This window comes from Podarcis filfolensis, assembly GCF_964270895.1.
Source record: "Podarcis filfolensis genome assembly, chromosome: 15".
Classification (NCBI taxonomy): Eukaryota; Metazoa; Chordata; class Lepidosauria; order Squamata; family Lacertidae; genus Podarcis; species Podarcis filfolensis.
The window spans coordinates 2417361-2487851 of record NC_139618.1 but is presented as its reverse complement, the minus strand read 5'-3'; the positions used below and the strand labels follow the sequence as shown (position 1 = coordinate 2487851).

At 48.0% G+C, this 70491-nt stretch overlaps 3 protein-coding genes across 5 annotated transcripts in view; 1 reads left to right on the top strand and 2 right to left on the bottom strand.

The window, feature by feature from the left end:
• The window catches only part of TRARG1 (trafficking regulator of GLUT4 (SLC2A4) 1), an 11432-nt gene extending 4175 nt beyond the window's left edge, over window positions 1-7257 (top strand). The window contains exons 2-3 of the mRNA XM_083588070.1: window positions 3718-3847; window positions 5775-7257. Of these exons, the coding sequence (XP_083444196.1) occupies window positions 3718-3847; window positions 5775-5794 (150 nt within the window). The 3' untranslated portion in view covers window positions 5795-7257. The remainder of the gene's footprint in view (window positions 1-3717; window positions 3848-5774) is intronic.
• A 9238-nt stretch (window positions 7258-16495) lies between these two features.
• Window positions 16496-62016, bottom strand: GOSR1 (golgi SNAP receptor complex member 1). Of its 3 annotated transcripts, none has more exons than XM_083588021.1 (9): window positions 61791-62016; window positions 58277-58391; window positions 56981-57068; window positions 54950-55057; window positions 53219-53310; window positions 51325-51399; window positions 30035-30064; window positions 22067-22149; window positions 16496-18760 (listed from the first exon to the last, which is right to left on the bottom strand). In XM_083588021.1, exons 1-9 carry the CDS (start codon window positions 61825-61827, stop codon window positions 18636-18638), a joined length of 753 nt encoding a protein of 250 aa, XP_083444147.1. In that variant the 5' UTR covers window positions 61828-62016; the 3' UTR covers window positions 16496-18635. The 3 variants fall into 3 exon arrangements, with proteins under 3 accessions (XP_083444147.1, XP_083444146.1, XP_083444148.1); XM_083588020.1 differs by having other exon boundaries at window positions 58271-58391; window positions 61791-61989; XM_083588022.1 differs by lacking the exons at window positions 16496-18760; window positions 22067-22149 and adding an exon at window positions 27415-27553 and having other exon boundaries at window positions 58271-58391; window positions 61791-61942.
• Window positions 62017-64879: 2863 nt separating this feature from the next.
• The window catches only part of CPD (carboxypeptidase D), a 34839-nt gene continuing 29227 nt past the window's right edge, over window positions 64880-70491 (bottom strand). The window contains exons 19-21 of the mRNA XM_083587443.1: window positions 70058-70243; window positions 69184-69283; window positions 64880-68794 (exon numbers count right to left, since the gene is read on the bottom strand). Of these exons, the coding sequence (XP_083443569.1) occupies window positions 68568-68794; window positions 69184-69283; window positions 70058-70243 (513 nt within the window). The 3' untranslated portion in view covers window positions 64880-68567. The remainder of the gene's footprint in view (window positions 68795-69183; window positions 69284-70057; window positions 70244-70491) is intronic.

Sequence of the window (70491 nt, the reverse complement as noted above, 5' to 3'; positions counted from 1 at the left end):
TCCGCAAGTAGGATCGATCTGGCAATAGCAATGCGGAGCCCCCAAGTTCAGATGAAGTCTATTTCAGGAGACCAAGAGATGATGAAGAATGCCATGGGGAGGGCATTTGCACTCCTGTCCTGCTCAGGGGCATCCCAGAGGCACCCAGATGGCCATACAGCAGGGTGGAGGTTGCTGGGCCTAGGTGGGCCTTAGGCCTTAGGCTCCTGGGAGGCCTCTCCAGATGTTCTTACAAAGTAAGATAGTTAAGAATGCAGCCTCCATAGGCAGAATCAGCAGCAGGCCCTTTGAATATTTTATTTATTCATTAAATTTGTATGGCACCCTTAATCAGAAGACCGCAGGACAGCTCACAACATAAAAAAATACAAAACGAAAACACAAAATACATAATAAAACCAAGTTCAAAAACAACTCCCAAACACATTTAAAGGGTCACAGAATGTTTAATTAGCCAAAGGCCTAGGAGAAAGGGAATGTTTTCGCCTGGCACCTAAAGATATGCAATGAAGGTGTCAGGCGAGCCTCCCGGGGGGGGGGGGAATCCCACAAATGGGGAGCCACTGCAGAAAAGGCCCCGTTCTCATGTTTCTGCCCTCTTGTGAAGGAGGCACATGAAGAAGGGTCTCAGATGATGAACACAGAGTCTGGGACAGTTCGTATGGGGAGAGGCAGTCGTGAGCCTTAAAAAGGTTTAATAGGTCAAAACCAGCACTTCGAATTGGGCCTGGAAACTAATGGGCAGCCAGTGCAATTAGGCCAGGATTGGTGTAATATTCTCAAACTGTCTTGCACCGGTGAGCAACCTGGCTGCCAAATTGTGCACCAACTGATGTTTCTGAACCTTCTTCAGAAGCAGCCCTACATTTAACACTTTGCAGTAATCTAATTTAAAGGTTATCAGAGTACGACTGGGGGACAGACAACCGGGGAGGGTCACTGCCGTTTATGTCCTGCCCTCACACCTGTGAAGGGCTGTAGCACAGTGGCAGAGCATTTGCCTTGCATGCAAAAGGCCTTGGGTTCAATCCGAGGCTTGGGAATGTCCCCTTCTCTGAAATCCTGGAGAGTTGCTGCTAGTCAGTGTAGACAATCTTTAGCTAGATGGACCAAATGGTCTGTGTCAGAATAAGGCAGCTTCCTGCATCATCATCATCATCATCATCATCATCATTATTTTAATCAGCCCTTTATTCAGAACAATGAGGACTAGGATCTTTAATTTTAGGGAGTCACAGCTCAGGGGTGGAATATCTGCCTTACATGCCGAAGGTCACAGGTTTAACCTCCAGGCAGAGAGGCTCGTCCTCTGAAACTCTGGAGAGCGGTTGCTGCCAGTCAGTGTAGACAGACCTGAGCCAGATGGTCTGACTCAGCAGATGGGTCCTTGAGAGTTTCCCAAATGCATCCTGCAAAGTAGAGGATGCTGGATGGACCATCTTTGTTTAAGAGATTGTTTCGGCAGTTAAGATTTAGTTTTTGGAGATGCAATCTTGTTGCAGTTTCCTGCTGCATTTCAGTGATCAGCAAATACATTTTATTGCATATTCATGAATAGAAGTAGAAGTTCACATCAGCTGATTGTGGCCATTGAAAGTCTGTGGCGTCTTGTAACCGTGAGCAAACTGCGTAAACCTTTGGATGGTGCGAGCTGCCTTGAGCAGGGCTTACTAAAGATCAAATGTAAGAGGACGTTGAAGGCAGACCTTTGGTCTGCTCCAGCAGCCAGGCTCTTCCGAATAATTATTGGAAGGGGGGTCAGCATTTCTGTCCCCTTTCAGGTTGAGAAAAGCAGCAGAGCCACTAAGAAGTCTTTCCTGGCTCCCTGTTATTTTGTTACAAGTCAGGAGCGTGTGATGTTTTTGCCACCTGTGTCCATTTGATTACCGAAAGCAGCCCCAGAGGACCATTACATACTCCACGGTTTCGCAAAGATAACTTCGATTCTCCGCCGCGGAAGCACACACAGAGGCCATCTCCCCGATTAGCAGCAACAACAAAAGCAGCCTTATAAACTGCAGTCATAACCCCGTTTACCTGGGAGTGAGTCCATGAAAAATGTGTGTGTGTTTGTGTATCTTCTTCTTCTTCTTCTTCTTCTTCTTCTTCTTCTTCTTCTTCTTCTTCTTCTTCTTCTGCTATCCCTCGTAGCCAAGTAAGATTGTCTTTAATAAACGTGGTTCTAACAATGAGTCTGTAAGTGACTGTGGAGGCCAATTCTGGATCCATACATCCTTCCACAGTGGGGACATGGGTTTCCGGGCAGGAGTTGATCACGGTGTGGATTTGCCAAGTGTGCCTTCCTTTTAGCACATTTCTCCCTTGCGTCCTGAGTTTGAGCGTCTTCAAAGCCCATGACACCTTTGGTAAAGGCTGTTCTCCAACTGGAGTGCTCGCAGGCCAGTGTTTCCCAGTTGTCAATGTTTATACTACATTTTTAAAATACACACACTATATATATATATATATACGGGTGCAACTGGACTTGACTGATACCCTTTATGCATTGCAGAACCCAGCTTTTCCCACGGTGGAGGTTTTTTAAAAATCGTGCACAGCTGTGGAAGTGGGTTCAGGTTGTAAGGGAGAGTTTATTGGGAGATCTAGAATCAAAGGTGGGGAAAGATTTAATAAAGGGGGGAAGTCGGCTAGCCAGGGGTTGATCTAGAAAGGTGTGTGTGAGTGAAAGCAGTGTAGACCTAAGTAAAAGCACCACACACACATGCACATCTAAGGTTTCCCATTTGTAATGTAATCATGAGCCAGCTGCGTGCTGCAGCAGCAAATAAAGCCAATACAATCCTAACCTGGAGATTTCAGGGATTGAACCAGGCAGGGAACTTCTGCATGCAAAGCAGATGCTCTATATACCTTACCCATGTGGGAAGCTGCACAGGGGTCCTTTTTAAAGGTGTTACATAATTATTATTATTTTAGAAATCTGCCCATGCATGGACCTCAAGGCTGCTGGCTTGGAGAATTTACTTTCCAGTGCTAGATTTATTCATTTAGTTCCTAAAATATATATATATACCACATGGCGGTAGTGGTTGTTTCTATTAAAATAATCTCAAAGTGGTTTACAAAAAAAAGCTAAAACTATCAATATTATAAGATGACCCAACAGCAAAAATTCAAAACTTCCAAAGATGTTAAAATAACAGTAGACTGGATACAGATCAAAACCCACATTAAATTTCTAAACAACTGGACAGCCTTGCCTAAATAAGAATGTTTTTAGCAAGCACTGAAAAGAGCTCAGTGAAGGTGCCTGCCTGATATCAAGAGGCAGGGAGTTCCAAAGGGTAGATGCTGCCACAGTAAGATGCCAAATTCTCCCAAATATACTGGAACAGGTATTATGTGGTCCCTGTAACAGTGCCAGTTCCACTGATCGAAGCAACGCTGTGGGCTTATGTGGGGTAAAACGACCTCACAGGTAAACTGCCCCCAAGTTGTTCGCTGATAACAACAACACCTTGAATTTGGCCTGGGAGAAAATCGGCAACCGGTGAAGATCTCTGAGCGCAGATGTTCTGTGCTGACAAGGCCTCACTCTGGATAGCAATCGTGGGGCAGCATCCTGCCCCAACTGCGGCTTCCGGGTCAAGCGCGAGGGAAGCCCCCTGTGAACCAGCATGAACCAGGGGGGTGAATGGCAGCGCACAGGTCTAAGACGGGTCCATTTTTCTCCCCTCCCCTCCCTTCTTTTGACAGTCTAGGAACAGCTGCCAACAGGGAGATGTGGATGGCGCGCGGCGGTTGGGGCGGGTTGCCAGATTCCTCAGCATCATCTCCATCGTCCTGGGGACCCTCATCATCGTGGTTTGCACACTGAAGTTCACAGGTACGTACCAACCCGTGTCCCACCCAATTCCTCCAAAGACACTCGCTCACAACCCTAAAGAGAGCTCAAACCAAGACGGCATGTTCAACACCAACACCATTATTCTTCCACCGCATGCAATTATTTTGACATCCAGCCGCTGTGTTTAGGCAACCGATTCAAGACGTTTCCTATCAAAAGATCAACAAGGAGCCTAGGATTATACAATACTATCATGTAGTGAGCACAAGACATACAGTCCTTCACATGTAACAGTACACAGGGCCTTCTCGGTAGTGGCACCCTCCCTTCAGATGTCAAGGAGACAAAGAACTACATAATTTTTAGAAGACATCTGAAGGCAGCTCTGTATTGGGAAGTTTTTAATGGCTGATGTTTTGATATATGCTGTAAGCCGCCCAGAGTGGCTGGGGAAACCCAGCCAGATGGGCGGGGTAGAAATAATAAAATGAATGAAAAGGAAAAAGCCTGGAATTTCAGGTGGCAGAGCATGAGGCTCTTAATCTCAGGGTTGTGGGTAAAAGATTCCTGCATTGCAGGGGGTTGGGCTAGATGACCCTCTGGGTCCCTTCCAACTCTAAGATTCTATTATTCTAACGAAACGACGTGATTTTCAAGGACGGTCTTTGTAGGGCTACCCTCCCCGCAGCTCCAGGCCAGATCAAAAAACTTCAAGGAAATGATTCTGCCTCGCCTCTCTCAATTTTGGTGGCAGGGAAGGGGGGCGGGGGAAGGAGAGCTTTGACAGCATATCCCAGACAAAACAAACCCATGTTTCTGCCTGCAAGGAGTTTATAATGCAGAGCGGTTTAGTGGTAGTGCCTGAGCCAATGCATTCAAATGGTGAAAAAGGAGATTGCAACTAAACTTTAGGAAGGAGATTCTGAGAGTAAGAGCCATTCAGTCGTGGAATGGTTTCCCTCGGAAAGTGGTGGACCCTCTTTCACTAAAGGTTTTCTAAAAAGAATTTTAAATTTAATTTATATACAACAATTATTCAACCATCATTCTAACATCTCCAACTTCCACTCCTTTCCGCCTTTCTGCGGTTCTTTGCATTCATTTTCGTCCTTTCCTGCATACTCATTCTTTTAATCAACTATTCTCATATATATCTCATATATATATTTTTGAAACTGCAGGTTTTTACAATAATCCTGCCAATGGCTTCACCTGTTTACAGTTTATTTGTAAATACTCAATAAACCATTTCCATTCCTTTCTAAAAAGTTTGTTATCTTGATTTATTATTCTCCCTGTATGTTTTGCCATTTCTGCGTACTCCATTAGTTTCTGTAACCATTCTCTTTTATTGGGACCTCTTCTTACAATTCTTCTTCTTACAATTTTGAGCAAATAACATTCTTGCAGCTGTGGTCGCACACATAAACTAACCAACTTCTATACTGTTGGTAGTTCTGATCCCATAATTCCCAAGAGAAAAGCTTCTGGGTTGGGGTTTTTTTAACGAATGTTATCTGAAATATCTTTTTCAATTCATTATATATCACTTCCCCGTAAGCTTTCACCTTATTGCAAGACCACCACATATGGGAAAAGCTAACTTCTTTCTCTTTACATTTCCAGCACTTATTCAATTTTGAATTAGACACTTTTGCCAATCTACTAGGTGTCAGGTACCATCTATATAACATGTTCCTATAACTTTCTCATAAACCAGAACACGCTGTCAATTTTATGCCCATATTCCACAATCGTTCCCATGCTTCCATTTCTATGTTATGACCAATATCTATTGCCCCTCTTTCACTAAAGCTTTTAAAGCAGAGGTTGGCTGGCTATTTGTTGGGGATTATTTAGCTGAGATGCCTGCATTGTAAATAAAATTGTAACAGGAACACACCTGTCTTGTGCTTGTAAAAACTGCCTGACCAAAATGACTCTCTTTCTCTCTTCCCACCCCCAGGTTACCTGCAATCAAATTAGCATGAGCAAAGCTTGAGGGAAAAGGAGGTGGTCCTTCGACCTGCATATTTATTTGTGTTTTTGAGTGGCCGTAGGATTCCTCCCATTCCCGCACGGTTTCAGAAGGACGGACTTTTTCAGCGGGAGAAAAACGTGGGCATCCTCCACAGCCCAGCCCTATCCTGCTCCCATCCTTGGACAGAATTTCAGCATGCCCATCTTCACCATTAGCCTTTCGGATCACAAAAAAAGTTTATTTCTGGGGGACGAACAAAACGTACAACCCGATGAACAGGACTAGGCAGGAGGGGAAGAATGAAGATCCCTTCTTGCCTGGCACAGGAACTCTCTACCTCGTCATCTGCCACACAGAGAGAAAGACACGGATGGGCACGGAGAACCATCAAGAGGAGGCGCATTTCTCCCAAAGCAAAACTCTCCTTGATCTCCCGCTTCCCCCCACGCCAGCGGCAGTGAACTGGGTTTTGGACAGCTGGATTTTTTGCCTCTCTGCGGGGTTTGGGCAGAAATCACTCCTATTGCCGTGCACACAAAAAAATTGAGAAGGAAAATCCACCGAGCCACCCAGCCCATTCCAAATACTGCTTCTCCTCTGCAGGGATGGTTCTGGAGCAGGGATCAAGGGAAGGTGTGGGCGTCGAGAGGGAATTCTGTTTTGTATATTTTTGATGACCATTTGCATGCCTGTACGTAGGAATAGGAGAAACTCATAGCTGAGCCTTGTCTCACTGCCCAGGCGCCACCCTTGTGCTTGCTTGGTCCTGCGCAACGCATGATGGGTTGTTTTGTGGGGTGTTTTTTTTTCCTTTTTGCAAGAGAGGCCCACGCTGGAGAATTAGTGGCGGTCCGCTGCCTCTCTCTGCGACCCAAGGACGTTTCATCCCTGGGGCGGCTGAGGGAAAAGGGCCCCACTTCTGCGTCTCCCAACAGCTCAATCCGGCACCCGTCAGGGCTGGGATGTGAAAAGGGATCGTTCTGCATCCCTTCGTTAAAATAAATTATAAACCTGTTTAAAAATAATATGCAGGACAAGCAGATGTGACGGAGGGAGGCAGTTCCAGCCTCTGAAGGCAGCACAAGTTCCCCCAACGGGAAAGTGGGTGTAGAAAACCTTTGTCTCCCTCTCTCACGACACTAGAATACAGGGACACCCAGCGAAGCTGAAAAATGGAAGCTTCAGGGCACATAAAAAGAACTCTCAAGTAATGCTGGGGTTACGTTTTGGGGGTCGCACGTAAAGCCAAAATCGTTTATAGTCAAAACACATTGGGGTCAATGGCGGGCGGGATTGTCAAAGTCCTTTTTCACGCAACTCTGCCGCCTTTTTAATTACCATATTTTTTGCTCTATAAGACTCACTTTTTCCCTCCTAAAAAGTAAGGGGAAATGTGTGTGCGTCTTATGGAGCAAATGCAGGCTGTGCAGCTATCCCAGAAGCCAGAATAGCAAGAGGGATTTCTGCTTTCACTGCGCAGCGATCCCTCTTGCTGTTCTGGCTTCTGAGATTCAGAATTTTTTTTCTTGTTTTCCTCCTCCAAAAACTAGGTGCGTCTTGTGGTCTGGTGCATCTTATAGAGCAAAAAATACAGTAATTGATTGCCAAGCGAATAAAGCTGAATGCACACAAATGTTTGCAAGCTGCGAGGTACCTGTACTTATTTAGGCTCCTGTGCTAAGTTTCTGCTTGCGGGTTTCCCATAATAGGCATCTGGTTGAAGCCTGTGGGAACAGGATGCAGGACTAGATGTGCCCTTGGTCTGATCCAGCAGAGCTTTCCTTAATGTTTTTAGGGCCAAGGGACAGAAGGCAGATTCTTCTTTAAATCAACCTTTTTTTCCAGAACCATGAGGACTAGGATCTCAGGGAACTGGCCATAGGGCATCTGCTTGGCATGCAGAAGGTTCCAGCTTCAATCCCTGCAATCTCCAAGTAGGGTGGGGGAACTCCTGCCTGAAGAGCAGTCAAGGGTGGGAGGACTTTTCTGGCCAAACGGCAACTTTCTGGAAGCTGCATGGCAGGAATGGGTGAGGCAAAGGAAAATGAACACAGCGATGGATAGAATCATATAATTGTAGAGTTGTAGCGTCCACATGAGGACTGAGCTAAGATACAGCAGTGATCTGGCTTGGTCATTTCCTGTGTTCTGGGATGTTCTGGGGAAGTTCTGATCATTCCTGCTGTAAACATCTGGACTCCACACATTCCATAGAATCAATTATCAGAATATTTGGAGATTTGTTAATCCACTGGCCTAGCAATGGAGTCAGCATTTACTTTTCACTGGGGATCGGGAGGCCGGATCCTTCGCGAGAGATCATGCAAGGAAGCAGCATTCACACATCCATCCCAGGGAGAAAAGAAAAGAAATTGAGGCAGCCAAACTGTCTCTATCTTCTCATTTCTACAGACTCCAGGTTGGTGTTTGGGAATTCTGGGGGGGTCTCCTTTATTTTTGGATGAAAATATCTCTGTCTTCCATTTCTTCCTTTTCTGCAAGAGATTGTATCGTATTTTTGTCTTTATACTTCTTGGCATGATGACAAATAAACAGAAAAGTTACCATGCATGGTCAAAACCTGGGCTGGACTCAAGTCTGTTGAAACAGTCCCTTCCAGATCGTGAAGCGGGAGGTATGAGTTAAATAAAAGCCCTTGCCAGAGGTCTCATAAAAATTAAATATCTATTGCTTGCTACACCCAGCCTCATTTTCTACTCCTAACTGCTGAGGTGCTGTGGAATTCAGAGCTTCGTAAGAGGCTGCCTGCTGTCTCTCTCCAGGAGTCTCCGCTCTGAGTCAGGACATACACCTGTGTTGACTCCAGCCCTGTGTGTTTCAGAGGTGAGCTCCTGCGGGGATGGCCATCCCTGCTCTAACCAACACGACCGGGGAGGTTTAACTGCAGGTGCAATTCAGGAAAATAATAAGAAGGAGGTCTTGCCTATCTGAAGTTTGGGGAACAGCAATCTGGTTAAAGCGGCATTGCAGCTGCAAAGAAACCCTGTAAACTGCAGCCCTAAAAAATGCTTCTTTGCCTGAGCAGCTTCTCTCCTGCAATGGGTGCGCCTTGTGGAAACTTGTCGGCATCTCAGTGCAAACCTCTCCCAATATAACAACAACAACAACAACAACAACAATTTATTATTTATACCCCGCCCATCTGGCTGAGTTTCCCCAGCCACTCTGGGCAACTCCCAATCGAGTGTTAAAAACAAGACAGCATTAAATATTAAAAACTTTCCTAAACAGGGCTGCCTTCAGATGTCTTTTAAAAATAAGATAGCTGCTTATTTCCTTCACATCTGATGGGAGGGCGTTCCACAGGGCGGGCGCCACCACCGAGAAGGCCCTCTGCCTGGTTCTCTGTAACATGACTTCTTGAGGTGAGGGAACCGCCAGAAGGGCCTTGGTGCTGGACCTCAGTGTCCGGGCTGAACAATGGGGGTGGAGGCGTTCCTTCAGGTATACTGGACCGAGGCCATTTAGGGCTCATTTATACTCATTTATAAAATATACTCATTTTTGCTAGTAATAGATACACACAAGCACAACATAGTGCATCCTTATGTGTCACATGCACTTTTGCACACACCTCGGGCCAACACACAAATCTTGGCGGGCCTTCTCCAGCTGAAGAACTGCACCCCAAAATTAGCACCAGTTCAAATTCCAAAGGATCGCTGTGTTTACGTTTCCCACACTGTTTTGGAAACTGCAAAATTGGCAGGTTTGAATTGAATTCAACTTCAACTGAATTTCTCCCCCAATTGTTGTTCTCTTTGACATCTGGTGGGAGGGTGTTCCACAGGGCGGGTGCCACCACCGAGAAGGCCCTCTGCCTGATTCCCTGTAACTTGGCTTCTTGCAGGGAGGGAACCGCCAGAAGGACCTCGGTGCTGAACCAGTGTCCATGCTGAGTGATGGGGGTGGAGACGCTCCTTCAGGTATACTGAGCCAAGGCCGTTTAGGGCTTTAAAGGTCAGCACCAACACTTTGAATTGTGCTTGGAAACGTGCTGGGAGCCAATGTAGGTCTTTCAAGACCGGTGTTATGTGGTCTTGGCGGCTGCTCCCAGTCACCAGTCTAGCTGCCGCATTCTAGATTAGTTGTAGTCCTTCTACACGCAGTGCATAAACTATGGAACTCCCTCCCACAGGAGACAGTGATGCCACCAACTTGGATGGTTTTAAAAGATGAATTTGCAAAGGATAATGTTATTACGACTCCGATGGCCATGTCTCCACAGTTGCAGGCAGAAATGCTTTTGCATCCCAGTCCCTGGAAACCACAGCAGGGAAGAGGGCTCTTGTGTTTGGGCCCTGCTTGAGGGTTTCCCTCCATGAGGCATCCAGCTGGCCACTGTGAGACCAGGATGTTGGGCCTGATCCAGCAGGCTCTCCTTATCCTTATGGTCTTCACGTTAACCAGCCTGGCTGATGCGGAAATGGGATGCTTGGAGTCTTCAGTCCAGCACGACCTGGAAGGCTGCAGGTTCCCCGACACAGATAAGCAGAAAGACAACACTTTCAGAGCTGGAAGCTGAATTCAGCTACCAAAACGGAAGGAGCAACTTTGTCCGGAATGAGTTGCGAGCTGCTGGGATTTGGACTGCTGGGGTCTACAGCCAGCAGCGACAGAATCCCGCTTTGCAGCAAAGGGCGCCGCCACCTCCCCAAAAGCAGGTTCCCTCCGGAGGCGTTTTCTTCCCCCGAGTGGATCTGCTGCATCTCTCTTCCCATCCGGCTCTCCCTGCCAAATGGAAGCGAGTTCACGGCAACAGCCAAGCTTGCATTATCGCAGCAAAGCAAATTAAAAATAAAATAAAACACAACCCGCCTTTCCCCCCTTGTCATCATCTCCCGAGCGCCGGCTGTAAGCCAGTTTACACAATCAGCAGAATTGATCTGTAAAGTGTGGGAGGAGGGGAGAGGGGAGGCTGAGAGCATCTGTTCCGCTTGCAGAAAGCGCCAGGTTCAACCCGCCCCTGTGACATATCTCCAGATGTGGCCAGGAATGTCTCCTGCATGAAACCCCGGGAGTTGCTGCTGCTACTGCCGGTAAGTGTGGAAAACACTGACCTGTCTGGACCACAGGGCAGAATCTGCATAAGGCATATGCTTGCATTTCAAGCCTTTGTTCAGAGCCATGAGGACTAACATCTTGGTTTATTGTAAGGGGAGCAACCACAGCTGTTTGGTACAGCCGCCTCCTTTGCATGCAGGAGGTCACACATTCAGTCCCCTAGTGGCATCTCCAGTTAGGGCTGGGAACGCAGCACTAAATGTCACCCCAGAAAGCCCCCAGCCAACACTTTGGGGGGCTACACTGCTCCAGCATATTCTGGGTTCGTAGAGGGATTTTTGTTTTCTCAGCTCGTGACTTTATGTGCCGGTGGACAAGACCTGCAGCACGGATCTTTACAGCTAAGGCAAAATTCATGTTTCCATCTCTGCTTGCCTGGTGGGAGACTTGCTAACTGGCTTGTCCATTTAGATTAAGGCTTTGGGTACAGAAGCGAGAAAACATAACGGCTCTTAGATGGAAGGGGGGTAGGAACCACGAACAAGCACATTCCTTGGAAAGCTTACAGCAGGGGCCAGCAAACTTTTTCAGCAGGGGGCCGGTCCACTGTCCCTCAGCCCTTGTGGGGGGCCGGACTATATTTTGAGGGGGGAAACGAACGAATTCCTATGCCCCACAAATAACCCAGAGATGCATTTTAAATAAAAGCACACATTCTACTCATGTAAAAACACGCTGATTCCCGGACCGTCTGCAGGCCGGATTAAGAAGGCAATTGGGCTGGATCTGGCCCCTGGGCCTTAGTTTGCTGACCCCTGGTTTACAGGGAATCGCTCAGCAGAGCAGAGCTCCAGAACCTATTTGAAAGGCCACAAACATATTTGCAGTCCTGAAGGGAGAGGGAGCACAGACACTATTTTAATTCATTAACTTTGCAGTGAACAGCTTGATCTGTAGGACTTAGGACATAGCTGATTGAAACCATGATGAATTTGGGAATACCTTCACTGTTGGTGGCTGGATGCCTCCGAATACGTCTGCTGGGAGTCACAGACAGAGAGAGTGCTGTTGTGGTGCTCAGAGATCCTGCCTGTGGTATTCCCTTTGGGGCACTGCTTGGTCACTATGAGGACAAGAAGCTGGACTAGATGGGCCTCCTCTGGCCTGATCCAGCTGTGGGCTCTTCTTATGGAACCTCCAGGTCCAAAAGGCAATCTATCTTGGTTCTTAGGGGAATTTGATCACTGTCAGAAGATGACGCTGGATCAGAAGGGCTTCCTTTGGCCCAATCCGGCTGAAGAGCTCTTCTCATTAATTAGTCACAGGCAACTTTTTACCAATGATGTACTTTTGACATACAATTAAGGTAATAAGAGATATCTTTCCCCTTAAATTAAAGGCTCAAGGGCGTTTTTTAAAGAAACCATGTTAAGGAATGACAAAATAATCAAACAAGAGAGAGGAGGAGGAGCAGCAAACCCAACCCAATTCTGTAGCCAACCTGCAAACCATGTAACAACCACCAGGCATTATATAAGCAACACATCCTCTCAATTCATTTGGAGACATTAAAATTAACAGGTTAAAATGTCTTCAGGAAACAAATGTCTGCACAGAGGCAGAAAACTATTGGCGAAGGAGAGATACTGGCCTTCCTTGGCAGGAAGATCCAAAGTTGTCCTTATCTTAGGAACAAGAGGACTAGAAACTTGGGTTTTAAACACAAACAAATCCCCCCCTCCTGCCTCCAATTGCTAAGAGAGAAGGATTGGACAAGACAGGATGTAATCCCAAGGAGCACCCTCACCCCCCACCCTCCTTGGCTGGACAGCCAACACACCTGAGACCAGCCAGGCAGGTGCAAAGTGCAGGGCTGCTGGAGATCAGAGCAGCTGCAGAGCCCAGCTTCTTCCACCTTCTATAATATTAATAAATACAACAACCCGATGGGTCCCCATGAATAATAGATCCCGAAAAGAAGATGATTTCTCCTTTGCAGGAGTACATTTCCATCAAAAAGGGCTAAGGCAGATTCATTCATTTCTTTACACATACTCGCCTCCCCCTTCATTTTGCTTAATTGCCTTTGTGTCTTATTTTAGATCTAGAACCAGCTTGCAATTATTTGACCCAAACAGACCTGAGGGGGAAAAGAGGGGATTCAAACAGCAGAACTGTGGAAACAGGGAGATTAAAGAGAAGACCTTGAGGACACAGCAAGGCTTGTGGATTATTATCATCAAATTTCTTCCATCTTTAGATCACAGGGCAGTTTGCAATAGAAAAGCACCAAAATACATTATCAGTATGATTGCCAGTTGCTTGGGTCTTGCTTGTGGGGCATTTGGTTAGTCCCTGTGAGAACAGGATGCTGGGAACTAGATGAGCTACTGGCCTGATCCAGCAGGCTCCTTTCTGGTTTTCGTATGCTTTTCAGGAGTTAAGGGGGAAAGTAGGTGGAGCTATGACTGCAAATATAGCCCCCCCCCCCAACATCACAGAGGGGCCCTTTTCTGCAGCGGCCTGAGACAGAACCGTTGGTTCCTACCTGAAAGGTAGTTCTATGTCACAGCATCCTTGTGTCATTGACAGAGATAAACCATGCTTCTGTGCGTCCCTTTGTTTTCAGATAATAGATGGCATGTTGTTGTTTAGTTGTTTAGTTGTTTAGTCGTGTCCGACTCTTCGTGACCCCCTGGACCAGAGCATGCCACGCACTCCTGTCTTCCACTGCCTCCCGCAGTTTGGTCAAACTCACGCTGGTAGCTTCAAGAACACTGTCCCACCATCTCGTCCTCTGTCGTCCCCTTCTCCTTGTGCCCTCCATCTTTCCCAACATCAGGGTCTTTTCCAGGGAGACTTCTCTTCTCATGAGGTGGCCAAAGTCTTGGAGCCTCAGCTTCAGGATCTGTCCTTCCAGTGAGCACTCAGGGCTGATTTCCTTCAGAATGGAGAGGTTTGATCTTCTTGCAGTCCATGAGACTCTCAAGAGTCTCCTCCAGCACCATAATTCAAAAGCAGCCTTCTTTATGGTCCAGCTCTCACTTCCATACATCACTACTGGGAAAGCCATAGCTTTAACTATACAGACCTAGATGTGTCTAAAAAGTCTGGGACACAACTTTTCATGACTCTCTAGCAGCTATTTACCAGAAGTAATGTACGGTGGTACCTTGGTACTCAAATGGGTTGGCTTCCGAACAAATTGGCTCCCAAACGCCGCAAACCCTTGATGTAAGTGTTCTGGTTTGCGAACGTTTTCCAGAAGCTGAACATCTGACACGGCTTCTGCTTGAGTGCAGGAAGCTCCTGCAGCCAATCGGAAGCAGCGCCTTGGTTTTCAAATGGTTTCTGGAGCCGAACGAACTCCTGGAACAGATGAAGTTCAAGAACCAAGGTATGACTGCACTTGATTCTGACCAAACAAAGCCTCTTAGAGCGAAATATAGAGGAGGAGAAATGTACAGGAGGCCTCTGCAAGATCTCACGTGGCGTCCCACTGGAAATCAGAATTGATGCTGGTGCCACTTCTCTGCCAGGATGGTGAGGTGGGAGGCACACCCACTGGGGTGGTGGCTTCATCCCACCTAATGGTAGGGCCGGCACTGTTCCTATTCCTAGTTCAGCTTTGGCACCTCTGGTGGTTGTGCTGGTGGCTGGGCCCTTTGGAACTGGTAGGGCAGAAGAGAGGGAGACCAACAGTAGGGGGCGCCAGATCCAATGGGAAGTGGAGACACTCCCTGGCCTGGTTGGAATACCAGAATCGTAGAATCACAAAGGTAATCTTGCAACGCAGGAAACTTTTGCCCAACGTGGGGCTCGAACACCCAACCCTGAGATTAAGTCTCATGCTCTACTGACTGAGCTTGGGTTGTAGGCAAGGAAGAAGGCTGAGGTGGGGATTGGATGAGGGCAGGCCGAGGTTGGTGGGATAGCACCCCCAATTGCCCCAATGATCTGGTCTTTAACACATACGTATAAATGGATGGGTTGATACATATCCCACCTTTTTCTCCAAGGAGCTCAAGGTGGTGAACATGGTTCTCCCCCTCTTAATTTAATCCCCACAACAACCCTGTGAGGTAGGCTAGGCTGAGAGGCAGCGACTGGCTCACGGTCGGCTAGTTAGCTTTGTGGCCAAGTGGGAATTTGAACCCTGGTCTCTCGTATCCTCGACTGACACCCAAACCACACCACCACCACTGGCCACCTGCAGCTGCTCCGTCATCCTTGCAAAGCCTGACTTCGCACGAGCCTTCTTGTGGCTGGAGGAAAGGGCAAAACTCGAACTCGCTACCCACTCACTGGGCTCGGTTACCAATGCATTTTTTCCTGGGCTGCAGCAGACTGTGACTAGCAAAGGGTGCGGTGGAAGCAGCGGCGTTTGTTGGGAGGCGGCCACAGGGGAGACATCACCCGGCACCGCTTCTCTGCTTCAGAGCTGCCAGGCCTCTTCTGGGAGGCAATTACACCTGGCCAATTTGCAAGAGCAATGGCCTTGCGCTGTGTGCGCTTGCCCCAGGATTTCCCCGCCCGTGGGTAGGAAGTGGAGAAAGCAGCTTTCAAAAGGATGTGAGAGCGAAGGTCTCTCCAGTTTGACGTCCCGTTGCCCACAGGGGCAACCAGGGGCCTGCAGCAAGGTCCCAAGCGGGCCGTGAAGGCAGCAGCCCTCTTCTGTCGCTGTCATGGTACTGAGGCATGGACAGCTACTGAGGAAAGGGGGTTCATTTGGCTTCCCCCAAACTCATTGCCTGCCTGCCTCTCCTTGCCATCTCATCTGTAAGAGCTTCGGGAGAATGTAATGAGAACCTGCTGGACCAGGGCAATGGCCCATCTAGTCTAGCATCCTCTACTCAACAGAGGCAACTTCTGAAAAGCCCGCAAGCAGGACTCGGGTACAAGAGCTCTCTCCCTTCCTGCAGTTTCCAGGAACCAGGATTCAGGAGCATGGCTGCCTCCGACCGTGGAGGCAGAACGCAGACATCATGGGCTTGTAGCCATCCTCCATGAATTTGTCTTATCTTCTTTTAAAGCCACCTAAGTTGGTGGCCATCACTGCCTCCTGTGGCAGAGAGTTCCATAGTTTAATTCTGCGTTTGCATGAAGAGATCCATTCTTTAATCCATCCCGACATTCACCTTCACTGGACGTCCACTAATTCTAGTGTTAAGAGAGAGGGAGGTAAGTGTTTCTCTGTCCACTTTCTCCATGAAACGTATTGAAGGTGTCCATTGAGAGGGATATCTGGCCTCTAAAAACCATTTCCTTCAAACCCACAGCTGACAATGCATAGTCAGTTTTCCATGAGCCAAACGACACGTCTGGCAAAATCGCACAGCACAGATCCTGTAGGAGTGTGTACCAGTACAGATTACAGCTGGGGAACTCAATTTTTGTTCTTTTCAATGGCTCCCCACATTTGAGAAGTAACAAACCACCCTGCACATTGAAAACTAGAGGATCAAGGATTTAATATGAGCTAGCTTTCCACAGGCAGGGAGTCTCTGTGTGTGTTCTGAAGCATGGAACATTCTGTTACATACTGACGTCTGCACCCTCTCTAGCTGAACGACATCAGTTCTGTATCTCATTCTCCACTGCTCCTACCTCCTCACGAGTTCTCAAGATATGCTCCAAATAGACTTCTGCTGAATCTCGGGGAGGGGGAAAAGAACTAACAATTCTAAGATTAAATAAATGGATTTTATTTAGGATAGTGCTTAACTTATTACTTTGCCAGCTACAGAAAGCAACCCAGTCCTTCCCATCTCAGCAGAGTACAACCACCGTTGACATGTGGCCAAAAAGTACAGAAGAAAATAAAAGAGAATCCAGGGGTCATCCTTTCCAACTCTGGTTGCAGAAATTTGATAGCAAATCCACTTAATTGCCCTTTAATCTTCCCTGTCGCTATTTTCCAAGTCAACGGTTTGTATGGAACCGAAGATATTTCCCTACTATCAACCATGTGTCCGCTCCTTGTAGGCAAAGGATATAAACCCCTGTAATTTTTTTGTTTAAGAAAATCAGCACTAACGGTAAAACGCCTTCAAAACCGAAACAGGATCAACAGTTAAATTAGCTCAAGGAATTTGGAGAATCTGTAAAATGGCAATTTTCTGAGTCTATCTGAACAGATCGTGTATTAATTCCAATGGTTCGGGTTTGGGTGTTGTTGCTTTTTGCACAAGGTGCACGGGATATGGTCTTTGCTGGGCCCAGAAACAGGTTACTTGGAAGCCTCTAAGTTAAAGCAGTGACTGATGCAAGGTCTCTTGATCAGCCTTTGCCAACCTGGTGCCTCCAGATGTTTCGATGGCGTGTCACAGTCCAGAACACCTGGAAGGAAAGGCACCAGGCTGCCACAGGCTGCTCTAGTCCGACTCCCCACTTTCGCTGAAAGAATGGGCGGAACACGGAATCCGCATTTGTTTCTATGGAAAACGGCGATCTCTTGTCTGAGTCTGGAGAGGCTGCCACAACAATTTGGTAATTTTTTAAACCTATTTTTCTTTTTTAAAAAACCCCAAACCCCTGGAAATCCAGTGTCTGTTGTTAGAACAGGAGCAGGCTGCTTTAGGACAGGTTAGGAAGCCCGGGAGAAGAGAGCTCACAATCTGATTTCTTTTCTGGTGTGCAAAGGTGACATCTGAAGAGAAGACTGATTCATGCCGGTGAGGACAGAAAAGACATAAAAATAAATGCATCTGCAGCCATCCCACCCTCCCCACGACGTTGCAAGATCCAAAAGGACGTGTCTCTCTCTTTCTTAAGTCCTTTAAATAGGAGCATGGCCATCTATATCTCAACAGTTTTACGAAGAGAGATTCCAACAACACACAAGCCCTTCTCCACGTCAAACATGATGGCCCTTATGTGTTCCCCTCATGCTCTGACTGCGCCTTCTCCCCGCCCCCCCAAAAAGAATGCCACATACATTACAGTAGAAAACAATGTTTAGAATAGCTTTCCATCTAAATTAAAATAGATTATTTTTTTTAAAAAAAACGGGTCCTATGTGAAGCCCTGGCCAGAGATATGAGTCAAGATGATAGGCTTTGGTCGCTCTCAAAAGTCCCTTTCTCCAAAAAGGGGATTTTATATCCCTCGCCCCACCCCCAGAGGATCTCCCCTCTTCCTTAAATCCACCAGGAATCCCTCCTGAACATGCACAGATTGGTGTGCTGTGAAAAGGGAGCCAAGCAACTGGATCTCTTGCAGGGATCTCCAAGAGGCAGGCGGCGGCTCAAAGTAACGCAGGAACAATCGAACGGCTGGACCAGGCTAGAATTATTATATATATATTTTTAAAGAAACCAGATGTCTTCAAGCTGTATTCATAATAAAACCAGCACATGCTGGCTTGAAGCCACCTCAAGATCTCAAAACATTTGAGAAAGGCTTGACTCGACATTTTATGGGCAGGTGGGTTTGAGAAAATTGGTGATGGATCTTTTTCGGGTCCCAACCCCACCAAAATATGGTCCTAGGTGACACTAAAGGTGGCAGCGTTGTCACACAGGTTTACTCACCTTGAGCCTACGCATATGTGTGTGTTTTTCAAAAGAAGGGAAGCGTTAATGCACATGTTTTGAGTACAACCGTAACTGAAAAGAGATGAAGGGGGAGACACCTCTGGGGGTTGTGGCCGGCCTCAGAGAGAGGGAGCGTGACCCCCCCCATGCCGCCCTCCTCTCTGCGTGACCCTCGGCTTCGATTTCACCAGAGGGGGGCACTCCAACAGTCTTTGCCTGCCTGTCCCTCCCAGACTAGGCAATGGACCCCCCCCCCAGCTCAGAAGTCTCTGTGCAAAGCGTCCCATCAATGGAAAGCGTAGAGTAACAAGAGGATGGTGCAGATCCCGATTACGCCGCCCAGGATGAGGGAGTCCCGCCGCTTGCGGAAGTTGATCCGCTGGATCAGGCTGTTGACAGCTGGAAACCGGTCTTTTTTGGGGGAGCGGAGTTAAGGTGATCGCTGTGTCAAGGAATGGATTTTGTCCAGGGAGCGTGCCCTGAGTGTTCCTTCCCACTCCCTCCCAGTGGCCCCCTGCAAGGCTCCTGGGCTTTCCTTCCTGGGGGAAACAGTGAATTGGAAGGGACCCCCAAAGGCCATCTAGACCAACCCCCTGCAATGCGGGAGTTGCAGCTGAAGATGCCCTGCCAGATGGCGACTCGACCTCTGCTTAAAAACCTCCAGCCGCATAAACATTCATGGCTTTGATATTCAGGCGCATCCACCCCTCTCTCCATCCTCCATGCAGGCAAGCAAAGAGGCATGGCCAGTTCAGGGACACGTTTCCAGGCAGCCAGAAACTCTCAAGGGAGGGAGAGAAGGAGGGGCAGAGAGGAGGCGTGGCCTGAGGAGAGGAGGTGTGGCCTGAGGAGAGGAGGCGTGGCCCCACTTCCTCCCCTCCCCTGGATAGGCAGCCAAGCTTTCAAAAGCTCCACGATGAGCAGAAATCCAACCGGTGCAGATACTCAATCACAGAAGGGCCCTTTTTGATTCAGAAGGATTTTAGGAACTAGATACATGGGGTCCTCTCTTCCTTCACCTCAAGGAGAGTGTAAAGCAGGGCTGGTGAACGGCGTGGCCTGGGGAGAATTGTGGGGGGCAGGCAGAGAGGCTTGGAGGGGGCCACATTCAGTGCCCAGGGGCCTGAGGTTCCCCAACCCAATCCATGAAGATTTGAATTTTTAATATGAGCAGAGCATAGGGGAGGGGAGAAGGGGAAAGGAACATGTCAGAACCCTGTCCCCAAGATCATTAGTCATCAAAGAAGGGAAGGAAAAGTCCCCAACTGCTGAGATTAAGGAGAGACATGTGGCTTTAACCGCTTAACAGCTTATTAGTGGGACTGCAATTGTTTTTTTGTCGTCAGAATAAAAGAAAAGGGGGGAGCAATAATGAGAAGGGGGGGTGAGGAAGCTTAATGCTCACAATTATGCAGAATCCTAGTATTTAATCTTCCTAAATGACTGGCTTAGTTTGTGATACAGAGGGAGCTTAGCTGCTTTAGATAATTGTTTAGAGACCATAACAAGCGGGGGAAGAAGGAGGGAGGGAGAGAATGTAACATAGCATATACTGAACATACGTAGGCCAGGGAATCAGGGTGCAAAAAAGAAAAAAAGAAAATGTGCCCCAGTGGTTTACTTCCAGTGCAAGGGAAAAGCATTATAAACACCCCTAATAGACATGGCTTCTCCCAGAGGGAAGAGAAACAGTGCCCTTATGAAGGGGACAGGAAAGATGCCATTAGACTACAACACCCATCATGCTCTGCCACCAGCCATGCAGGGGATACGGGGAGTTGGGAGTCTGACAACATCTGTGGGACCACAGGTGTCCCTGTGCTTGATGCACAAAGAAGGATTCTTCCAACTCCTCCTCCTTAAACGGGGATGGGGAGCGGCTATGGCCCTCCGGATCTTGCGGTACTACAACTCCCATCATGCCCTGCCACCTGCCACAATGGGGCTGCTGGGAGCTGGAGGCCAATGATGTCCAGAGGGCCATCTGTCTCTCTCCATCCCTGCCTTCCAAGATTCCCTTGCATGTCACGCAGCAAGGAAGCAGGGCTTGGGGAATCTCCTTTGCTCTGGGCCTCGCCTATGAGGGGGTCCCTTGGAGTCGACAGCGATGGCTTCGCAGGAGCAAATAAAAAGCTTTCCCTGCTGATCGGCAGCACTGAAAAAGGCTGCACCTTCTGGAGGTCTTATACCTCCTTCCCCAATAATCTTTTAAGGGTGAAGCTTATAGCCAACGTCACTTTGTTTGTGCCAAGTGCTGGAGGGGAGGGAGGGGGGAACGAAGGAACGGGGGAAAGAGAAGCCTGAATGAAATTTACGGTTCATCAAGCTGCGCATCTTTGGGAATGTGATCTGTCTAATCAAATGAGGCTTAATGCCTTTTCTTTGGGCTCATGCAAGGGAGGCAGGAGGGGGCAAAAGCTTTGTTCTTAGGCTTGGGGAGCGAAGAGGAACAAGGAGAACCAGTCGGGGTGGGTGGGGAGACACAAAGACCAGGACAGGAAGGAGAGCAGCCTGGGGGATGCACTGAAGTTGCAGCAATCTTCTGGTTGGCTGCAGGAAAGGGAGGGAGAGGCAGATGGAAGAAACTCCTGCAGAAGACTCTGCCAACCTTGCCCCCCCCCAGGACTTGGAGTTGGGGTCCAAAACATGGTCACTTCATCAGGGGATGATGGGGACTGGAGTCCAAAATACGGCTGTTCCAGCTAGGGCTGATGGGGGTTGTAGTCTAAAACACGGCTGTGCTGACAGAGGCTGATCGTAGAATCATGGAAGGGACCACAAGGCTCATCCAGCCCAACCTCCTGCAATGCAGGAATCTTTTGCCCAACGCAGGATTCGAACCCACAACCCTGAGATTAATAGTTTCGTGGTCAACCATGGGAGCTTGCAAAGGCTGACCGAAGCAATTTCCTTTGGTGTTTGTTGGAAAAGTTTGCTTGTCCTTTAGAATACTTCCTCCAAAGGGGGGGGGGGTTAAAGGAGAATTCTCACGATCCCCGTGGAGATGGGTTGGAGAGAGTGGGGATCTGGAGCTAGACGAATTGGCAGAGGGGCAGGTGGAGTCTGAGCGGGATGAGAGAGGGGCGAAATCGGGGCAGTGCCAGTCATCAAAAGGAGCTTGACCCTGGGGAAGGTTCAAGCGGGGGGGTCAGAGAGGTGTCTCCCATACCCTGTGATACTGGACACCTCTAGCCTGGTCTACCCACCCTGTTGCCGTCAGCCCCTTCTGCGAGTAAGCAGCCTCCTTGAGAGCAAGTTGGATACCGAGGTGACGCCTCCATCTCAAGGACATGGAGATGGCAAAGCCATGCCCAGCCCAGGAGTCACCATTTGCTTGCCCAGAGCAAAGGTGCCTGTTCTATGCCATGCTCAGGCTGGTGCCTGCCCCGCAGGGGTGGCGTGCAGCTTGCTGGATCCATTTCTTGGCTCAGACTTTGCCACCCAGTTCCCCTTCTGTGTCTTTAACCCTGGCCTGGGGCACTGCTCAGATTCATGCGTTAAATAATCTGGCAGGAACAGAAACCCAAGTTTGAGTTATTTCACCCGGCAGAACAAGAGTCTTGCTACGTGCAAGTAAGATTCGCACTCCAGAGCAGGTCCAAGGCGAAGTTTAGCTAGAGGAAGATTGCACCCAACCTGCCCAGCCGCAGTGAATTGCAACGTGCAGATTTCAGTGGGGACGTTTGAAAGCAGAACCGGCTTTCTATGAAAGGATACTGGCCAAAGTGTTCATCTTGCTCTGTATGGACTTCATCATCCCTCGTTGAGAGGTCATGTTTTCTTTCGTTGCCATGGCAATGCTGGAAAGGAGGTGGGTGAGCAGAGAGAGAGAGAAAAGGAAAGAAAGGTAATGTCACTGGTACCCCGAATAACTTGCAATCTGACATAACAAAAAGCTGCCACATATATATGTATGGATGCAAGTGGAAGCATGTTGACAAGTGCAAGCTGAATACGGTTTCAACCATCATGGTTTCCTGCTCCCCAAAGAATTCTGGGAGTTGTCATTTGATGAGGGTGCATAGGAAATGCCTCTGCTAGAGATCCCAAGGCCCCACTCGGATCCCGGGGTTCCCTAAACAGAGGGGATAGCTGTTAAAACCAGCAGGAGGCCCCACAGCAGGTACCGTCTCGTGTTTAAAGCTCCATGAAGGCGTTTCTTTTTCAAAGTTGGAAGCGGTCTAAAGTCTGCTGCTTATGACAAGAGGAGGGACCACAGAGGGCGAAGAGAAGACCATAAGCGACTCAAAACCTAGAATGTTTTAAGGATGCAAGCAAGCAAGCAAGTGGAAGCAAGCAAGCAAGCAGGAGGCGGCCGCAACAAGGAAGGAGAGAGGCGGTGGCAGCTGGTGATGCTGACAGTGAGAAGGCACTTTGCTGAGTGACAGGGAGTTGTGCATGAGGGTGTCAGAGCCAGCCCTGGTTGCTGTGGGGAGAGGTCGTGTGAAGCACAACTTGAGGACAGGCTGGGCAACAGAAAAGCTAATCAGGAGCGGAGAGGGAGATACAAACACAGGAAGCTGCCTTATACTGAGCCAGACCATTGGCCTATCCCACCCAGGGTTGTCTGCACTGGCTGGCAGCAGCTCTCCATGCTTTCAGGCAGGGAGTCTTTCCCGCCAGCCCTACCTGGAGATGCCGCTGGGGTTTGAACCCAGGCCCTACAGGGATGGTGAGGCTTAACTTTGCTGAATCCTGCTCTCTTTTATTTCTTGAGGTTTGCTTCACTTCGGAAGTGTTTAGCCGTGTTAAGATGCGGCCTTTAAGTCGGGGCAAACCCCAAGGCAGGTGTATAGGAGGTTGTTGGGTTTTTGTATGTGTTTTTAAAAATGGGAACCTCTGTATACGCAGCACGGCAAATCGGTGCTTGTTTCCACAGCTACCCAGGCCCAAGGGGAAAGAGAGGCAACCTGCTGGCACTCCTGGGAACCCTCTTTTGAAGATCAGGCGAGCAGGGGAGGGAGGCAGGAAAACAAAGCAGCAGCATAAAGTCTTCTCCTTCTGTGGTATGGCAAAGAAAGGGATTCAAAAGGGGATCCTCAAAGCTGGAGGAGCGGCCAGCAAATGCGCAGGAAGCAGAAGGAAAAGGGGTGAAAACGAGAAAATGAAAATGGGAGACAGGAAGGAAATTCTGCAACACAGGGAGCAAGAGGGAGAAAGAGAGGTTTGCCATGCTGCTCCGTAATACTGGAAAGCGCATTTCCTGGGTGGATTTGTTGCTAAGAGAGTATTAGGTCCAAGAAGCAGCCTCATTCCAAGTCAGACTCATTCGTCCATCTAGCTCAGTATTGTCTACATTTGACTTAAAGAGGCTCTCCGGGGTCTCAGGCAGAGGATCTTTCCAGTCCTGCTCAAAGATGCTGGCGATCGAATCTGGGGCCTTCTGTGTGCAAAGCAGATGCTCTATGCTGCTGAGCTATGGTCCTTCCAATGCAAAAGGAGAGCCTTATGTGTTCCACCTAGCACTGTCTGCACTGACTGGCAGTGTCTGCCCAGGGTTTCAGGCCTGGTCTCTCCAGCCTTAGCTGGGGATTTCTGCATGCAAGGCGGCTGCTCTGCCACGGAGCTATGGCCCGACTTAGAAAGTGAGAGAAACTTTGCACTGCCGTGAAATAAACAACCATAACTGGCTTTACGTAATTGGTGAATGACAGCAAGTGATTTATGTGATTGGCTAATGAAAACCTCCAGTCAGACGATGACACTTCCCAGCCTAAGTATCCGCCTTCTTTACGTAAGAGCACCAGAAGAGCTTGGCTGCTGGATCAGACCATGCAACAGCATGCTCCCTGTTTATGAGTCTCAGTCTGAAATACAGCGGAATACTGCCTCTGGCAGAGAGGGAGTGTAGTCATCACAGTCAGTAGCCATTCATAGCCTGATCCACCATGCATTTCCCCCCCAAATCCCCTTTAAAAATTGTCCAAACTGCTGGTCATCACCTGTTGTGGCAGTGAGTTCCACAGTTTACCCATGCACTATGCGACCAAGTCCTCCCTTCGTCTCCCTTGAATCTCCCAGCATTCAGTTTCAATGGGTGACTTTCTGGGGTTCTAGTATTGTGAGGGGGGAGGAAGGAATTCTCCCTACCTACTTTCTCCGTGGAGGAAAAATTTATTCAGCTTCCCTGCGTATCTTTTTGACCTGAGCCGTAAAGGAACCCACCTCATAAGGTGTTCCTTTCACCAGAAATCCAAAGCATTACCTTTTCTGCCTCTCAGTTTGTACTCTGAGCATACAAATAATAAAGGTTTGTTCTGCTGGCCAATATGGATTTGCGGCAGCCCATGTAGAGACATTAAAAAACTTTTTTTTTTGCAGAGGAGTCTTTCCTCAAGGGAATATTCAAAAAGCCCCAGAACTGAGCACAGGTGCCAGGGAGACGTGGTGTGACATTTCTGTATTTATAGGTAAAACATAAACATTCATCAAGGGGAGGGCATATGACTAGACTAAATTATTTGCATCCCTAAAGCAGAAAATTCACTCTGATAACGCTCCTTACTTTTGCAGATGGAGTATAGAATCATAGGAAGCTGACTCAGTAGTCAGATCACTGGGTCCATCTAGCTCAGAGTTGTCTACACTGGCTGGCAGCAGCTCTCCAGGGTTTCAAGCAGGAGATAGTTTAAACTTGGGAGATGCTGGGGACTGAACTGGAAAGCTATGGCCCTTTTCCAAGAGAGGGGCAGGTGGGTGTGAAGAAACCAGCCTACTGAAGAATTGCAAGATTTGCATCTGTTGCTCCACATACTTCCACGTCTAGCCCCGCCCATCACAGGCATGTGGCCCTCAGATGGTTGCCCAGGACAGAATGTGGCCCTCAGCTGGAAAGGGTTTCCCTGAGCAAGGGAGCTGCCGTTTTCTGCCCAAGAAATGCATAACTGTTTTTGTCCAGAACCACGATCCTTACCCTGGGCAACTGAGCGGCCCCCGATCTGAGCAGGGCTGGGTTTGGGGGCTTGCAGAGGCAACCCAATCGACCCACCACGACGCCCTGCCAGCCAGCCGTGCGGGTGAGAGGGCCCTGAGCCAAGCGCTAATGTTAAATACATCTCAGGCTCGCTCGCTGCAAAGGCCGCCGCAAGCGCTCCCCTCGCTTCAGCTGGCCGGGGGGGGGGGGAAGGCTGCCAGATGCTTTTCTGTTGCATTAAAAAGGAGAGAGAGGGAAAGGGGGGGGACACCATTAAGGAAGAGAAGCTTGAAAGGAACCTTTTCCGACAGCTGCTTAAAAACCTCCGGTGAGATGCTTGGAGCAGCAGAACCGCCTTCTCCAGCACCAACCTTGCAAAACGGTTTCAGAGCAGCAGAAAGGGGCTGAGTTTTTCCGCTGGGGGAGGCAGTGGGAGGGGGCGAAGTCCAAGGGCCAGTGAGTGAGTACCAGCACAGAGCCCCCGCTTGACGTGTTAGGCTGCGTCCACAGAAGCAAAATGCTCCAATCAAGGGAAGTAATAGTCCCACTCTGTTCTGCCTTGGTCAAACCACACCTGGAGTACGGATTCCAGTTCTGCCTACCACAATTAAGAAGGATGTTGACAGGCTGGGAGGTGGGCAGAGGAGGGCGACCATGATGGCCATGGGCCTGGAAACCAAGCCTAAGGAGGAACGGTTGAGGGAGTTGGGGATGTTTAGCCTGGGAAAGTGGAGACTGAGAGGAGATATGGGAGCCATCTTCCAATATCTGAAGGACTCACATGGAGGATGGGGCAAGCTTGGTTTCTCCACTCTGGAGGGCAGGACTTGAACCAGTGGCTTCAAGTTACAAGAAAGGAGATTCAGGAAGAACTTTATGACAGTAAGAGCTGTTTGACAGTGGAATGATCTCCCTTGGGAGGTGGCGGACTCTCCTTCCTTGGAAGTGTTTAAGCAGAGGGCGGATGGCCACCTCTCTTGGATGCTTTAATTGAGATTCCTGCATGGCAGGGGGTTGGACTGGATGACCTTGGGGTACTTTCCAACTCTACAATTCTACGATTCTATAATCCCCAGTGGCACTTCCTGGTAATGTCCCTCCTGCCTGACATGCTAGTGTTACGCACTAAACCTTCCACACCTGCATTTGACCATGAAATACCTCTGTTTGTGTGTGCAGTAGAAACTGGTTTGGGAGCTGCACGGTCAGAGGAAAAACAATGCTGTCCAGGGTTGTAAAGACTGCGGAGAGAATAACTAGGTGCACTCTTCCCACCTTGGATCAAATCTATGCTTCCAGGTGCCATAAGAAAGCTGCAGAGATAGTGCAGGATAGTGCTCTTTCAGTTTCTGCCTTCTGGAAGAAGGTACAGGGTTATAAAGACTAGGACTAGCCACCTGAGAAACAGTTTCTACCCAAATGCGATTTTGGTTTTAAACGCAGTGTAAGGTAGTCTCTACGGGAGTATATTGTATTAAATTATGGGGTATCAGAGTTTTTAGGGGGCTAACCAGGCTGGGATAGCAGGCTTGTTGGTTTCTGAATGTCTGATGTAGATTTTTTTCAATTTCGTTGTTCTTTTTGGGACAATGACAATAAAGATTATCGTATCGTAGCGTAGCTACTGAGGGCAACTGGGGCACTGCCCCACCATGGTGATTCTTCTTGCCTTCAGCCAGCCCCACACCTGACTGCCTCTTTACCCACAACCAGCCCCCTGGGGCTGACCTTGCCCACCAGCTCCCTCCTTTTCCTCCTCTGTGTTGCCCCTGGTTACCTCTGGCCCTGCCTACTGTTGGCATCCCTGCCTTCCTTCCCACCAGTCTCAATGGCACCAGTCACTGCTGAATATAACTGGGGTGGGTGGGGAGAGTTGAACCACTCGGGCTGTTGCCCAGAGCTAACAGAATTCTCTCACTAGGTCACTCTGCTAAATGCCACACCCTGGTACATCCTTCTTCAATTTTCAGAAGGAGGTTTAATGTAATCTGAAGAGCTGAGAGAGATCATCCCCCCAACCCCAATTTTCTCAGGGTTTGCAGCTAAACAAACGGAGTGCCCCTCCCCTCAAAAATCCCCCAGTAGTCGTAAAACTCTGGAGGAGGCAGCAAGGAGCCTTTCTTGATGATGGCGCACAGGAATTTCTGCTTCATTTAGGTGGCGCATGGAGCGTAGCCGGTCATTCGTTTTACTTCATTTCAGGGAAAGCTGACATAACAAAGGGGAAGGGAGGAAGGAGGGAGGGAGGGGAGAATGAGGACATGGTTTTGCAAGAGAAAGCACTTCCAAAACTGCTCTTTTCCACGGAGTTGGCAATGCAAGAGAAAAGTGAGGGAGGGAAGGAAGGAAGGGGAAATTTTTGTTTAGGATGCTGGAGCTGAATTTCACACGTGCAAAAATTTAGAAGTAAATTTATCTCGCTAGGACGGATTGAGGGGTCATCTCCCCCAAATTCCTGCAAGACAACAGATCTCAGAGGAACAGGTGAAGCTTCCTCATACAGTCAGCTCATCGGTCCTTCTAAGCCCAGTGGTGTCCACCCTGAAAGGGAACGGCTCCTCAAGGTTTCAGGAAGGGAGTCTTAACAAGCTCTACCTGTCAGGGATTGAACCCAGGAGGTTCTGTGTCCACAGCACACAGCACAGTCGGCCACTGAACTATGGGTCTTGCGCTAAAAGCAAAACAAGGTTCAAGTCCTCATGGTTCTGAATTAAAGGCTGCCTTCTACTAAGTCAGACCTTCAGCCTATCTAAGCTCAGTATTGTCCGCGTTGACTGGCAGCAGCTCTCCAGGACTTCAGACAACATTCCCAGCTCTACCTCTGCAAAGCAGGGTCTGTGTACCACTAAGCTATGTTCCTTTCCCTAAGAATAAGTTAAGATTCCAGTCCTCATGATTCTAAAGAAAGGGATGGTTTAAACAGGAACACAGCAAGCTGCCTTATCCTGCGTCAGATCACTGGCCCATCTAGCTCAGTATTGTCTACACAGACTGGCAGCAGCTCTGCAGGATTTCTGGCGATCCAGATGCTGGTGGGGACTGAACCTGGGACCTTCGCCGTGCCGAGCTCTTACCACTGAGCTATGGCCCTTCTCTAAGGGCTCTGTCGCACATCTCCTCGGGACTGGTGGAAGACCCCTGGGGCATATCTCCAATCTCCTCCTGCTCTCCACTCCCCAGATTACCACCCGCCTTAAACAGATGACGGAAATGCACCAGGAAGGCCAGGGAGCCAACCGCGCTCCAGTCACCCAAGCAGCCGTAACTCAACGCCGCTCAGGCTCTGCATCGCCTCACGTGCTCCCACTGGGTGATGACAGACAAGAAGCTAATTAAGAGACGGGCAAATTCCTAGTGGGTACAATTCCCTCAAGCAGCAGCAGCAGCAGCAGCAGCAGCAGCAGCCGCGCTACCACCAATTAATCAGATACACAAATGTTTGCAATTACAGTGAAGAAAACGGGGGGGGGGGGGAGAGAGAGAAGAGAACAAAAACATGGGCTTTGTTCTCACAGGGTGTTTTGCAGAAGCCACACCTGAAACGAGGACATGAAAGTTTCCCTCCCTCTCTCTCATCCAATGAAGCTGAATGTTGGAAGATTCAGGAAAGGTTAAAAAAAAAAAAGCCCTTCTTCATGGAGCATGGAGTTAAACTGTGGAACTCACTGCCACAGGAGGCAGTGATGGCCATGAAAGACGACTGCACAAATTCACAGAGGGAGAGAGCTATCAATGGCTATGAGCTACGATGGCTATGCACTGCCTTCACATTTGGAGGCAGCCATGCTGCTAAATATGTGTGTGTGTGTGTGTGTGTGTGTGTGTGTGTGTAATGTAAGTAGGCTGCAAATTGAAAAGGCAACGAAAACTCAAAACAGAAGGTGATAGTCTGGGTAAAGAGGGGAGCTACCTTTCACAACTTTGCAAACACCTCTGCCCCTCACTGGCAGCTGCTGCTAATCTATATTTAAAACACCCTCAAATTGCCTTTCGGCTGCCCAGCAGTGCTAAGGCATCACGTGACATGACACTGTGCATTTATAAGATAATAAATGAATGTTCAGAAATGAAACAGGAGGTCTGAAGAACAGAGTCCAGAACAAAGAGCTTTGGAAAACAAACGCTAGCTTTGCATCCCACCCAAGGCAAGCAGTGAAGTCAACTTGTCAAAGTAACAAGGACTCAAAGGTCATTTAGTCCAACCCCCTAACAATGTTTATTTTGTTGAACTACGTCGATGTGGCTTTTTAAAGAAAAGTTATGACTAAAAGTGTCAAGTGGCGGGTGGCAGTATTTAATTTTTCCTTTTTTATTTTGATATGTCAGTCTTAGAAAAGATCTACAAAACGTTCCACTATCCTGGTTACTGTGGGGGCAAATGTCTTCTTTTGGGGGGGAGTGGGAGAGATAGTCAAATGGCAGCTCTTAGGCAATTAAGTACCTGGGAAAGTAGCTTGATAGCACGAGGTCTCATTGACACAGCCATCGGTATGACTATTACCCTAAAATCCCAGTGGAGAAATTGCTCCAGTTGTATAAGCAATTTAGTGGGCAGCTATATGGATTAGAGAACTATCTCCATTGATCTCTGCACCCACCAGAAGTGAGATGGCTGGTTGATGGCTGGCATTAGGACCCCCCAGAAATTGTATAGAGGCTAAACTCTGAAGCAGGGAGGGATGAGCATTGCAAGTCTGATTGTACAAGCAGGAAAGTGCAAAATGCATGAGCTTAGAAACAAGATGGGTATGAGATAATAGGCTGGGTCTTACCTTATTGTCTCTTCTACCAGCCGGTCAGAGCTGAAACAAAAAAAGGGGGGGGCAGACATTTAAAAGAAATAGAATTTTACAGTGTGTGTGTGTATAAATAAAATAATAATAATAAATGTCCAGTAGCACCTTAGAGACCAACTAAGTTTGTTTTTGGTATGAGCTTTCGTGTGCATGCACACTTCTTCAGATACTTGTATAGATTTCTATACACACAATCAGAGCAGCTTGCGATAAAAGCAGGAAAACAGAATGGCTTTTTTTGAATGTCACAGTAAACCATGGAGTAGAGAATCAAATGCGGCCCCCCCAGGCCTCTCTATCTGGCCCTTGGGACTCTCCCCCAAGGCCACGCCTCCTCAACAGCCCTACTTTGCAGCCTCCTGGAGTGCGTTTTTTTTCCCGGTTGAAATGTCACTGTGGACAATACTGAGATAGACAAGGGACCTTCCTGTGTTCCTAAATTAAACCTACACAATTTTCAGGAATGCAACTGGTGAGGACTTAAACATGACAATGTCCCTCAAACGAAACAAAAACCTTGTCAGTCATCAACACTGTTTGGGGTCAAATAAGCAGCCTGCAACTTTTCTCACTGCTGCTAGGTACAAAGGCGTTGCTATCAGGTAACAGGCGGGTCTACATTGCCCAGGAACCAGCTAAAATTCGCCCCTCTCCATCACATTTTTATGTTAAACAATAACTTCAACATAACATACATAATCTAGAGAAGCTTATTTGAGTGCTTCTGTTTGCCCAATAACAATCAAAAGTTACCTGTGCAATAACATGTTTCTAATGCAAAGTTTACTAATAGCTCAACTGTCAAAAAATCCTTTCCATATACAAGTTTGGTATTTCGGAGGAAGAAATGGGTTCTGCCCACTGTTGACTAATGAACACTGTCTCTTCTATTTATCCCCATGGCAGCTCTTCTGTGCTTTGTCAAACGGTCTGCAGGGGCCATCAACCATACAAGGCTGACCTAATCTATCAAAAGGTATCTCAGATTTTGTCTTCCAGTGTTAAAAATTGCTGGGAAAGCTACAAGGAATCTCCCCCTATGTGAGCTGCATGAATGGCAACTCAGGTTACAGTGCGCAATGTATTTGATATGGCCTGATCGCTACCACCACGGGAAGGGTTCAAGTCGGTATGAATGTAAGGGCCTGCTGGATCAGGCCAAAGGGGGCTCAACTAGTCCAGCATCCAGATCTCACAGTGGCCAACCAGGTTCCCCCAATGAGAAGCCCACAAGCAGGACCCGGGTGCAACGTTTTCTTCCTCCCCAGACCTCAAACTCTGCAACTGCTTGCCTGCTGATTTCAGCCTCTTGCTGAGCTCCGAGAAAGAGCCCGCAAGCCCCCCGAGAGCAGGATTCCGCCTCCAGTTTGCAGAGAAGGAGAGAGAGAGAGAATCTGCTCATTTGGTAAGTTTTACAAAAAGCTCCCCCTCGCTGCCGCCACCCCTCCCCATCTCAGCGCATGGATTTCCACATTTAGCAGAACGCTTCCCTAAGGCAACATAACTTTTTGCAGAGTCCCCCCCCCTTCCCACCTGCCCCATATTTTCTCAAAATATATTTAAACCCCTTGCAGGGAGCAGATGCCAAAGCAAGATGCCCACATTTTATCTAATTTAAGGAGTGGAACGGAGGAGTGGGGAGGGGGGAGAAAGCCAACAGATTCCTACTTTGGCACGCATGGCACCCCTGAGTAATATCATGGAAGTGCATGGAAAAGGGGTCGCAAAATAATAATCATACAGAAAATAAATCAAGGATGGTACGATACAGAAAAGAAAAGAGAACGTTGCCTCTCTGTATGAGTTACTGTTCTGAAGGTGTTTCCCCAATACAGAAACATAGGAGGTTAGGGTCCAACCATGTGAAGACCCACATACAATAATCTACTCGGATGCAACCCAGGTGTACATCTGAGGATGGGAAATTCTCCACATGCTTTGGAACAAAACCAGCTTGGCTGAAAGTGGTGAAGTGTGTCTCTGGTTTTAGTTTAGATAACAAAGGATGTGTTTAAGCCTGTTGGGAATTTCAGCAACACTCCTCTGTTCACTCAAGGGTTAAAGCCCCTGCTTCGCATGCAGAAGGTCTCCTGAAAGCCTCTCCAGCTAAAATGAAGATTAGGCGACCTTCCTCTGTTTGGAACCCCAGAGAGCTGCTGCCAGTCAGTGTAGACAACACACAGCTAGCTGGACGCAGCATAAGAGGTAGCTGAGTGGAAGAGCACCTACTTTGCATGAAGAAGGTAGGCATGTTTAAAGCACTCTTGTTACACCACTTTAACAGTCATGGCTTCCCCCAAGGAATCCTGGGGACGGCGGTTCGTTAAGCTCACAGCACCACAATTCCCAGGACTCAAAACAAACTACAGTGGTACCTCGGGTTAAGTACTTAATTCGTTCCGGAGGTCCGTTCTTAACCTGAAACTGTTCTTAACCTGAAGCACCACTTTAGCTAATGGGGCCTCCCACTGCCGCTGCGCTGCCGGAGCACGATTTCTGTTCTCATCCTGAAGCAAATTTCTTAACCCGAGGTACTATTTCTGGGTTAGTGGGGTCTGTAACCTGAAGCGTATGTGTCAGGGACTCAGGAGCAGGAGCACTGGGGAGAGAGGAAATGGAGAGCGAAGGGGAAGAATCCGAGGGCAGCGTAGGGGAGTATGACAGTGGCCCGAGAGATTCCATGAGCTTCTCCAGCGAATCAGAAGATTCCGAGAAGGGGGCGCCGATGGTCAGGGCAAGGGGGGTCCCGGGGGGACGCACCAGAAACAAGGAGCCAGAGGGGAACCCCAAAGCAGCAGTGGGGGATCGGGACCAGTTTCCCCACCAGAGCGTAGTGGGGGGGAAGAGTCACATGTGTCAGGGCCAGCGTCTCCTCCAGCGGGGAGAGAGAGTGAGTCAGGGCTGACCACGCCTCCAACGGAGGGGAGGCCAGTTGCAGCTAGCCCCCCCCAGAGGGGGAAGCAGTGACAGCAGCAGCAGTGAAACGGTCAGGAGAAAAGTTACCAGCTGGGCGCGCGCGCCAAGTTCAAATGTACAGGTGCGGGGAACAGCAGGAGACCCGGATGGGGAACCAGCTCCTAAAGCCCGCCGGAGGGAGGGGGAAGGCTCAGGGGACTCAGCGTCAGAAGAGTCTAGAAAGGGCGAGACCCCAACGGCCAGGCGGAACCAGAGGCGGAAGGAACAGAGGAAGAGGTGGAGTAAGGCTAGAGTCTTAAATTGGTGTCTGGGGGGAGGAGACTCAGACAGAGCATCAGCGGTCTGACAGTTGAGACGTAGAGCTGCGCGCTGCGGCTCTGGAAGTGAAACTGAACTTCAATAAAGACTTTTGTACTTAACAATGAAGCAGCATTGGTCCTTTGTGAGCTGGGACCTTGGGCACCTCTGACAGTATGTGACCCGAGGTACCACTGTACAGCTTCCAGGGTTCTCTGTGAATTTTAAAGTGGAGTGCTTTAAAATGGATGGTATGGATGGGCAAAGTTCACAGGCTTGGGCCTCATCTACCTGACCACACATTTTTTGATCGAGATTCTCAAAACAGAAGCATTTGGGGGGTTGCACGGCAGGTGGCTGGACTACATGACCCTTGGGGTTCCCTTCCAACTCTAGAATTCTTAACATTTCAGACAACTAATGGCAGACCTAGATTTCCAGGTGCCACAGGAGACGCATCACGTGCCCCGTTTGATCTGGAGCTGAAACGCTTTTGCAAAGTACACGGGGCTGGTGACACAGCCCCAGAGAGAGGCCTTCTCAGTAGGCACCCGCATTGTTTTAAGATCAAGAGAAATAAACAAGCCCCATATGCACTAATGGAGTAATTAGCAGCAGCGTCAAGAAAGCTGGGTTTATATTTTCAAAAGGCAACAGGGTGGTGGGTGGGGGAGAGCGAGGAAATCCGGGCCGTTTTCCAAAACCTTCCAAGGAGAGTTTGCGGCTCGCACTTTTCCGAGGAAAAGCACAAAGCTAGACTATGGAGCTCACTCCTGCGGGGGGCAGCGAGGACCACCACCATGGATGGCTTTAAGAGGTAAAGGTAAAGGGACCCCTGACCATTAGGTCCAGTCGTGGCCGACTCTGGGGTTGCAGCGCTCATCTCGCTTTATTGGCTGAGGAAGCCGGTGTACAGCTTCTGGGTCATGTGACCAGCATGACTAAGCTGCTTCTGGCGAACCAGAGCAGCGCACGGAAACGCTGTTTACCTTCCCGCTGGAGCGGTACCTATTTATCTACTTGCACTTTGACATGCTTTCGAACTGCTAGGTGGGCAGGAGCAGGGACCGAGCAACGGGAGCTCAACCCGTCGCGGGGATTCGAACCACTGACCTTCTGATCGGCAAGCCCAAGAGGTTCCGTGGTTTAACCCACAGCGCCATCTGCGTCCCGGCCTTAAGAGGGGGCTAGACAAATTCAAGCTGTCAATGGCTACTAAGCATGGCAGCTATGCTCTGTCTTCACGGTCAGTAGCAGCAATTTCTCAATACTGGAAACCACAGGAGGGGAGAGCTGTTCTTGGGCCCAGATCCTGCTTGTGGGTTTCCCAGAAGAGGCACCTGGCTGGCCACTGTGAGAACAGGATGATAGGCCTTTGGCCAGATCCGGCAGGGCTCTTTTTGCATTCTTGAAATTGCTAAGGGCCAGACCTTCTAAAACATCTAAAAACGGACTGATAAGGAATGGATTTGCCATGTGCTCCAAACATGCAACCTCCCCACCCTTCTTCTTCTTCTCCTTCTTCTCCTTCTTCTTTTACCTGGCAAGACAGATGGAGAGCTGACAGAAACATTTTTTAAAACAACAACAACATGCCTCTTGGAAAGGGATGGCGTATAAAGATGCTGATGCAAGCTAATGGCCCGGATCCAAGAACAGCAGCAGCCGGCGTCTTCCAAGAAAGATGACCCAACACAAAGCACCTTGTTTACAGTCAATCGTGGCTTTGAAAAGGAATTCCCGAAGAACTGCCTCATGGAATCATAGGGTTTGAAGGGACCCCCCGAGTCATCTAGTCCAACCCCTGGCCATGCAGGAATCACAGCTAAAGAATCCCTGGCAGGTGGCCTTCCAACCTGTTTAAAAACATCCTTTGAAGAAGAGTCCATCACCTTCTTTACCATCACACGGTTCTTCCTAATGTTTAGTCGGAATCTCCTTTCTGGTTATTTGGTTCCATTGGATCCATCCTTCCCTCTGGAGCAGCAGAAAGCGAGCTTGCTCCATCTCCCATGTGACAGCCCTTCTGATGTTTGGCTTTCATATCACCTCTCAGTCTTCTCTTCTCCAAGCTGAACATACCCAGCTCCCTCAACCACCCCTACCAAGGCTTGGTTTCCAGACCCTTTGATGAGTTCGACAGGGTTGCCATATCTCAAAAAGTGAAAACCCGGACACAAAAGTTGCAAAATAATCTGCAAAAAAACCAACACTTGTTTTCCTGGACATTTTTTGTTTCCAAGACATTTGTTTCTGATGGATAAATCCCAGATATGTCCAGGAAATTCTAGACATATGACAGCCCTAAGTTAGACACCCTCATGTTCCCTTTTCAACTGGCACCAATCAACTATGGCCCTCCAGTTCACTCTGTCTGGCCCTTGAAACTCTCCACAAGCCATGCCCTTCTCTAGTCCCGTTCTGCATCCTGTGCGTTTTTACCTGGCTGCCAATGTGTTCCCGAACCATGACAGACCTCGTCCATTCTCAGTCCGCTCACCATGAGCTCTGACAAGGCCGCACCTCATTTCAATCCTTTGCAGCCGTGGTTCATTTATTAAGCTTGCAATTCTATCCTGCTGTTCCTGCAACAGGGAGAGCACTTGCCAGGAGAGATTCTGCCAAGCCTGCCTGCCTGCGGAGATTCCTGGACGCACCCAAGCCCCAGACCATCGCTCCAGCTCGGATGCTTGAAGGAAGACAATACAGTCAGGAACCCTATGAACGCACAGAGGACGCTCCCACTCTCATCCTCACACACTGGGTGGAGCAAGAAAGTGACAAGTACATTAACTGTAACCCAGTGGTCTCTGAAATAAATCGAATGTGTGGGGTGAAGAAATATACACTTTGCCCCCTGTTATTGCCTGGTGCCACCAGCTGGTGTGGGCACGTCCTTGGGGCCGTCAGAGCTCCAGGGCTTAGCGCTGTGACTCCTGAAACAATGTAAGTGATACATCATCCCATCGCCATCCCAAAATATCCACAGAGCCGACCAGCGACAATCCTCATTTACGTGTTGTTGGAATGTACGGCTTTGAGTGAGGATGTTTCCATGCAGCACGAGGAAGGCAGAGCCCATGGTTTGCAGAAGGGAAGTTACAAAGCTGCTAACGGCTGGAGATGAAAGGCTGCTTTCAAGGCTGAGCCACTTGCGTTTGGAGAGCAGATGGAGGGGAGAGCTGCTCTCCTGCCCAAGCAGAAGGCCGCAAAGGAGAACTAAGATGGAAAAAGAACTGTGCTTAAGAATAAAGGAGCCGCTTGCAGGGATCGAACCGTGCAACCTGGCACTGGGGATAATAGCTTCACTGATGCACAGGAAATTGAGGTGGTGCTCCAGAAACCTGCTAAAGGGAAAGAAACTACAGGAAGGCAGCAGCTGGAGAGAACGACTCATGGTTTCAGTTGTCTCTACACAAATGCACAGAGTATGGGAAACAAGATGAATTTGAGCTCTTAGCACAGGATGGCAAATACGACCTGAAATACATTACTGAAAAGGCCAAATACATTACAGTGGTACCTCAGGTTAAGAACTTAATTCGTTCGGGAGGTCCATTCTTAACCTGAAACTGTTCTTAACCTGAAGCACCACTTTAGCTAATGCGGCCTACAGCTGCTGCCACGCAGCCAGAGCACGATTTCTGTTCTCATCCTGAAGCAAAGTTCTTAACCCGAGGTACTATTTCTGGGTTAGCAGAGTCTGTAACCTGAAGCGTATGTAACCTGAAGCATATGTAACCCGAGGTACCACTGTACTGAAACCTGGTGGGATGAGACACATGACTGGAATGTAGGAATTGAGGGGTATAACCTGTTCAAAAGGAATAGACCAAACAGGAAGGGAGGAGGAGTGGCGTTGTATATAATGGATGTGTACATTTGTGAAGAAATACATGACCTGGAGCACGAAAAGGAGATTGAGTGTATAAGGGTAAAAATTGTAGGAGAGAGAAACAACAGTGACCTTACTGTGGGTGTCTGCTATAGACCACCAAGCCAGACTGAAGACTTGGATGATGCCTTATGAGAGCAGATTACCAAACATTAAAAAAGGAGAGAAATAGCAATCATGGGGGACTTCAACTTCCCCAATATCTGTTGGGACTCAAACTCTGCCAAGAGTTCCTCCACTGCATCGCTGACAATTTCATTTCCTAGAAGCTGGAAAAACCAACAAGGGGAATCATCTATCTTGGACCTGGTCCTCACCAATAGGGAGGAACTGACTGATGAAGGGCTCAGAAACTTGGGAGGAAGTGCTCGTGTTCTCCTGGGTTTCAGGATACAGAGGCAAGAGAAACACGCACTCTGGACTTTAAGAAGGCCGGTTTCGAAAAGCTGAAGAAGCTCCTGGGTGTGATCCCGTGGTCAGAAATATTCAGTGAGAAGTGAGTTCAAGAAATAAGCATTTCTGTAAGGAGAAATATTAAAGGTCCAAATGAAGATAATACCAACGAGAAAGAAAAGTGGGAAGCATCTAAGGAAACCGGTGTGGCTGCATAAGGAGCTTATAAATGACCTGAGAGTTAAGGAAGGCATGTATAGTGGTACCTCGGGTTACATACGCTTCAGGTTACAGACTCCGCTAACCCAGAAATATTACCTTGGGTTAAGAACTTTGCTTCAGGATGAGAACAGAAATCGTGCTCCGGCGGCACAGCGGCAGCAGGAGGCCCCATTAGCTAAAGTGGTGCTTCAGGTTAAGAACAGTTTCACGTTAAGAACGGACCTCCGGAACGAATTAAGTACTTAACCCAAGGTACCGCTATATAAGAAATGGAAGAAAGGGGAAGTATACATGAGTAGCCAACAGTTGCAGGGAGAAAGTCAGGCTGGCTAAAGCTCAGAAGGAGCACCCTTCCATCTCTAAGATTCAATAATAATAATAATAATAATAATAATAATAATAATAATAATATTTATTATTTATACCCCACCCAGCTGGCTGGGCTTCCCCAGCCACTCTGGGCAGCTTCCAACAAAATTTTAAAATACCGTAATACATCAAACATTAAAAGCTTCCCTAAATAGGGCTGCCTTCAGATGTCTTCTAAAAGTCTGATAGTAGTTGTTCTCTTTGACATCTGGTGGGAGGGCGTTCCACAGGGAGGGCGCCACCACCGAGAAGGCCCTCTATCATTCCATGAACCATTCAACATGAACAGAGATGCACTGGGTGGCAGGGGGTAAGGAGGAAGTGGAGGGGTCCTATAGGATTTGGGTGACAGGCCCCATCCCAAAATGCAAAGCCACTTCAAGTCCTCCAGTTAAGACAGGAATGGCGATTAGCGTTGGTGCAGAGGTCACTCTAAGCTAACGTTACCAGATTTTTTTCAATGAATCCGGGAACAGTTTTCAACTTTAATGGATTTTGTATGGGGACTGATTTCTAAATCCAGGGACTGTCCCTGGGAAACCGGGACGTCTGGTAACCTTATTCTAAGCCGGCCTACTCAAGCTGGTGCCCTCCAGATGTTTGGGAGTTGTAGTCCAAAACATCTGGAGGGCACCAGGTTTCATTCATTCATTCATTCATTCATTCATTGAATTTATATACCGCCCTATACCCAGAGGTCTCAGGGCAGTTCACAGAATAAAATCAAAATATAAAACCACAAAATACATAATAAAAATAAAAACAATAACCCCCAAAAAAACACATTTTAAAAGGGCTGTGCTTGGGGGGGGGGGTGATGTAAGCATCTCCACTGGTCTTCCAAAGCAACAGCTCTGTTTTACAGGGACTCAGCACTACCTCTTCATTCTCTGCGCATGGGAAGTTTATTGCATTTAAGTTGTGACTCCTGCAATGCAGAGGGTTGGACTAGATGATGCTTTGGGTGTCCCTTGCAACTCTACAGTTCTCTGATTCCACGATTCCCTGTGTGTAAGAAGAAGGGGGAGGCTATGCGCTCTCCTTGGGGGTGGGAAGGTGGGCCCAGGCTAGCCTATCTGCCTGCTCCCTGGCGCTGCCAAAGCCAGGATCCTCCCTCCCTCCTCCCTGGAAGGCCAGTTCCTGGAGAGACTGACCCTCCCATGTAATTGCAGCAGATTCCCCCAGGAACCAGGATAAATGAACTTAAAAAACAAAACTGGGCGGGCATTAATGTAAGTCATTACCACCAACCACATCTGTCAGAACAAATTCCGGTAATTCACTAATGGACTATGCAAAGCTTCTCTCTCTCCCCCCCCCCACTCTTACCCATTTCAGCTTTTTCACAGCCTTGCAAAGCTCTGAGCCAGAGAAATCTGCTGGAAAGGAACCACCGTTGAGGAGCTCTATAGGGACACCCACCCACATAAAAAAAAGATTTGTAATTAAGAATAATTCAAAGGAAATGGGGAGGGGGGAGGCACTGAGGCCTTCGTTAAGACAAACTAAGAAGAGAGAAAGTCTTAAGGGAGGCTTTAAAAAAGGAAAATATTCTTATCAGACTGAATGTTAATCAAAAGAAGGCATGGGGGGGCGTTAAGGATGCTATCGTGAGCATGATGGGAAAATGTCAGTCTGCCATTAGGAATGAGAGCTCTTCTGCGCGAATAGACACAATTTTGCCCTCTGCTTTTAATTAAAATATAAATATGCATGTATAGAGATAGAGGAATTGATACACACACGCAGCCTAAACCTCATTGGGGCAATAATAATAATAATAATAGCAATAATTAAATTTATTACCCGCCGTTCACCAGCAGGCCCCAGGATGGGTTACAACAACCTAATTGTAATTATTTTTTTATTAAAAAAATAATTGGTATAATAATTCTGTGAAATAAAATTTAAGTTTAACTTGCAAAATAAATCTGCTAAGGTGTATCCAATAACATTCAAACAAGAATGTCAACGCAGGCACAGATGCCTCAGTAACCAGCACATACCCAGAGCCCAGAAGAGGTTGGACTCATCCATTATGCCGCACCAGCAGAAGTAAACACGGAAAACAGCCTTTCCAGAGCATTTCACCTAAGTCATGCCTCCTTCCAACCACTCCTTCCCCGCAGAATCAGATGCTTCCAAAACAAAACATCCTGCCTAAGGCAATTCTCATCCTCCAGGGAGGGGGAAATCAGGTTTAGAAGCACACTTAGGAAGGTGCTAAATGGCTGGCCTTTGCCCCTCCCTCCCTGTGATTAGCAAAACAGGAACAAATTAAGCATCTCGGCAGAGTTATGCAAAACAAAGTAGGCACATTTGCTCAATGACTAAGGATCTCAAAATCCAGCTTTTACTGATTTGCTTCTCTCTCTCTTTTTAAATTAAAGCATGGAGTAAACAACTAAGGATCAGAAACTTACTTTTCTCTCTTGTTTTGGTTGGGGTTTTGTTTTTTTTTAATGAAATCACTGTCAGACTGACATCAGATTCCAGGCTTGGGCAAGAGGCGGCAGAGGCAAGTGGTACATACACTTCAAGGGAGAATAGTAATAAGATCTGGATGCTGGAACTTTTTAAAAAAATAGCCAAGAGCCATCCTCACCAGGGGAAGGAACATAGGAAGCCTGCCTTATTGAGAGTCTGACCACTGGTTCACCAGGCTCAGGACTGTCTGAACTGACTGAAAATAAACAAAGATTCTAGTCCTCATGGCTCTGAATAAAGGACTGAAATAGGAACACAGGAAGCCCCCTAAGCATTCTGAATTAAGGACTGATTTAAACAGGCAGTTGTCCTATGCTGAGTCAGTCCTCGGGTCCATCTAGCTCAGTATTTTCAGCATTAACTGGGAGCTCTCCAGAATCTGAAACAGGGTTCTGCCCCAGCCCTACCTTGAGATGCCGTTGGGGATTGAACTTGGAACCTTCTGCATGCAAAGGTGATGCTCTGCCACTGTGCTGCGGCCCTTTCCCTAGAATCATGATGCTAGCCCTCATGATTCGAAATAAGTAAAGGTAAAGGGACCCCTGACCATTAGGTCCAGTCGTGGCCGACTCTGGGGTTGCGGCGCTCATCTCACTTTACTGGCCGAGGGAGCCGGCATACAGCTTCCGGGTCATGTGGCCAGCATGACTGAGCCGCTTCTGGAGAACCAGAGCAGCGCACGGAAACGCCGTTTACCTTCCTGCTGGAGCGGTACCTATTTATCTACTTGCACTTTGACGTGCTTTTGAACTGCTAGGTTGGCAGGAGCAGGGACCGAGCAACGGGAGCTCAGCCCATCACGGGGATTCAAACCGCCGACCTTCTGATCAGCAAGTCCTAGGATCTGTGGTTTAACCCACAGCGCTACCCGCGTCATGATTCGAAATAAAGAGATGGTTTAAAGAGGAGCAGAGGAAGCTGTTTTCTGCTGAGTCAAACCACTGGGACATCTAGCTCAGTACTGCCTTCCCTGGCTGGCAGCAGATCTCCTGGGTTTCAAGGAGGGACATTCCGAGCCCTACTTGGAGATGCTGTTGGGGACTGAACCCAGAACGCCCTGCATGCAAAGGGAGAGTTCTCCAACATCCAGCTGTGAATCCTTTCCTCCGCGCAGGGAGTGAGCACCGTGACCTCACCACAGCGCAAGCAGAACGTTCATAAAGACACAAGTCATCCGGCCAAAGCTTCAAGGAACATTAGCCTTATTGCATCCTTTCCAAGTTACAAGAAACAAACCAAGAAAGAAATTCAACGGGGAACCAGCTGGAGAAGAATGTCTGTGTTCTGCAGTTCCAACAGCAGCCCTTCTTGCTTTCCTACACTTAATTTATTTTTTATAGAAGAGTATATTTTGGTTCAAGCCACCGGAGCATCAAAAATAGCAAAGCACCAGGGTGATTCAAAACTCTGCAGAGAGAGAGAGAGAGAAGGGGAGAGAAAGAGAGACAGAGAAGCACCTTGCCCATCTGGGAGAGAACAGGTAGGATAGGACGGCAGCTTTATTTAGTGATATTACTAGCTGAACAAGCGATTTAGAAGTGACAAACTGGGCTTCTTTTATCGGAGCTCTTAAAAGCTACATTGCAATCCGGCAAGTGCAGACTCCTCATCCAGTTGGAGCCCTTTGCAGACTCTGCTGGCAGGACCAAGGGTGGGTGGGTTGGAGGCAGAAGCGCCATAAGGATAAAGGCATTTTGGGCAAAGTGCAGCCAGACTCCTGTGCGTGGGAGGTGCCTGTGAACCCTACACTCCGTTTATTTACGTATTCCATAAAATTTAGAGCCCATTGGCAGAAAACCTGATCTGCGTGAAGAAGATCCTGGGTTCAAACTTAGGAAGGGTCAAGGGCAATCTCTGACTGACACCCTAGAGAGTCACTGCCAGCCAGTGTGGGCAAAGTTACAATAAGTTTGATGGAACAATGGTCTGTCTTGGCAGAAGGTGCTGCCTCCTGAGCTCCAATCTTGCACACCTCACTCTGTCAACGCCAGGGTTCCAGTAACTAATGAACAAAGTGTACCCTGCAAGGCTGAGGTCTGCCACACCTGGTCTAAACAATGAGCATTTGCTGTGGGTTTACGATCAAGCAAATAAATATGTATTGCCATTAGGGAGACTTGCCCTGGAACGCCACCCCAAGGAAGTCTTGCAACAATGCCATTTCTCTCCCCTCCACTGGCTGGAAGCTCACCTCCTCTGACACAAACTGCCAACCGAAAGGAAAGCCAAGGGCATAACCAGATTAGTCTGCACCCACCCTCTATTACCCTTGCTCTGCCCATGATTTGGGGCTTGGAATACACAAAATATGATGAAAATCTAATAGAGCAAATGTTAAAGAGCGTGGTGACCAGGCGCTCTTTGTCCTTATGAACTGGCAGTCGTAAGAATCAGACAGGGAAGAATATAATAGGATTGTACCAGCCTTTGCAGACCTAATGCTCTCTGGGTGTTTTGAACTGCAACTCCCATCAGCCCCAGACAGCACTGGTCAGAATCCGCAAGTAGATAGAAGGCGGGGACCCTCAAGCCTGGGCCTCTTTATGTGGCCCTCGGGAATCTCCCCAGACCACGCCTCCTTCCCAGCCACGCCTCCTTTCTCAAGGCCACACCCCTCCCTGGCCCTGCTTCACATCCTCCCATGACTGCTTCTGCCTGGCTGGGAAAAGTGTCCTTGAACTATGGTCATGCCTCCTGGGTGGAGAATAGAGAGAGGAGGGGGTACAGAATCTGCACCCGCTGCTTCCCCCAGAAGGTTGCTCAGGAAGGAATGCAGCCCTTGGGCTGGGGGAAAAAAGAAAAGATTTCTCAACTCCTGAACTACTGGGCTGCAGTGGGTCAAAGCCACAGCATGATCACTGTACAAATAAACAATTAACAAAAAAAAGTGGGTCCCCAAAATGCGTTTTGGGCTAAAGGTGGAACCTCAGGTCTCAATTGCTGAAAATTGCTGTTTAAGTTCTTGTGCTCTGATATATACCATATTTTTTGCTCTATAAGACTCACTTTTTCCCTCCTAAAAAGTAAGGGGAAATGTGTGTGCGTCTTATGGGGCGAATGCAGGCTGAGCAGCTATCCCAGAAGCCAGAACAGCAAGAGGGATTGCTGCTTTCACTGCGTAGCGATCCCTCTTGCTGTTCTGGCTTCTGAGATTCAGAATATTTTTTTTCTTGTTTTCCTCCTCCAAAAACTAGGTGTGTCTTGTGGTCTGGTGCGTCTTATAGAGCGAAAAATACGGTATATAGGCCGGGAGAGAAAACAGTTCTATGAGTTCTTGTGTTCTAGTATATACACAGAAAACTGCTGCATGAGTTCTTGGGTTCTGGTATACAAGCAGAGACCATTCTGCATGCGTCCAATTAATGTGTGACTGCTGACATGAATACCACTTTTGGCCCTGGAAGGTGGTGGAACGGGCTGGCATTTGCAATGACCAGGAACGCAACCCATATGCAAATGGGGAGTTGCTAGTATATATAAAGAGAAAACTGCTGCACGAGTTATTGTGTGTGCATGAGAGTTTTCTCTCTCTCTCTCTATATATATATATATGTAAAACTGCTGTACTAGCTCTTGTGCTCTGATTTTAATATATATATATATATATTGGGTAAATCCCTTGCCAGGGAAAACAGATGAAAGAGATGCACGTACAGACATAAAAGACCGGCTGTTATCTGTACTAATGATGCTCAAGCAAGCCCACTCTCTCTACCGCATCTGCCTTTCATGCTGGTTATTTATAAATACCAACAACAATAGTAATTGTAATAATAAGGAAGCCCAGGAGAGCTCCTCTGCCCCTTGGAGCATCCTGCGCACGCACTCACAGGCACGCAGAAAAACCCTAATTAAGCTGTTCAAGGACCTGCCTGGCTCCGTTATGTAACTGTGCTCCTCCATCACAGCCATTGTTTCCATAAATGGGAACTCTGAGGGGGGAGACGGGGAGTGGCCCCACCGGTCAATATGGCAGGGCATCTGCCAGGGCCCCCCACCCCACCAAGGGGGCTCACCCTGGACTTTCTCCTCACGCTTCACCAGTCTGCTACCCTTCACAACAGTGGTGGAGAGGAGGAGAATCAGTAGACGTCGCTTCCTGCTGGTTCCTGTACGCAATGGGCATGGATGGCTACAAGAACCCTCCCTATACCAATGCATATTCCACATGGCGACTGCCTAGGAAAGCTAAACCCTGGAATAAGCCCTCAAGGACCAGCAGACCTGATGGGGCATCTGTGCTGCCTGTGGAGAACCAGGTCCCTAAGTTACCCCACTGCTTGCCTCTGCTGCCTTATTGGACCAGCCACCCCAGACCAGCCTCCTGCTTCCAGTGGTGGGCCATGCTTCTAAGCCATGCTCTGCTAGACGGCCACTGACCTGTGACAGGGCCTTTTCGGTGGTGGCTCCCCGTTTGCGGAACGCCCTCTCTTGACTCGCCTTTACTCTAAGAGACACCAGTGCCCAAATGTAGCAAGATAAAAAGATAAGAAGAGCCTGCTGGATTAGGCCAATGGCCCATCTAGTCCAACATCTTGTTTCCACAGAGGCACACCAGATAACTACGAAAATGTTTTTAATGTTTGATGTTTTATTGTGCTATTCATATTTTGCTGGGAGCCACCCACAGTGGCTGAGGCAACCCAGTCTTATGGGTGGCATATAAAAAGTAAAATAAAATAGTAATAGTAATAGTAATATTAGTAATAATAATAATAATAATAATAGTTGTTATCTACCCTCCGTGTATAGGGACGTGGGTGGCGCTGTGGGTTAAATCACAGAGCCTAGGACTTGCCGATCGGAAGGTCGGCGGTTCGAATCCCCGCAATGGGTTCAGCTCCTGTTGCTCAGTCCCTGCTCCTGCCAACCTAGCAGTCTGAAAGCAAATCAAAGTGCAAGTAGATACATAGGTACCGCTCCGGCGGGAAGGTAAACAGCGTTTCCGTGCACTGCTCTGGTTCGCCAGAAGCAGCTTAGTCATTCTGGCCACATGACCCAGAAGCTGTACGCCGGCTCCCTCGGCCAATAAAGCGAGATGAGCGTGCAACCCCAGAGTCGGTCACGACTGGACCTAATACCTTACCCTCCATGTATAAGTCCAATCCTCTTTTAGAGCCATCCAAGTTGGCTTCTTTCATAGGGGAATTGCTCCACGCCCCCCTGAACACATTGGGCTGCCCTTTTCTGAACCTTTTCCGTGTGGGGGGAGCAGAACTGCAGGCATTCAGGGAAGGCCACATAGCAAGGCCTGATGCCAAGAGCTTCCACCCTTCAGAGGTAAACCAGGTCTTCATGGAGAGAAGGCAGGCTTTAACCATCCTTGGTATTCTATACTGCCCCCCAGGAAAAAAAAAACACTTTACACATACAAATGAATTCCTTCAGTGCTGATTTAGGAAATTACTCCTCCCCCATAAGCCATTAAGCTTCAGAAGCTCTCAGGGCTACACTCTCCAAAAACACACACACACACAGAAGTGAGTGCTGAGCTGACAAACTCATTTCCTCTTAGCCCAGCACTTTGCACGATGAGCAGCTGAAGCCTGTCCATTCATCACCCAGCCCCGTGCCTCCATTTGATGGAAAGCCTCGCCCGCTACAGGAGGGAAGGCCGTGGGGGTGGGGGAGAAAGGAGAACCACACAAATGGATGAATTATTTACTCTGCTCGCCTAAAAGGGTATTAGCCGGGGAAAGTGGGGCAGGGAAAGGGAGAGGTGCTTTGCAGAGCTGGTCATCAAGGAAACCCAGGGCTGCTTCACTTATTACTCATACGCAGCCTGGGCAGAGGAGCATCTCTGCCTGGGCATCCCTAATGCAAACAAACATTCGGATTCCAACTCAACTGCAGAACGGGCTGCCTCAAAAGGGGGTGGATGGACTCTCCTTCAGCAGAGGTTTCCAAACAGGGGTTGGCTGGCCATGTGTCAGGGATGCTCTGCTAGATTCCTACATTGCAGGGGGTTGGACTGGATGACCCCCGGAGGTCCCTTCCAATGCCACAATTTCTGGGGTTTACGCCACCTTCACTGGTGACCTGTTTGTTTCAGAGAGCAGTCTGGAGCGCCAGGTGTAATACTTAAGGGTCTAACTTGATCTTACTTAACTGGGTGCCCTCCAGATGTTCTGGACTATGGCTCCCACCAGCCCAAGGCAGCATGTCAAGCCACTGGTCCCTCTAGCTCAATACTGTCAACACTGACCGGCAGCAGCTCTCCTGGGATTCAGGCAGAAGCCCTACTGGAGATGCCCCTGGGGAATGAACCTGCGACTTTCTGCATGCAAAGCAGATGCTCTGGCAACTGAGCTTTGGTCCTTCCTGTAACATAGAGCAAGACCCCAGTCCTCATGGGTATGAACTAAAGGCTAATTTAAATAGGAACATTGGAAGCTGCCTGAAACGAAGTCGGTCCGTTGGCCCATCTAGCTCAGCAAGGACTACACTGACCGGCAGCAGCTCTTCAGGGATTCAAGCAGGAGTCTCTCTCCCAGCCTTACCTGGGCATGCTAGGGATTGAACCTGGGACCTTCTGAATTCAAAGCAGATGATCTGCCCCACCCTCTTCTGGGGCCGAAAACAGCATATGCCTCAGTGGTCGCGTGTGCAAAATGGGAGTTACCTGTATACATCCCCTGAGGACCCTGCTCCCTCTCACCCACCCCAGATTTGGAACAGCCAGCCTTGACATCTGCACCCCCATCAGCAGCTACCATCTTCCTGCTTTGCTACTACTACCTCCTGCAGAGAGAGGAGAGACGCGGGACCATCCCTGGAGGACACAGATTTATAACAGCTGGCCTTGACCCCAGACTCCTGGGTGGGGTGCGGAGGTTAAAGGGGGGAAATTGCTGGTTCAGTGTGAATGATTTTGGGTCTGGGGGAGGTTGAGGTTTCGTTTATTTGTTAATTAGTAGATCTGAGTATCGCTTTGTTCATTATTTCACTTTTTAAAAAAACGGATGCCATCTTATATGAAATATTAATGTATTACATGATTTCCCCCCCCTCCAACTTTCCCCCCATGGTACTATGTATTGTATATCTTTCTTTTGTTGTAAGATGCTCGGAGACCTTTGGGTGACAAGCGACGAATCAGTCTAATAAATGGAAATGAATATTTAGGGGCTTCAAGAACAGTTGCAAAACAACCCTGTGTGTTTGGAAACGAGCCCATTAATCTGTGGCTACCGGTAAGGTAAGCTCCTGAGTGGAAGCTACCCAGCAGCTGCGATCTCCTTTGCAAAGGCTGAAACAACAGAGCTAATTCCCGAGCAGAGAATCCGTCGACACACATCAAGGCTTGCACAGGCGTCGGTGGGGTTTTCCGATCCCTCCACCTGGCCTGTCTAAACGAATGCTGCTGAAGGGCCCCTTAGCCCTTCCGTGAGATGGAGCAGGGTGGAAAACGCACTGCTTGAAAACATCCCATGGGGAAAATGAAAGAGGGCCGGACCTTGGAAGGGCACTATCCAGCTGGCAATCAGGGAAGGTAGGGGAAACTACAGCTGAGGAATCAGTAACCACAAGGTATCCTCTATATGGTTTCAAAGAATGCAAGCATGCTATAAGCACTCTAGCCTCAAAGCCTTGGATATTACATTTTTGTAAATGATAATAATAAAATAGGCAAAATGCCACCGAGCTACAGGCAAAATACTCTTGGGATGATGCAAGGTTGCAAATCCCCACCATTAAAGCTGCCGCACTACAGCTGCTGCCTCTCTCTCTCTCTCTGCTCTGGGCTAGAGAGCCCCACTCTCAAAAAGGAAATTGCATTAGGAGCGCAAGGCTTTCCGGCCAGAAAAACCCTCCAGTCCCGTAGCAGCAGGGCCAGAACTGCATCGATCCTGACAAGCCACCCACCCAGAGTGCCGCAAACGTCTGTGGCAATTAAGCAGAGGAAGGAGGTGGGGTTGGGCCGCGAGGAAAGAGAGCAGTGCCTGGATCCCTGGGTCAAGCAAAAGTATTCAGGCTGGCCACATAAGAAGTTACAGAGAGTCTGGACAGAGAAGAGTTTCCTCCTTTTCTCATAACGCTAGAATTGTGGGTGAATGTTGGAAAACTCAGAACAGATAAAAGAAAGTCCGTCTTCTTCACGGAAGGCATCGTTAACCTATGGAACTCGCTCCTGCAGGAGGCTGTGACGGAGACCAACTTGGATGGCTTGAAAAGAGGATTAGACAAGCTCAGTGAGGGCTTTTGATGGCTGCCAGCAAGGATGGCTTTGCTCTGCCTCCACAGTTGGAGACAGCGATGTTTACAAATACCAGTTCTGGAAACCATAGGAAGGGAGAACGCTCTTGTGCTTGGATCCTGCTTGTGGGTTTTCCACAATAGACACCTAGTTGGCCACTGTGAAAACAGGATACTGGACTAAGATGCCCCCCCCCTCAGGTCTGATGCAGCAGAGTTCTTATCTTTTAATATTCTTAGACTTCTAGTGGAGGGGAGGGTCTGCTCCTCTCATCTGGCCAGAAACTGATGGATGACTTCCTAAAACTCAAGGGAGGAAGGGAATCTACCTGTCCTCTATCAACCTGGAAAGGGAAAGGGAGGTTGTCTTCCACGAGATGGATTGAGAAAGTGTTTTATCAGCCTCAGCAGCCAACTCAATTAGCTTTCGGTCAAAAACCGTATTAGAAAAGATGTGATGAATAGATGTCTTTTTTTAGTCAAGATTTATGGCATATCCATCAAACTACACACACACACACACACACACACACACACACACACTTAAAGTCATGCGCTTTCTTATTAAGAATATTCAAGATAAATGGGTCCTTGGGGGCTTGCCTGACAGGTGCTGTACCTGCAAATTTGCGATACCTGCAAATTATGCATGAGGGGCCACAATGCACCAGGAATCAATCTGGAACAGAAATTGTCATAAACCATGATAAATGGGAGTTGCTCCTTGTTTGTCACAATGGGATTTGTGCAGAAGTTCCTCAAACACAACGGAAGTAAAAATCCACAGATGGCAGAATGTAGTATCAGGTGGAGAATTTTGCTTGCTGAGAACTTTGGCCTTTGGCCTTTAAATATGAAGTTTCGAGTCCTTATAAGCCACATCACCTATCTGCTGAAATCTCAGTAGTCAGAGAGGTGACAGAGTGGGGCTGCTATTATGGGGTGCAGGGGTGGGTGGGGAGTGCTTCGGAGCCCTATTGAGCAGCTCATGGCTCCCCTCCCTAGGCAATAGAGCATGCAGAATGATTTATGCAGGTCACATAATCTAGTTTCTCTTAGGGCAGAATTGGCTTTAACTTGGCAAAGTACTGATCGCAAGGACGATACTGCTTCCGACTGTTCAGCCTACCGCTGCCCTACATCCTACCAGTCCCAATGAACACCAGCCACCAAATAGCCCGCAGGTCCCCTATTGCTGCTCCACCCACTACACCACACTGCACGCTCCCTTCCTCCACCGACGTTTCAAAGCCAGAAGGTGCTTAAAGCTTCAGGACACTCCTAACTAATAACATTTGCCCATTATCCGTTCGCAATAAACATCCAGCAAGTGAAAATCAATGGATGCCCCTCCCTCAGCCCTTCCAAACTTTGCAAATGCCAGCAAGAGCCCCATGGGGAAATTGAGGGATGCACAGACACGGTTTATCAGATTCCTTGGCCTATCACAACCAAGCAAAAATTTAAAAAGCCATTTCCTGTAAGAGGTTTTCATGCACCTTTGATTACAGAAAATAACAAAACTGCCTTCACCAGGAGCAGATACTGGAGAACGGCTCTTCTCGAGGGGAAGAGCGCCCCCTGGAGCCCACATGCTGCTATGGCTTTTGCAGAAAGCACCCTGCTGCTATCACATTTCCCTGCAGATTTTTTTTAGGAATGCAGTTTCATAAAATTAATCAGACGCCTAATGAAGGAGCACACTGGAAGTGAAGCTGCACAATGGGAAGAGACAGAAACACACCTAAAATCTAAAAGGGAAATAATAATAATAATAATAATATCATTATCCCTAGGAAGCACATTATATGTCTTCAGAGGCACAGTGAAATCAGTACGTTATTTTTTTAAAAAGCGTTTTCACTGATTTGCTTTTTCCCCTAACACTCTAAATAATGTAAGGGAAGTCTGTGTAGGCAACTGAGCTGTACATTGCTAAGTACCGCTGTAAAAAAATGACATTTGAGCAAGGGTGCCTTTGCCAACCGGTGGCCCTCAAGCTGTTTTGTACTACAGCTCCCATCAACCCCAGCCAGCAGGGTCACATTGTCCATCTGGATGAATGAGACTGTGCGCCACCAACCAGCACCTGCTCTCAGCCAGCCCCTCACCTGCCTGCCTTTCTACTCATAACCAATCCAGGAGGTTGCCCTGCCTGCCATCTTCCTCCTCTTTAGTCTCAGTGTTGTACCTCGTAGAAATCAGAAGGATGGAGGACAGGTACAAAGCCAGAATTAGTTTTCTCTGCCTGTCATTGGCTCTGGCGCCACCTGCTGTTGGGCTCCTTGATTTTTGCCTAACCAGGCCCAATGGGCAGTGCCCACCACTGCTTTAAGGTGGCACAAAGCTCCTTGGCTTTTCTGGAGTCTAATACGGCCGCCCCTGCTGGAAACATCCCCTGGATGTAGGAGATAGTGGGTTATGACAGGAGGTATCATGGGTGGCGACCGGTTCTCTTTGAGGAATAATCGGATACTAGGCACAGACTTACTTCCGAAGGTGCTCGTGTTCCTTTAAGAAAAGCTCTGTCCTCCTGTTGTTGACGCCACACCCGCTTTTGTAGGACCTGGAAGATAAAGGTAGAAAGTCCCCCCAAAATGAGATTGCAGGAGCAGTGAACCATGTTATAGTTAACTGTTGCAGCTTGTCTTCACTTACCCTGCCCCACTGCCCAGCTCACAGAAGACTATTCCTACGTTATGAATGGTCCATGTCACCATTAAGAAAAAGAGGTTGGAATAGGCCAGTATAAATGTGGACTGTCCCTGGATCAAGGGACTTTTCTTCTTTAAGTTCTGAAAGCTCTTAACCTAGCTCAAGGTTGTCATCTGAACTAGTCAGATGTTTAAGTGGTAATCAATCACAGTCAGTCCATCATTTGAAAAATAGGACTTTAGAGCCGCCTCACCACAAAATGGCAACTAGGCATTCTGTTTTGGTGGCTGTAATCCTGGTTCAAGGAGCCATTTGGTGCCTATATATCTCAGGGACATGGGTGGCGCTGTGGGTTAAACCACAGAGCCTAGGGCTTGCCGATCAGAAGGTCGGCAGTTCAAATCCCCGTGACGGGGTGAGCTCCCATTGCTTGGTCCCAGCTCCTGCCAACCTAGCAGTTCGAAAGCACCTCAAAGTGCAAGTAGATAAATAGGTACCACTCCAGCGGGAAGATAAATGGCATTTCCGTGCACTGCTCTGGTTCGCCATAAGTGGCTTAGTCATGCTGGCCACATGACCCGGAAGCTGTACGCCAGCTCCCTCAGCTAATAAAGCGAGATGAGCGCCATAACCCCAGAGTCATTCGCGACTGGACCTAATGGTCAGGGGTCCCTATACCTTTATATATCTCAGTTTCTAACAGTGTCTGCAGGCCCCAAGCCCCAGCAGAACAGAATGTTGGCTGTGCCACCAAGTTTCCTGGGAGTGAATCAACAGGCAGGGTCAGCCTCGCTGCTCCTTCCACCATTTGGGCAATTCAAATTGTAGCCCCTGTGAAAAAGCCAGTTGCCAATCGCAGCAACATAGTGCTACTTTTGCTGTTCTGGAGGGCAAAAGGCTATTCTGTGGTTCTCAGCAGACAGAAGTCAGCCACAGGCTGAGCTCAGTTCAGAACAGCAGTGGCCTCCAGGAAAGTAAATATTTGCAGGAGGGAAAACACAAGCAGGGAGTGGCTCCTTGCATTAAGCAAAGATCTGATTCTCCCTGCTGGCAAATCCTGCACAGCTTTGGGGAAGCAAATGAGAAATTCCCAGGGCATATTTTTATTGGGAATGAGGCAAACTATCTTTTCCATGCTCTGCCAGCCTAGGTTTTATTGGAGCAGAAAATTTTGCTGCATCTCCCCCCCCCGCTCCTCTTTGGTGTCTCTTACAAAGAGCAGAGATCTGCCTTGCCTTTGAAAGCAAACTCCATAACACCAGACTTCTTCAATCTTGCCACCCCAGATGTTGCTAGACTACAACTCCCATTGTCCTTGATCAATGGGCTAAGCTGGCTGGGTGCGATGGCAGTTGGGAGTCCAGTGGCCCCCCAGGCCTTTCTATCAGGCCCTTGGGACTCCCCCTAGGCCTTGCCCTCACTGGCCCTGCTTTGCATGCTCCTCAAGTGTTTTTGCCTGGCTGGGACTGTGTCCTTGGACTCCGATCATGCCTCTCTGCTGACTTGGAGAGGGGTCTGTGTAGAAACAAACCTTCACTGCCCAACTCACTTTCTCCTCTGGCTCTGTCTACCAATGGCCTGCGGTCATCAAGAGGCTGCCCAAAAGGCAATGTGGCCCTCAGGCTGAAAAACATTCTTTACCCTTAGGCTCTGGGTCACCAAAAATGCCTTTCTGCCCTGGTGGAGCTTGGGTGAAGGCCACGCTCCAACTGCAGAGAGCGCTAACTTACTCGATATCCTTCCGCACTGAACCCATGAGATTCTCTCTTTCCCGCACTGCCAGGAAGTTGGTTTTGGTTTTGTGGAATTCGTGTGTGTAGTCCTGTAACAAGAGCAAAAGATTCCAAGCGTGTTAGACTTTGAGAAGTGCTGTTCTTCCTCTAAGGATGAAGCTCAAAATGTTACAAATCATCCAAGAGCCTTTCCCAACCCACTGACCTCCTCCACATGTTCTGAACTACAACTCCCAGCAGGCCCTGCAAACCGGGTTCAGGGATGAAGAGGGTTGGAGTCCAATAACACCCAAAGGGTGCCAGCTTGGGGACGACTGTCCTATAGTATGTAACAGGTGTAAAACTAAGGCTCACAGAGAAATAGGTCTACCAAAGACTCTGGCTCAGTAGATGCCTACTCTAGCCTAACAGTTGCAGCTGCAACCCATTTAAGAACAGGATCAGGGTCACAACTATTCTCTAGCAGATGTTCAGGACTTCATACATGACACGGTGGCCTTGTTCACACACAACAGTAAACCGTAGCTAACTGTGTACTGCGAACGCACCAATCTTGACCAATTCGCTCCTCCCAACTAGCTCACAGAACAAGCAAAACTATACAAAAAGGAGAGACACTCACCCTGGAAGACCAGCTCTATAGTCTTGAGGTGTGCCTAGTCCCCAGGGTGTTGGTGAACGTCCAAGCGTCCTCTAGAGCATGGAGCACCTATTTCTGGCTTCTGCTGGTTTGTCCCCAGACAGGTCCAGCTTGCCCACTGCACTTCATGCTCCAATAATGTCCCACCTGGACTCCTGCAATGCACCCTATGCTGCCCTTGAAGACGGCTTGGAAGCTGCAGCTAATGCAAGATGCAGCTGTGAGAATTCCATTAGGCTTCTCACCTGGGGACCATGGAAACAATGGCACCCAAAGTCAATTAGCTACCCAATTCAAGGTCTTGGTTTTGATGTATAAAAGCCCTATGATGCTTGGGACCCACTTATTCAAGAGATTGCCTCTCCATGTACAAGAAACGGGGAACTGGTCATCATCCCTGTCCACTGGCTACTCTTAAGACACACAGGGCTGTATCCAACGTTCTCTGTCCGCTAGTGCAAAGGCTCTTGTGCTAGAGGACAGATGAGTTTTAATGTTGTGCAACTGAGGAAGGCAATGAAACAGTTCTGCCAGCAGAAACTCATTGCACGATAGATTGTGCAACTTACTTCACAGCAAGGTTGCCAGCTTGTGCGTTCTTTAACTTACCACCTCACTGGATACAACCCGCAGGCTTTACAAAACGTATGTTTTTTTAAAATACTTGATTGTTGTGTATTTACTTCCGCAGTTGTAACACCTTACCTTAAAGGCAAAGAGCACGTATAAATGATCAAACTAACTGATGAATGCAAAACAAATCCATAGTCAATGTTTGGTGCTGGTTGAAAGGTCATGGTTTGTTTGAAGTGAAACAGAACAAGATTCCTGGTTCAGCTGTAACGCTCTACCTTTAAAGCACATTCCTCTCCCGTCCAAGAATTCTGGGAACTATAGTTCCCCCTGCACTATAATAATTTATTTCTACCCTGCCCATCTGGCAGGATTTCCCTAGCCACTCTGGGCAGCTTCCAGCAAAAGATTAAAAATACATTAAAACATCAGTCATTAAAAACTTCCCTAAACAGGCTGAAAGAGCCACCGAGTCTGGCAAACACCAGAGCGCCACCCCCAGAGCTTCTTCCTACCTGCAAGATGTCTCTGTGCCGCTGCAAGGTGTGCATCAGAGCCGCGTTGAGGGATGGGACTCCAGCGCTGTTGGTGTACTCGGCCATTTTGTCATTTATCCCCGTGAGCTGTGAGAGGGGGAAAAGGGAGCACACAGGTTGGACAGGACACAGGTTCTTCACAGGAAAGTTAAGAGCATGCATTTGGAAAGGGAAACCACTTCTTTTTGGAGCACACAGCAGCTGTTTTAACGAAGAGCAAGGCTGGCAGAAATCCTGGTGGCAGGTGTGGAAGGCATTCTGAAACAAACGTACAGGCTTTCCGAAACAAATGCTCAACAGTTCCATAATCACTGTTTTGGCCCAGTGCTGTTCTGGGACTTCAGAACATTACAAGAGCCTTGATGAATCAGGCCAATCCAGCACCCTCTCCTTGCAGTGGCCAACCAGATGCCCCAGTGAGAAGCCCAAAGTAAGACCTGGGCACAACAGCACCATTATCCCCATCTGCAGTTCCCAGGAACTGGGAGGCATACAGAGATATACCGCTCCAATGGTGGAGTCAGTACATTTTGATGCAATTTGTGCACAAACAACTCAGACCACCGTATTTTGAGGATTTCTATGCTACTCTTTAGAATACATATCTGAGGGCTATCTATGGTAAGAAACTACCAGCGGTAAAATAAGCAACAACAATGTCAAAGTGCTTCAAAAATGACAGTGTGAAATCAGACAAAGCTATCAGTGTTTAGAATTTAAAAAAGGTCTTGTTACCCAGCCTTGCACTGCAACTCTTGTGTGGGTGAAATACGCTGGCATTTTTAGGCCTCCCCCTTTGGATTGAGCTTGTAAAGAGCAAAACCCATGACTGAAAAGCAACCAGACAGTTCTGGTGGAGGAAACGAGGCCATTCCAAGATCCTCCGGGTAGTTTAAATTGGGGTGGGTGGAAAGCATGTTGGGATCTACTGGAACATCTCTGGATGGATGTGCAGCAGTAGTAGACTCCTTTGCTTGTTTGCCTTCACCAGACTATCCCAAACCAAAAAAAGGTTTAACAGTACGAAACTAACACAAGACACCGTCAATGGACGTTTACTCAGATAAAATACAACATAAAAAATCTTAAAATGCTGCATTACCCTGGCAGATCACAACATGCCTCTTTAAAAAGGGAGAGAAAGCTTCCTCTCTTAACAAAGATGAAATGAAAAGGAGATGAAATAAAATGAGTTTGCACAAATCTAAATTAAATTATGTAAAACTGCAATTTGATACGCATTGAGGGTTCCTGTTATTAACAATGAGATAATTTTATTATCATTCACTAACAGTGATTTTCTTGTTTTTGTGTCTTATGTAAAACCTAAATGAATAAAAAGCATAAAACTAACATAAAATACCTAAAATTGTCCCAAGTATTGCTCTCCAAGATGGTATATAAAGGAAAATATATAGCACGTATGACTTGCAATAGGTTGGCAAGGGTTTCTGGCTCCTGACTGTTTAACAGCAGCAGCAGCAACAACTTTAAAAAGGCCTTTTCTTACCACCTTTGAAATTAGGCTTCTGGGATTTCTGATGATTTACAGCCACCTAGCTGTAGATAAATACAGCCACCTAGCTGTAGATAAATACAGCCACCTAGCTGTAGATAAATACTTTTATATATAATCAGGTCATTCCAAGAGATGGCTCGTGGAATGAGGAGAGAACTGGCTGGGTCCTGGACCATCAATCTGCATCTGACTTCAGTACTAATTTAATCACAAATTTCTTAGCAGTTAAGAAATTCCCTAATGTCTGCATCACAGCAGTAGAGTACAACTTTAAAAAAAGGGGGGGTGGATAAGGGAATTGAAGCAGAAAAGGCATCCATTCCAGGCAGGAGATGACTTTTTTTGCTCATGGGAGAAAACACACTTTAAGGAAACAGAGCCACCACTTTCTGCACCGTTGTTTTTTAAGCTGCTCCAGCAGCAACTTGTGTCAAAAACCTTGAAGGTCTCAACAGAGGCCTGGGAATTTAACTGGCTGAAATCCCACTCACCTTCCCCAAGAGCTGCTCGATTTCCACAGCCATTGTTTCGAACATTCGGTCTTGGCTCGATCCATTCAGAAGAGGGGTTGTGTCGGAGCTGAGTGATGAGAAAGACAGACAGACACCCCTCTGTAAATATTATGGCAGAGTAAAAAGGTGCACCTAATTGTCACAAAATGTCACGGGGGACCCTGCAACCCAGAAGGCCCTGTTAACACTGGGGAAACCAATGGGACACAGGCAAATGCCCAAGAATCCCAGGTGCTGATGCCAGCCTCTGTGGTTCTCACCTGCAGGGGAGGGGGGACAGTTGCACGTGTGCTCTCCTGGGCCTTAAAGGCACAGGAGGAAAAGCGCTGTTGCCAGGCTCTTCAGCTTGTTCCTTTAAACTGCCACGATGCTGAGCTGTGGCTTCCTATTGTCATGGACTGACTGGATGCAGAGTAGTGCTGGGAGGCACTAGCCGGGGAACCCCTAAAGGAATAGGGCTCAGAGCCCAGGGATTGGTGGTGGGAGGACAGTGAGTGGTCAGAGGGAGAAGGAGCAGAATGGGAGGAGGAGGAGACAGAAGGTGAATAGGTAACAGTGTTTAATGAGCAGGAAGAGGCTGAGGCAGAAGACAGTGCAGAATCAGAGGCAGAAGGGGAAGCTGGAGAGGAGTGGAGGAGGGATGTTGAAGCAGCCAGGGAGTCTCTCCCTACTGCTGTGACCAGTTCCCCTCCCTCCTGGTCTTCCAGAACACACAGAGGAATTAAGAGAGCAGAGCAAAGAGAGACAAGACGAAGGAGCTTCAGATTGCTGGGGAAGGAATCTTAGGGAGCAGTGGGGCAAGACCTACTGGGAAGAGGTGCTGTGACCACTAGGCCTGCACCGTTTTGGTTCCTTTGAATAAAGAGTCAGCTTCACTGACACCAGGTGTTTTATTGCTGACCTCCTCTTGACTCTGGCTCCTGACACCTAATCTAGAAAGTACAGCACTGATGAGCTACCCCAGACACTATGGTTTCAGGACAGGCCAACAGCAGCTACGAGAAGTGGGAAGAACCTGGAAGCAGAATGTCCCTCTTTGCCTGGCCCCTCAAAGCCTCTCCCTAGAAGTAGCCTCATTAGGTAGTGTAAAAGCAATTAGGAATTGTGGGTAGGGCACAAACACAACCCCTAAACTGTGTCAGGTAAGCCACAAGGCAGGAGTCTTGAGTAATGAAGCTCAAAAAGAATAGAGAAAAGACAGGTTTAAAACAAAAACTATTTTGAAATGGTAAAAATGTCAAAAAGAAAAGAAAAGTAGGACAGTAGTACCTATACCTGTCGCGCCTTCCCTCTCGGGAGCTGCTGTGGCTGTAGCTGGTGCAGAGCTTGCTGAAGGAGACCAGTTTGAGGTCCAGCTCATTCTCCAGCTGCCGGGCTTGCTTCCTCAGATCTGCACCAACAAGAGAAAGGGGGGAGGGGGAGTGAGACTTTCCTGCCCACACACACCCCTACATACACATCCATACCCCTACATACCTACACACACACACTTTGCTGCTCCTAAGCCCTCAAGGGCAAAAAGAAAGAGGCTTCATTCAGCTCTGTTTCCGAAAATGGATAGGAATTTCAACAGTGTAATGAGATGCAATGTTTCTAATATGATCTGTCACGGATCAGCAAAATTCAAAGCATTAACAGTGTACAGGCTGAAGAGAACAGAAAATGTGTGCTTCTACTACTGATTAAATGATTGCATTTAGATCCCATATTTTTCCCAGGGGTGCTCAAGGTAGCATAAATGATTTTCCTGCTGCTCGTTTAATTTCCACAGCAACCATGTGAGGTCAGTTAGGCTGAGAGGCACTGACCGGCCCAAGGTTGCCCAGGGAGCTCCATGACCGAGTGACGATTCAAACCCTGGACTCTTGAGTACTCTGTGACACCCCACTGGCTCTTTCACTGCGTCACCCTAGTGAGGTGGGAAACCTGCTGCTCTCCAGATACTGAACATGGGAAACTGCTGTACACTGAGTCACACCATAGGTCCCTCTAGCTTCAGACCGGCCTACACTAACTGAGAGTTAGCTCTCTACGGTTTCAGGCAGGAGGCAATTCCGAGACCTAGGTGGAGATGCTGGGGATTGAAACTGAGGGCTTCTGCCATGCAGCTATGGCCCTTTTTATTTTATTTTTAAGAAAAGCAGGCTATACAGTATTATAATAAGTAAATACAAACTGGGGTCACAGAATCATAGCATTGGAAGGGACAACGAGGATCGTCTAGTTACCTTTGCCTAACAAGGGGCTTGAACCCCCAACCCTGAGATTAAGGATCTCGTGCTCTACTAACTGAGCTATCCCTCCGGCGGCAGTTGCTAGGGGCAGAACACCAAAGAGGAGTGCCTGCTTATGAACCTCCTGGAAACAACTGCACTCTCATGAAGGAAAACAGCGCATAAAAGCTCCACGTTTAAAATAAAACTGGCTTCAAAATCCACAGGAAAACAAGATATTTCAGATAACCTTCAGTCTAATCCAGTAAGCCATAAAAAGATAGTGTCTATCAGTGCAACTTTGATGGCAGGGTCCCTCTTAGCACCAATTACTGGGAGGTGGGAGAAAGCGAGAAGTAGGGTGCCAGGGGCATGTAAATGCTTTTGAACCATTTGCCTCCCTGCAGGCACCTTTCAGGTTTCGACCTATAAAGCCCTGTGTGTCTCAGAACCTCAATACCTCAGGGACTGCTACCCCCCACATGAGCCAACCCAATCCCTGCATTCAGCATCCAAGGCCTCTCTCCATGTGCCCCCCTCCAAGGAAGCTGTGCAGGGCAGTGACACGAGAATGGGCCTTTTCAGTGATGCCTCCCTGCTTATGGAATGCTCAAAAGCATACCAGTGCAAGTGGATAAATAGGTACCGCTGCAGTGGGAGGACAAACAGCATTTCCATGCACTCTGGCACTCATCACGGTGTCCTGTGCACCAGAAGCGGTTTAGCCATGCTGGCAACATGACCTGGAAAAGCTGTCTATGCCTGCAGACAAACGCCGGCTCCCTCAGTCTGAAAGCAGAGATGAGCATTGCACGCCATAGTCGAATATGACTGGGTTTAACTGGTCAGGGGTCCTTTACCTTACCTGCTTTCCCCAAGGAGGCACAACTGGTGCCATCACTAGCTACATTAAGGCACCAGGCAAATGCATTTATCTTTACTAAGGTCTTTGACCCTTAATTTGGAGGCTTTTAGATATTTGTGGCCTCTATTCAGGGGGTGGGATACACAAGATCCACCTTTTATACATATGAATGGGTTTTTAGGTTTCTATTTTGCTTTGGTTTTGAACTGTTTTATAAGTCGCTTTAAGTCACTTTTTGTAACAAAAAGAAAGCAAATAACTGCAACAAACAAGCAAAATGTATCATGAAAGTACTATATAAACGCCACAAATAAATATATGGGTGGTATTCAACTAAGTTTTATTCAGAGCTGTTGTTGGCATTTGTCTGTCTCAAGAGACAATGGAGTGTCCTCTTGGGGTGAAGTGAAAACCGCTGCATCGAAGTGACCTCCCCAAAGTCCAGTGTGTATGGAGGTGCTGGGTTGCCCAGACAACAATATCCCCTCTCCGCCTCGCTGAGGTGGTCCAAAGGAAAGCAGAGCAAGATATTTGGCACCAGATTGGCTGAGGGGTTGCTGGAAGGAGGCGTACATGGTGCCATCCAGCTGTCTCAAGGATTCCACTCCAGATTTGTGTAGGGTTTAGTCCTGAGCCTTTTCTTCTCCCAAATATATCCCACAAGGCAGCAGAGGCTTAGGATTAGAGTTTTCCTTCTCCTACATGGGCTACCTTCCCAGGCTGACAAGCCCCACCTGCCCCTCACTTTCCTCTGCAGCACGTGCAGAAACTGCCTTCCTGACTGTTGAACTCACTATTGGTATCATCCACTCAATCTGCTGGGCCTGTCTTTGCATGCAATGGAAGTCCCTAAGTCACCAAGGTTCTGAGAGACCCATTGGCTACCATCTCCTGGTTTAGCCAGTCAGTCAAAGCCATTCTTGGGGTGTGACCACTGTCGCCTGCTGACAGCTTCCCGGAACCACAGGTGAGAGCCGAGTGGGGCCCAAAGCTGGACAAACCACCCCAGAATGAGCATGACGTGTCCCCCACCTGAGGTACGACCCCCTCCCCTAACACCCCATAACCTATTCAGAGCGGACCCAGTGAAATGAACAGATGACCCAACGGACGAAGCCCCCAAGCAGGACCCGAGCGCCACAGAAATTCTCCCCTCCTGCAGCTTCCAGCAGTTAACCCTTAGCTATGACAAGCAAACAGAACCTCCTTACCCAGGAGCAGTGTACCACTGAGCACTTTTCATGTGTGTGAGAGAAAGAAAGAGAAAGAGAGAGGGACCCATTATGTCTTGTTTGTGGGTCTCCCATTTGCTGGCCCTGGTTGGAAACAAGGCCCCTGATGCTCTGGGTTGCGCCCCACACCTCACCACGCCCCCCCACTCCATTTCCCCAGCCCTCCTCCGGAAATGAGGCCCAATAGAACCAAAGCGCCCCCTTCCCCCCGCCTCAGCCCTCTCCCCTTCTTGAGCTTGGCCCCCTCCCCCCTAGACACTTGGGGGGAGCTCTCGCCCTCCCCAGTCGCAGAATATGAGGCCTTCCAGGACCAAAGCACCGCCTCCCCTCCCTTGACAACCCCAATGGCCCCCTCTCCATTTTGCTGCCCCTCACCCGGCGCCTCCCTCCCCCTCCCAGCTGAGCTCCCCCTCCCCCTCTCCCACCCCTCACTCTTCTTCCCCTGCTGCCCCACCCTCCCCCCGTCCCGCCCTACTCACCCTCCCAGTAGTTGCTGCTGCCCCCCGCCGCCGCCATCTTTGTTGTCCAACGTCAGCCCTCGGCGGCCTAGGCCGGCGGCGCGCTGGGTTACAGAGGCGGCGCGGGCCAGAGCGCCTTTCCCGCACGACGCTTCCGGGTCATAGAGATGGGGATGGGGAAGGAGAGCAAGGGCTGCTGCAATAAACCGTAGGCCGGGAAAGGAGGGCGGTGGAGCCATAGAGATGGCGAGGAGCGGCGGTGGCGTGGGGACTCCTAGAGCGCCAGCCGCGGCAGCGCCACTCGGCGGCTCCCGGTGGTAATAGCTACCCGCGCCCCGCAGGGCGGACTTTGGGCTTTTGGTTCTCTGCCCCGCCCAGGTTACCATCTGAAACTCGGTCCTGCGCAGGTGAAAGAGGGCGGGCGGAAAGGCAAGTTAATATACCGTGCGATCCTCGCTATGCCTTTGCATAATTTTAATACTGGTGTAATCTGATTTTTCTTTAAAAAAAACAAACCCCATGGGTTTTATCGTATGGCTTTAGGTACTATTGTTAAACCGCTTTGGTATTAAATAAATAGCGGTCGAATGAATGAATGAATGAATGTATTTCTATCCCACTTTCCCCCAGGGAGTTCAAGGTGGTGTGCATGATTCTGCCGCTGCTCATTTAATCCTCCCAACCCCCCTGTGAGGTAGGTCAGGCTGAGAGAGGAATAATAATAATAATAATAGTAATAATAATAATAATAATTTGTTCCCCACCCATCTGATTGGATTGCCCCCGCCACTCTGGGCGGAAGTGACTGGCACCCAAGGTCACACCCAGTGAGCTTCCTGTTTGTGTGGGGATTTGAACCCTGTTCTACAAGGCCCTAGTCTGACACTTACTAATACTCTGCACTGGCTCTCACTGAATAATTCAATGGGTCTTGCTCCCATAAGGTTATGATTGCAGCCTAATTAATTGATTCATTTTGTTGTTGTTGTTTAGTCGTTTAGTCGTGTCCGACTCTTCGTGACCCCATGGACCAGAGCACGCCAGGCACCTCTGTCCTCCACTACCTCCCGCAGTTTGGTCAGACTCATGTTTGTGGCTTCGAGAACACTATCCAACCATCTCATCCTCTGTCGCCCCCTTCTCCTTGTGCCCTCCATCTTTCCCAGCATCAGTGTCTTCTCCAGGGAGTCTTCTCTTCTCATGAGGTGGCCAAAGTACTGGAGCCTCAGCTTCACGATCTGTCCTTCCAGTGAGCACTCAGTGCTGATTTCATTAAGAATGGATGCGTTTGATCTTCTTGCAGTCCATGGGACTCTCAAGAGTCTTCTCCAGCACCATAATTCAAAAGCATCAATTCTTCGGCGATTGATTCATTTATTTATCATTATACATACGTAACCCAGCCTTGTTCCAAGGAAGTCAATGTGGTGCATCATGTAAGAAGCCACCTCCTACCAAATCAGATCATTGGGTCCACTCAGGTCTGCATTGTCCAAAAAACTTTCATCACTACTGTATTTTTTTATTTATTTACTTATTTCATAAAATTTATACACCACTTGGCTTTTTTATTTAAAAAAATCAAAGAGATTAACAAAATATAAAACAGTAAAATCAAGAAAAAATCACCACCATATTTCAAAAGAAGCAAAATTTAAAATACTGAAACAGATTAAAATTACTTCCGCTTTCTAAGCATCTGGGTAGGCAGGTCTAAACAAGGCACCAAAAGTAGTAAAAACACCTGCTTGCTCTCAGTGGGCTGGAAGCTCCAAAGTGCAGGTGCTGCCATCCTAAACGACTGAGTTCTTACAAATTCAGGAGGGATATTTTATGTGGCACCTGTGGTGTGGTTAAGTGCCAATTCTGCCAATCAAAGTGGTTGAGTGGACACATTTGTTGGTAAACTGATTCCAAGTTGATAGATCACATTGGACTGTCTATTGGAGAAGTTAGTTTAAATGCAACTGAAAAAGACTGGAGGCCTTTGTGCTTATCTCTGTTGGTGCACCACAACTAAAGATATCCATCCCATTAAGATGCCATGTTTGTTACTTGCTGATAACCGAGCATCCTAGTGACCGAAAGATGCTGTGGATTAAAGGTGGGCCCTTCTGAACATAAAACCAATGCCGTTTAATTTTGGCTTTATAGCAAGAAGCTTAGTTTGCTTGGTGCAGGGCATGTAACTGAGTCAGTTGCATATTGTTAGGTAGGAGCTGGTTGGTGATAGAAGCTGTCCCTGAGAAAGTCCATTCCTGTGCAGCATTAAAATGTATGAAAACTTTGTTGTAAACACAGGCTAGTAGTCATTGCCTGTAACAAGCTGGTGGTCCCACAGTGTTTCAGATGCTGTATTCCTATCATGAAGTGGCTGCCCTGTTACAATACCACTAGCTAATCCTTTTAAAAAACAATACAGCAGGACTCATACTACCTGGAAACTTGAGTCTCAAGTTGAAGTAGCACCCTATGTTTAATTTTAGGTACAAGATTTTAAAAAGCCACCCTTGCCCACAATTTTGATAGAGAGGGATGGTTGGGCCACTGGTGATTTATTGCCACAGGAGCAATTAAGTATTATATGTTGAGGACTTCAGTTTTATTTGATGGGTATTTAATATGGGTGGATATTCTTATAGAACCTTTGCTGGGGATCAGTGTGCAAAGAGGATAGGAATGGAGCATAAATACTGTACTGAAGGCTTGAAAAAGAAAGGAAAAAAGCTTCCAGCAACTTGTACAGATGAGCAGACTCTTGCATTGCACTTTCCATGTTATTTCAAGGGAGAATTCTACAATGTGCCTCTTGGCACCATAATGGACGTTAGGAACAGCCCACTAAAGCAAGACTGAAAGAAGCTTTTGGAGCAGGAGTGGACTCCAATTCCCACCAGCCCAGTGATCAGGCTGATGGGAGTTGCAGTCCAACAACAACAGGAAGGACACAACTTCCCTCCCCGCCCCACAATGGCAAAAAGACAGGAACAAATGAGGCAGCTGTGTGTGTATTTTGCATTTGATCTGGAAAAAGATGCCCCTGCATATAAACTCTGATCTACACCAAGGAATGTAACCAGCGGTGAAGCAAATAAGACACAGGAAGAAGAGACGTCATAAAATAGTTTTATACAGATTAGAGCTCAGTGTACATGTTAAAAAACCCAACACACACTCACAGAAGAGTCATCAAGCCACCCCACCCCCCATTCACACCCACTGGTTTGCATTCCCAAGTCAAGCCCCTAATTTCAAACTTTGCTTTTGAAGGCACAACAGTGCATGGACTAAGACAGGGATGGGTTACACACCAGCAGCAGTTGCAGACCACTCTTCTGCACCACAGAAGCAAACACCAGATCCTCCAAAGGCAGAAGGTGTCGCACAGAGCAGGAGCAGGACGCACTTTTGTTGTTCTTTAAACACCTTTGCATAATTCCTACCAAACAGATGCAGCCACCTGTGATCATCAAGGCAAGACTTGCCTCCACATTGAGATTCTACATTTCAAACAAGTTCTGCAAAGAGGTCTGGTGCCCCACCCAAACACCACCTTATTGCCAACTGGGAAGTTTAGGAGGAAGAATGGCAGGGAGAGAATCCTCTAAATATGTGTTAGGAAGGCCCAACCCAAGACCCATAATATGGCAACAAGGATATCTGGAATCCACACTCAATAATTTGTACTTCAGAAGATTATATATTAAAAGCCAAACATCAATTAAGGCAGAAGATGATTAGGATAGCATTGAAGACTCTTGTAACAGTATTTTGGGATGGATAAAACAGGTAGGAAGGTTGTTAATAGACTTAGGAACTTGATTTCATAGAATCCAATCCTGGCTGATATGAGAGGGACAGTGTTAACTCACGTCTTCAACCTTTTGAAGCCCGGGGGGCACATGTGGAATTAAAATAAAAAAACTGTTGTGGGCACCACACAATACCCATTTCATGGAATAAGGCTGGCAAGGCTGGTCACTGTGTTTCCTAAAGAGGCAAAAACATAACCCCCCCCAAACAACAGAAAAGCAGGCAAGACCCCAAACCACCTCAACTTTTTAAAAGGGATAAAAATGGGAGGGGGAGGGGATCTTTGTGGGTGCAAATAGGTGTGTACATGTCTGAGCCCACAGGCACCATGTTGGGGATCCCAGGGTTCATGGTCCCTGCAGTTACTTAAGAAGGAGGGAAACTGAAGTTAAGGAAGCCCAGGCCAGGGAGCATATTACCATCAAATCCTGAAGGGAACATCAGTCTGCCTGAGAGGCAGTCTTGTATATTACTCAGTTTAGTATTTTACAACTGTAAACAGCCTTGAGTGCCTTGGCAGAATGCAATTACTATTATTTATTCAATTTCTATACTGGTTTTCATCCGAGGATCACAGGGCGGTTTACGGTGAGCAAATCCAGACAGAGAACAAAGGCTAGAGGGTATTTCTAGCCCTAGCTATTAGAGAGGGTATACTGAAAGCATCATCTCATGGGGTTTCAGATAATTATGGTATATGTACTTAGCAGTAAGCCATAGAATAAGTGTGGCAATCCCAGTCACCGTGTTCCCAATCAAAGAGGTTTGAGAAAAGCATCTGGTTAGGCCTTGTGGATCACTTATACCAGCCTTTGCCATGCTGGTCCCCTCCATAGGTTTTGGACAAGCTGACCAGGCCTGATGGGTATTGCAGTCTAAAACATGTGAAGGGGACTAGTTTGGCAAAGGGTGACTTATAAGCATTTCTCACAACAAACTGAGTCAGTATAGGTGGAAGTATTTAGCCAAGTTCCAAAAAGAAAGCTAGCAAAGGATGAATGACTGAGCCTTGTTTACCTCCCACAGATTTCATTATCTTTCTTCAAAACAAAAACAAAAAAACTGGTCTGTTTTGTTAGCCCGACTCCGTGACAGGTTGCATCTTCCCACACAGGTAACGTAAGAGCCCATGACACAAAGATACATATTGGCAAGAGGACGTCACCCAGCAGATAAATACTTGCAAATGGGTGGTGCCTGTCCAGTCTTGCCTGGCAGCAGCAGTGCAGAAATCACCACAATCCTTTCCATTCCCCAACCCTCAAAACAGCCCAGCTTCACTCGGCTGCAATTCATCTGCTTCATGGTTTGACCCCTAGCGAGCATGCACCTGACTGGATTTTAACCCTGACGCCTTCCCCAAATAAAGCTAGCAAGGCTTTAAAAATGGTGATGTTTAACAAGGAAACAAAAGACACACACATATCCATCATGTACAAAGAGGGAGCTGGTCTACCTTCTAAGAGATTTTTCTAGCCCAAACAGTGAAACATAAAACATCAGAAAAATAGGAGGCAGCCTTAAATCAAGCCAGACCATTTGGTCCATCTAGCTTAGTACTGTCAACACTGCCTGGCAGTGCCTCTCCAGGGTTTCAGGCAGGAGGAACATCCCCAGCCCTATGTGGAGATGCTCTTGGAGGTTGAATCTGGAACTGTCTATATGAAAAGTGGATGCTCTACCACTGAGTTGCAGCCCTTCCCCGAAGCTTGTGGTAATTGTGTGTCAGCTTTGCAACAGCTTTTTACTCTCACTATATGCAAAGTCCATAAATGAAATTTCCAAACAAGTGGCTGAAGAGGGGGGAAAAGACTAGACTTGTACCATGCAACATGAGGAATAACCACTGTAGTGCCTTCCCATCCAGAACAGGCCCACTAACATTCTCTCCCCCTTTTGGAGATACTTTGAGAAGCAGCAAATGGAAACAAAAAAAATTGCAAAATCTAATCTCAGCAGAAGAGCAGATTTGCAGTTACAGACTTGGTGCTCAAAAAAGGAAGGATCAAGAAGGAGATGCCCACCCACCCCGGTCTTGTTTTCTTGTGGTTAGGAGTAGCCTGGTGAGTTTTCAAAGCAATTGCATATTAATAAGGTTTACTAGGAGGAAATATTTTTCTAGACTACAGATACACAGTCACGAAAGCCACTAGTCTGGCTGCTTGTACAAAGGCTGCCTGAATCCAAAAAAATGAGCTGCAAAGGACCATTTGGCATCCAAGCCAGGAATTCTGGCTCACAATCTAGCTAGCATTAGACTCTTGCTAGTCTACATTGTCCAATAGTGAACATCAGAACTTCTGAAGCAGGATCGGTGCAAGAGAACTCAACCAAAACACGTTTTTTATTTTTCAAAAGAACTGTCCCCTTACCGGAGACAGAGATTCTTGCGTCTTGATACAATGCTCCTCTCTCTTGCTAGGAGTCAAAGGTAACCATGAACCAGGCTTCTGCCAAAATAACCTAACCTGAAGTCATTCTTAACAGAAGGAAGAGCTTAATTCCTCTAAGTAGTGAGCAAAGACCAGTTTCCTAACACCCTGCACCCATTGACCCTGCCCCAGGCAGAAGAGATTAAGAGGTTCCAGAGACTTCCATATGCTGCTGGAGCAGCAGTAGTTTAGACAAATGTCTTGGCAGCTACAGTGAATTTCCCACAGATAATTGCATGGAGTGAAAAGTCTCAGATGGGCTTAGGGAAAACATTGCCGAAGTGCTAGCAATGCCACAAAACCATTTGGTCGTTCCCCTCCCTGGAGTGGGCTTGTAAGCAACCAAGCTTCCAGTTGCGCTCCTGACTAGAAGAGAAGCCAGCTGGAGAGTGGGGTGGGGTGAGGTGCCCTCCTTGTGCATAAACCAGGAATTGGCATGAGCCAAGAGCAAAGGTTTGGGAGGACACACATTCTGGGTCCATCGCTTGAGAGGGGGAAATGCTCAGTGTTGCAGGATCTGTCTCTGCAGGGAACTTCCCTGCTGCCGGGTGGGTCAGTGTTTGCTAGAGTAGAGTGTCTCCTCCTCAGTGTCCGTTTCATCCTGGAACTCGTGGCTCAGCAAGGACTTCTTGGAGCCCGTGGACATCATGCGGATCTCATCCTCATAGTCGTCATGGTGCTGTCGTAAGCGGTGGAAGCCGTCCTTGTGCCGGTTGGACTTGATGGAACACACACACCAGATGATGCAGGCTGTCAGGATCACAGCTGTCATGGTAGCACCTGGAAAAAGGGGGTTGTGTGTGAGAGAAATCAAAACCCACACATCAACATCAGGACAAGGGCAGAAGCTTCTTTAACAGAAGACGACACATGCAACTCCATGGGTTTATCATGCACCTAAGTTACATTTACACACATTACATTTTGCATGTTTATGTAAGAAAATACCTCCCACATATTAATATATGAAGCTGTTCTTCATAGCAAGCAAAGGCATCCTAGATTCAGGAGCCATGGGGCATGCAGGGGACACAGGAGGAGAAAATGGCTGAAGTCTTTAAAGAGCCAGAGTGGTGAAATGTCTTACTTTCTGGCCTCCCAAATAGACATTCAGACACAGACACTTCCCCCCACAACACACAAGAGGGAACAGTAATGTGGGCTCTCACCTGCTACCGTAACCACCAACTCCCTTGGAAGGCCAAAGATCTTGTTGTCCGTGTCAAACTGCAAATGGAGAAAGCTAGCCATATCATGGCGAACCAAGACCTGGAAAGAAGCAGTAGACATTTCAGCAATTGTGTGGATGAAAGCACAAGTCCAGGGTTAAGTGAGAAAAGAAGCCAACACGCCCCACTCCAAATGTACCAGCAGCCAGGGGCTTGGGACTCTCTTATGGAATAAGGAAAAAGTCTGCACTGAACTCGTTTTGTGGGGAGGGCAAGGACAGAATCTTAGGGTACGTTTTAAGCACAATGGTTGGGGGGAAGGGACTCTGTCCCAGTCCCTAACACACAAATGCTGTCAAACTCAAATAGGTTAGAAAGCCAAATTCCCAGGTGCTTGGAATGTGGTGGGATACCTTTCGGGTGAAGTGGGAACCTCTGAGAGGTTCACATGTAACATTCTTGCCTTCAATGTGAAGGTAAGTTCATGTTTCTCTTGCAGTGGCAGACTCCCTTTCCTCATGATCTCCTTGCCCACAACAAGAGAGACGAGTCCTCTCAAAGAGTTCCTGGGCACAAAGAGTTCCTGCACAATTTGGTGTCCTAATTCCTAAATCCCTTTTGACCTTCTGAAAGTACACAGTGTCCCCCTTTCCAAACCTCCACTGTTCTCAGTTCCTCTTTACAGCCAGGACTTCTCATCTGCCTTCTGTCACACATCTCTGGCTCCCAATTCGCAGAAGGTTCCTGTGTGGTCGCCTTCCAAAGAAATGCTTCAGGTCTCACGCTGCATTTCTTCCCAACTCAAGCCAAAGCTGCCTCAATCACATCTTCCACCAGGCTCATGAAACAAGGCTGTGGTGTGCTTTTCCCATACCTTAACATGCTGCTGCTGATAGCCTTCCGCTATGGCATGGATCTTATGGTAGCCAGGAGCCAGCAGCACATGGAAATAACCACCTTCCTTAGTGTAGACTTTTACCCCTTCGTTGAGCACAATTTGAGCTTTCGACACTGGCTGTCCATGCCTGTCTCGGACAAACCCGTAGACTCCTTTATGAACCTGGAAGGAAAGGAAGGAATCTGAGAAGGTGTACATCAATAAGTCCTTTTCTAAGGATACAAATCTTCTCTTCTCTATGCAATAAGACAAAGGTGGGGAAACCTCTGGGCTGCAGGCTGGGTGTGGCTCTCCAGGCCTCTCTACGTGGACTGTGCAGGCTACACACCTCCCTGGTCCTGCTCCCCGCTCTCTGCAAATTCTTTTGCCTAGCTGCCCTCTTGCTTGCCTGGACTGAGAGATTGCCACAG

What these genes read in the sequence shown, in the direction of transcription:
- GOSR1 (XM_083588020.1), bottom strand. Translation starts at nt 61,827, where the DNA reads ATGGCGGCGGCGGGGGGCAGCAGCAACTACTGGGAGG. An exon ending in GAACACGAGCACCTTCGGAA is followed by an intron (nt 30,065 to 51,324) that starts GTAAGTCTGTGC and finishes TTTTTGTTTCAG; the next exon opens with CTCTGACCGGCTGGTAGAAG. An exon ending in CTGGTAGAAGAGACAATAAG is followed by an intron (nt 22,150 to 30,034) that starts GTAAGACCCAGC and finishes CCTCCTTTCCAG; the next exon opens with CATTGCCATGGCAACGAAAG.